Source organism: Glycine max, chromosome 2 (genome assembly GCF_000004515.6).
Source record: "Glycine max cultivar Williams 82 chromosome 2, Glycine_max_v4.0, whole genome shotgun sequence".
Lineage (NCBI taxonomy): Eukaryota > Viridiplantae > Streptophyta > Magnoliopsida > Fabales > Fabaceae > Glycine > Glycine max.
This window is the reverse complement of record NC_016089.4, coordinates 43549543-43610490: the sequence shown is the minus strand read 5'-3', so window position 1 is coordinate 43610490 and position 60948 is coordinate 43549543. Positions and strand designations below refer to the sequence as shown.

The 60948-nt window shown below is 32.4% G+C and overlaps 5 protein-coding genes and 1 long non-coding RNA gene across 10 annotated transcripts; 3 read left to right on the top strand and 3 right to left on the bottom strand.

The window, feature by feature from the left end:
• Positions 1-10724: 10724 nt before the first annotated feature.
• LOC100802715 (protein LIGHT-DEPENDENT SHORT HYPOCOTYLS 6) lies at positions 10725-11804 on the bottom strand. Its single transcript, XM_014769286.3, has one exon. It carries the CDS (start codon positions 11480-11482, stop codon positions 10823-10825), a length of 660 nt encoding a protein of 219 aa, XP_014624772.1. The 5' UTR covers positions 11483-11804; the 3' UTR covers positions 10725-10822.
• Positions 11805-17241: 5437 nt separating this feature from the next.
• LOC121173345 (uncharacterized) lies at positions 17242-21083 on the bottom strand. 2 transcript variants are annotated; one of them, XR_005887996.1, is made up of 4 exons: positions 21037-21083; positions 19106-19210; positions 18823-18984; positions 17242-17749 (listed from the first exon to the last, which is right to left on the bottom strand). It is a non-coding gene; the product is annotated as an uncharacterized lncRNA (long non-coding RNA). The 2 variants fall into 2 exon arrangements; XR_005887995.1 differs by having other exon boundaries at positions 18823-19210.
• Positions 21084-24799: 3716 nt separating this feature from the next.
• LOC100802185 (ribosome biogenesis protein NOP53) lies at positions 24800-31847 on the bottom strand. Of its 2 annotated transcripts, XM_041008451.1 has the most exons (14): positions 30560-31833; positions 30395-30462; positions 29123-29388; positions 27360-27538; positions 27143-27179; positions 27026-27051; positions 26838-26918; positions 26631-26741; positions 26407-26489; positions 25811-25930; positions 25583-25705; positions 25325-25391; positions 25152-25225; positions 24800-24961 (listed from the first exon to the last, which is right to left on the bottom strand). In XM_041008451.1, exons 3-14 carry the CDS (start codon positions 29289-29291, stop codon positions 24955-24957), a joined length of 1077 nt encoding a protein of 358 aa, XP_040864385.1. In that variant the 5' UTR covers positions 29292-29388; positions 30395-30462; positions 30560-31833; the 3' UTR covers positions 24800-24954. The 2 variants fall into 2 exon arrangements, with proteins under 2 accessions (XP_040864385.1, XP_025982080.1); XM_026126295.2 differs by having other exon boundaries at positions 30395-31847.
• A 2910-nt stretch (positions 31848-34757) lies between these two features.
• Positions 34758-39847, top strand: LOC100801110 (serine/threonine-protein kinase STY8). 2 transcript variants are annotated; one of them, XM_014769284.3, is made up of 4 exons: positions 34758-35331; positions 36102-37182; positions 38601-38674; positions 39378-39435. In XM_014769284.3, the coding sequence occupies exons 1-3, from the start codon at positions 34937-34939 to the stop codon at positions 38664-38666; spliced, it is 1542 nt and encodes a 513-aa protein (XP_014624770.1). In that variant the 5' UTR covers positions 34758-34936; the 3' UTR covers positions 38667-38674; positions 39378-39435. The 2 variants fall into 2 exon arrangements, with proteins under 2 accessions (XP_014624770.1, XP_003519263.1); XM_003519215.5 differs by lacking the exon at positions 38601-38674 and having other exon boundaries at positions 34761-35331; positions 39378-39847.
• A 4012-nt stretch (positions 39848-43859) lies between these two features.
• Positions 43860-45978, top strand: LOC100305817 (uncharacterized). Its single transcript, NM_001250180.1, has 5 exons — positions 43860-43896; positions 44011-44131; positions 44302-44405; positions 45433-45564; positions 45722-45978. Exons 1-5 carry the CDS (start codon positions 43894-43896, stop codon positions 45746-45748), a joined length of 387 nt encoding a protein of 128 aa, NP_001237109.1. The 5' UTR covers positions 43860-43893; the 3' UTR covers positions 45749-45978.
• A 147-nt stretch (positions 45979-46125) lies between these two features.
• On the top strand, positions 46126-56895 carry LOC100811391 (ubiquitin-activating enzyme E1 1). Of its 2 annotated transcripts, XM_026126292.2 has the most exons (8): positions 46126-46891; positions 47410-47651; positions 48090-48472; positions 49007-49224; positions 50224-51018; positions 54392-55257; positions 55360-55792; positions 56064-56895. In XM_026126292.2, exons 3-8 carry the CDS (start codon positions 48103-48105, stop codon positions 56658-56660), a joined length of 3279 nt encoding a protein of 1092 aa, XP_025982077.1. In that variant the 5' UTR covers positions 46126-46891; positions 47410-47651; positions 48090-48102; the 3' UTR covers positions 56661-56895. The 2 variants fall into 2 exon arrangements, with proteins under 2 accessions (XP_025982077.1, XP_003518319.2); XM_003518271.4 differs by lacking the exons at positions 46126-46891; positions 47410-47651 and adding an exon at positions 47699-47859.
• Positions 56896-60948: the final 4053 nt, after the last annotated feature.

The following is a 60948-nucleotide window of genomic DNA, read 5'->3' as shown; positions in this document are numbered from 1 at the left end:
GTATGTACTGATTCAACCTTCCACCCATGGCATACCATAAACTCTTCAATTCCATGATCATATTTCTCTCGGGTTTCTGCCATGTAACAATTTGAGTCAGATGAGCATAAATATGTTTGGATAGAAAATTTTAACAGAGGAAAATAATTTATCAAAGAATTTAAATTTTTTAATCTAAAATTTATTATTTGATATTTTTTATGAAGAATTTAAATTTTTAGAATTTTAAAACAAAATTTTAAACATCTAAAAATATGAAATTTTAGTTTCCTTCCTGGCTGAACTCAACTCGTGGACTATCGATCGAGTGCGAGCGTAGGGGGACATGTAGAATTACACCCATCAGTCAAGGGAGGAGCTGTCGTTGCCCATCACACGGCGGAGGTGCTCGCTGGCGCGAAGGACTTGGATCATGTCTTTCGTCATTGACGAAATATTGTGGTCGAATGTGGTAATGTAGGTCGCCGTGTCCCGATTTCCTTGTGACCTCCATGGCGCATCAGTATTCTTTTTTTTTTTTTTGAAGTACACCAATCATATATTATTTTCTCTTTGCATTCATTTTCTTCTTTCACTCTGAAAATTTTAATTTTTTTATCCAAATATAAAATTTTGAAAATAAAAAAATTTCAACTGAAATATTTTAAATTTCATCATCCAAACACACTCTAATATAATTATTTTAGCTTAGGACTTTATTACGTTGCTCGAACTAAAGATATATTTTTAACAGATTAGAGACATTCTTGGTGTAACTAGCAAAAAGTTCATTTAGTTTAATATATATATATATATAAACATTTTGTTAGCTTTTAGTATAATTTATATTTTTTTTTTGTTATTACAAATTTAATAACTTTTCTTTTTATTAGTGTTACTCTATAACATTTACTAATTTTAGTCATTATCAATAGCCTCTGATTGTGAATAATGTTTAATTTTCTTGAAGAGGCGTTTTCTCTTAACGAAAACATGATAAAAAAAAAAAGAATTAAATCTGAATATTTTATATATACATAATACATTAAGACCACTACCACACACAAATTAAAGGACCATTGTAAATAACACGTGCACACATGCAAATTTGAAGTTGGACCACAAGCACAAGTAGTTGTAAACCCTCAAGTTAGTTTTACAACGTGCATTATTACATTGTTCTTCAAAACATTCGTCTATTAATCCTTAAAAAATCCAAAGCCAAAATGAATTTTTCAAAATTTCATCCATTAAACTAAAATAATTGAAAGATATAAGATGTTCTCATATTCATTCTAGAGAATTAAAGTGATTAGTTAAAATAACATTTGAAATTTAAATTCAATAATAAATTAAATGTTTGAATGACTCGTTTAATAGCAAAATATTTAGAATAATATAGTAATGTTTTAATTCTATAAGAAAGTAATTTAATAATTAAAATATAAAAATAATAAAAAAGACAACTATAATTTTGAAAGAACATATTGAGAATGTACTCAGCATGCAAAGTTGGACGATGAGTTGGGGAAACAAAATATAAACACCGATTTTGTTTTTCCAGCTGGGCCAAGATTTCCGTTTTAGGATAGTGCATCATTGGATCCTATATCACATATTCACAATCTTAACCCTTTTGGAATCATAATATTAAAAATAATATTATTCATATAACATTACTTCATTTTTTTATCACTCTTCTTTATTTAAAATTCTTTATACTAACTTGATATATAAATGGCATCCCTCAGACAAAATCGACCCGTGATACAAGTTAGGGATGAATAATAAATAGAGCCGTCACTTTGTGATCATACGCCACCAATATCTTATCCAATATCTTATTGATTTCATTAATCATTACTATAGAGCATAGACGGATGACACATTGGTTTTTTTTTTTTTAAGAGATTGATAATTTATAAAAAAAATGTTAGATAAACTTACGATTAACTTCATACACCATTGTGTAAAAAAAAAAACTTCATACACGGTAATATAATGACATTTTAACAGTAACACATCAAATAATGTGTTACATATTAATAATAAACATATCAATAAGTAATGAAGATTATAAATATAGCTCATACAAGTATATACAGATGATTGATAATAAAATTTAACAATTACTGGTACTCCCATGACTATTCAAAAATGTTATATATACTTGTATGAGGTATATTTTTACAAGCCGAATTTATAGATCGATAGTAAAGAAAATAATATTTATCATATATTAAATTTAATCATAATCATATACGTAGATTTGCGTGCAAGGTTTCATTGGGTATAACATTTTAACTTTTCTTTTGTTAGAAACATAGTATTTTAATGTTACCCTAATAACTTTTTTAAAATTGTACAAAACATAGTCCTCTTTGCGCAATTTCTATAAATATTCTCTTTTAAAAAATATAATTCCAAATTAAATAAATAATTAAAGCATATACGCTACCCAACACAATCAAATACAGTTATTTTATTTGACTTCTGGAATAAGAGGACTGTAGAAGGCACGTCATCAATGACAGCAAAGCTTATAAAAATATATCTTTATGGAGAGTAAGATTGTAAAAACAATTACTAAACAAATCATACATATTGTAAACATCTAACCCATTAAAGTTTTTTTTTTCTCTTTTTAAGGCATACTTTTTAGGTTATTTTAGAGCTTCTATCTCCGGCGATAGCAATTTAAGCAATTAGTAGTAACTGTTAGTACTTTTATCTCACTAGCTATAATGACCACTTTGTCCTCCAAAATGATAAGGTTGTAAAAATAATGCGACTCCCTTACCTTTTTGGATTGCTTTTCCTTCCTTGTAAATAATATAACGAGGGAACCATTGTTTCCTTAAGATTGTGTTTGCTAGAAAGACGAGAAATAGAGTAATTGAAAATAAAATAAAAAGTAAAAATATAAATTAAAAAAATAATTGTGTTTGGTTGAAGAAGAATGAAGAAGAGATGAGAAGAGAGAAGAGTAGAAAAGACAATAGGACTAGTTTATTAATTGTTATTCATGTTCTCATAAAAGACACGATTTGAATTAGAGTTTATAAATGATGGAGGTGAGAAAATGGAACACAATTTCATTTTCATTGGGTTTTATTATATTCGAGAAAATTAGCGAAAAATTCATCTCACATTTTTTTTAAATTATTTATTCAAATAATTTAAATAAATTATAAATTAAGTTATTAATTATATTTTAATTCAATCCAAAAATATATAATTTAATAAAGAGTAATAGCATAAACATATTTAAGAACTAAATTATATTTTGCAGTTAAATATATGATTTTTAATTTTGTTATAATTATTATTATAATTATAATATTATTTATTTAACTATTAAAATAATTATTTTATATTTTTAATAATTATAGAAAATAAAATATTAAATAATTACATATAATAATAAAATTATAAATAAATATATAACAACATTATTAATAATATTAAAAATATATGTAACTAGGATAGGGAGTGACATACCCACCGCACTCCCATTTTTCCAAATCGAGAAAAATCTGACCTCAATTAAAGTGAATTTTTTCGGTCAAACTCAGAACAAAATCAGACACATGCGTACAGATTCGATTTTTATTATCATGTCTAAAAAATAATAAAAATATATGAAAAATAATACGAGTAAGTTCCATTAATTTTAAAATTATTATTTCTCACATTTATCAATTATACCAAAAAATCTTCACTCATTTTCATCTATCAAAAGTCAAAACCAACAGAGCATACGTAAGTTTTTTCGGTTCTCTTGTATTTCTTTCTTCTCACTTTCTGCTATTCCAAATCATGCTCGATCACATAATTAGTGACTTATTAATTTGTTACAGGTAGATAAATCATTACCAATAAACAAAAATTAATCAGTCCTGAAATTTATCACTGTTAACATGTAGTGCTTGTTAAAATTGATGACACGATATTTTTATACTTTTCCTTGTAATGATGCTTTCATCATCATATAAATCTCTATCAGGATTTGAGTCAGTTGCAAGATCTGTCTAGAGTTAATGCTTCATATGATTTATTAACTTGGACACTAAAATGACATAATTTAGAATTTGAAAGACTGTAAGGAGGTATATAAATATTAAGGTACATAATTTGGAATTTAGAACTTTGATATAATTATAATTATAAGGTCTAAGACATTTAACTTTTTTTGTGGAACATTAATGCATTCGAGTTTGCATTTATATATTTGTTTTGCAAGAATGTTCTTTCGTGACACTAAATACGATTAAGCATGTCGTGGATGAGAGTAGTAGTGATCGATATACTCATGTGACACAAAGTTGTCACTTGTCAATACGAACTCCAAAATATTCTTTCGTAAAAAGTGTAATAGGCGTGTTATGAATATCACTTCAAGATAGTCATACTCCATATATGTATATATATATATATATATATATATATATATATATATATATATATATATATATATATATATATATATATATATATGAAATATTTTTATGTAATGAATTATGAAATATTTTTACAATTAAAGGCTAAGAAAATAATTTATGACCTGTTTAATTATTTTAAAATTAGATAAAATTAATGTTATATCTTTAACTGAACTTGGAATATACTACCCCTATTATATTTAAATTAATTATAATTATAATTTTTATTATACTATCAAAATATTATTCGGTGAGGGAAATTAAGTCGAAGTACATAAAATAAACATGCTCTTTGAAGTTTGAACAATTAACACCTTCCCCAATGAAGGTGGCACTTTTTCCAACCATTCAATTATTGGATCTGTTTCTTTCATAAGCCATTACGAGATTTCCACTCATTTGTCGCCCATTGTTTTAGCCTAAAGTCTAAAAATCCCTGCCACACACGGGTCCATTGCTAGTTATACCCCTAAAGTCTAATTTTTGCTGCTAACATTCACATCATGCAAATTCTAAAGACAAGCACTAACATTTGACCTAGAGGGGAAAATCTATTAGCTCAGAGACGAAGACAGAGCCAAGTATGCAATTGGCAGTGTTTTGCACGCAAAAAAGATATGCTGCTTGGCACAAAATGAAAAAAAAAAAAAGTAATTATGATTACTATTTATATATTTACTTAACTTTTTCTTTATTTTTTTCTTGTTAATTATTACTGGTGTGTTTGGAATAATTTTATGACGAGGAAAATTCAATTAAGTTTTTATGATAAATCTAAAAGCACTAAATAATTTTATTTTTATGGTATTACATGATTTTGTAGGGGTGGAAAACACACTCTATAATTTTTTTACATTCTTTATTCCCTACACTTATCCACCCGGCCACCCCCAAAATAGTACTATAATAATCAAGGTACGTTGATTTCTCGAAGCTGAATCAATTAGGTGAAACTCCTAGCGAATCAAATTAAGCAATGGGCAAGAATAATAAGTTGAGAGCAACTTTAAATTAGTATAAAAACCATATTATATGTCTTGTAAAACAAGAATTATAAAAATTGAACTAATTAATAAATATATATTATATAAATGTTCCTAATGAAAATACACAAATCTTAACTTAAAATTTTATTATTTAGAATGCAATGAAACAAATTGCAGATAATTTCATTTCATCGTGAGTTTTAATCTCAAAAGTTCAAATCACCCATGGAGCTATTCACATTTTGATTCTTTATTCTTCTGTCATAATTATTTTATACATATATATCCGTCTCAACATCAAAAGTGCATTCAATTAGTGAAATGAAGACTGACATTCTTTTTGTGAAGAGTGAGGTTAAAGTCACATTTTGTCAAATTAAAATAAAAAATACATTTCTAAAAAATTCGATCAAAACTGTCAACCTGACAAAGAACCATATTTTAAACGATTCAAAACCGATTTGTGTCTAAACGGATTGTAGGGATGTTTGGATCGATCATCTGGTCGATTCCAAATTTAACTTTGAATCAGCTTTCAAAATCACACTCTATATTTTCATGCGTTGGAAAAAAAAATCACACTCCGAATTTGAGAGAAAACAACAGAAAAAATTAATATCGGCACTTTAATTTAGTGATCAATATATCTTTATAATTATCACTTTAGCATAGGTAAAATAAATAATTATAGATATTTCTCGGTAAAATATTTTAGTTATTTTTTAATTTTTTATTAGTTAAAAATATTTGTTTGACTGTTTGATAATTTTTTTAAATAATTTTTAATATTTTTTAAATGTTAATTAAACTTTTTTAAAGTGTTAGTTTCTACTTTTAGCTTTTAACTTTTATATTTTTAGCTATTTTTATTCATAATATTTTTATTAAATTTTCTTATTACTTTTTTATATAAATTATGATTTTATAATTTTATGTCATTTTATATTTTTATCTACTTTAATAATTAATTTTATCAAATATTTATAATTTAATAAACTAGTTTTTCAACTTTCAACTAGTTTTAGTTATTTTGGCAAAAGATAACTTTAATAAATTGTTTTATATAGAATCTTATTGATGAATGCCCTAAAACATTGGTTAAAAATCAATGAATATTTGTTTTATTAAAGATTTTACTTAGTATGCATTGGAAAATAAAGACGAAAATGTGTTAGTAATGTTATTAATATTAAAAAATTAACATTTCTCTTTTTTATATACTTTTTTTTTAATTTTTACATAAGAGAAAATAAAATATTAAATTTTCTTAATTTTTATTTCTTTAGCTTAAATGGATATAAATTCGTACCATTTATCTTATTTTCTTATTCTTTGATTCTCTTTCTCGCTATTTTTCTTTTCAAATGATGTGTTTTATTTTGTTTTGGCCTTAAATTAGAGTATAATCTGTTATCTTTAAAATTTCTTCTAAATTTAAGAAGATGATGGAGAATGATGCATGCCGGAGGGGACCTTTTTCCACGTGTTGCTGCATCGTCCGTTTATTTCTGTCCCAACAAGCAAGATCATGTGGGTGACCTCATTGGGCTCCATATTGAGAGACCTAAGCTTAATATGACTTTTAGGTATATATATTCCCTGTTCAAATCCATACTTCAATCATGGCACATTTCAAATTGTCATTATTAGGGATTATATTAGTGATAAACAAAAGTGGTCATCGTCTCCAACAATAAAACAGGGATAATATTAATGTGATTTTTATTTTTATCATATTTATTATTTTTCATATATTTTTCTTAGTTCTTACAATTGTATAAATTTCTTAGGAGTGTTAAACCATTTTTGTCCTTATTAATACCCGAGCTAGTGTGTTAACAAAAGGAAAACGATTTATTTGTTTTCTTACTTTTTGAGACTCAAGCGACTACATTAAATAAGTGAGATTAGAAAATAAGAAGTAATTGGTTCAGAAACAATAAAACATAAAGTAATTGAATAACGTAATAGAAAAATGAGAAAATAAAAAGAACAAAGAATTACTTTGAGTATTTAAATCAACTAAAAATTGTTTTTATTTTAATCAACGATTTCAAATTTTAAATATTTTTTTCATACAAATAAAAGATAAATACTAAAAAATTTATCATAATTCACACATGTATTCTATTCAATCAAACGAGTTAACATATTAAATATACAACCACAATAATACTTAGAGAAATATTACCATTGATAATTATTTTATCACATTCAAACAAGATGATTTCTGGTAAAAAAATACACATGACGCATGAAAAAAACAGAATAAAAAAAAAGGCTATGTGGAAGAAAAAATTGACCCAAAGCATTCCCGTCCCACCCACCAAAAAACTCCCTACTCCCTACTCCCGAGCCTCTCTCATAAACGAACATACGATGTTAAATGTTCTTGGTCCTGACAAGAAGAAGAGTAATGTAGGTGAGTGCAGGTGACATGAGAAAGTCATAAAAGCTAGCCCCACCCCAAAACCATTTCTCTCACTCATCAGAAAACTCCGTTCTTCCTAACCCCCCCAGTTCAAATATGAATGAAGTCTACGTACAATAGACAAATAACATTAATTGAGACGTGGATGCTTGTTCTATGTGGCCACCAGAGGGATGAAACTCGATCAGAAACCTAGTGGGATACTCTTTTAACTTTTATCCTTATCAACCTCGTGATTTTACTCCTTTCTCACTTCACTGTGCTCAACCCTCCCTGCACCCATTTGCTCTGTAGAACATGAGAGAACAATAATAAACAACGTAACATATTAAGGTCTATGCGTGTGTGTATGTGCAAATATGAAATATGTTCACGGTTCAATTAAAATACTATATTTGCCATATGAAGAAAGAGAGGAAGAAATGAGAAAAAGAAAGAATATCGGATCTTAATAATTTAATTTTATTATTATTATTTTAATGATGGGATAGATTATAAATGATTTTTTTTTCTTTTTTGACTTTTTAGAAATCGAAATGGTTAAAGTTGTTGCCACCGTACATAATATAGAAAAAAACAAATTAAAGAAAGTGAGAAATAAAGTGCCCTATACGAAATTACGTGGTTCTACAAAAGGCCAGAAAGCGAAAGTTCCCCCTTGAATGCAAAAGTGTGAATATTTCTTCGTGGAGAGAAGGGAGAAAAAAATTATTGCAAGAAAAAGAAACAGACAAAAAAGTAATGCAAAGAAATTGTTTCAGTACATTATCATGAGTAGATGAATCATGATTTTAGTGGATATGGGTCCAAAGTTCCAAATTAAAATTCAGAAATGTGGTTTTGTTTGAAAGTGGCTAGTGGGTCTATGCTATTTAATAACCAATAAAACATTAAATTATGGCTAGGTTATGATAATACGAATGAATATTGTAAATTAGTTTGTAGAATGTAAGGAACGGTTGGCTAGCAGTCGTTTTCACGCTTTAGGTGAGGGTTACCAAAATAAAATAAGCAGCAATCACAAGGATCTCTTTCCTTTTCATTCAAGGTAGCAGCCTATGCCCTATATCTTCCCTTCATTTCTCGGTATAATAACTTCTAGAGAAATTAGTGTAGATTCCTTTTCATTCAAGGTAGCAGCCTATGCCCTATATCTTCACTTCATTTTCTTGGTATAATAATTTCTATGCAAGAGAAATTAGTGTAGAATTTTTTATATGGTCAACTAATTACAAAGAAACTAATTACAAATTATTGTTGAGCGTGATTTTCAAAATAATTGTTATAAAGTTAATATAATTTCATTATATACAGTAATTTATTATTGAATATCAATAGTAGTGTAAAAAAAATGCACTATCATCCTACTCTCATTGAACTCAATAAAAAAAAATATGAATTTGATTTTCATATATTATTAATATAATTTTTTTACACTGTCAAGTGATTAAATATTATTTAAAATATGGTTTTTAAAAATCAATAATTTATCATTTATATTTGTTGATAATGTTAGAATATTTACTCTTCTAATATATTTTACTTAAATTAAAAATTATTATAAAAAATTACTGTATAAAGTAAAAGGATCATTATTTTTTTCCAAGATGTAATGAAATAAATTAAGAAATGGCAATTATGGGTAATTAGGGGGAAGAGAGACAGAGGGAGGGAGTTGAAGTTGATGAATAGAGTAGAAAGCTGACTAACCTACCTCAGCAAAAGAAAGGATAGAAAATAAGCCAAAGTTCTAAAACTTAACAACAAAATCTAAGAGAACAAAATCTTAGATCAAGTTGCAAAGGGAGGAGCACCTGAAACAGAAATGCAAGAAAAGCTGTAAACGATAGGCGCACGTGTGTATCATTGTAGTTAGATTGAGCCCAACAGATCTGATACAAACCCGGGGACCAGATGAACAGTACTATTGCTGGGAACTAACTAGTTATTAGTCTTTATATACAAAGAAGGATTAGACCTTCTTTGACTCCATATGTGTTTGTTGTTGTTGATGCCCTTGTTGCAACCAGCAGATCCAAAACAAGACAAGAATGAAAGATCAAAAAAGAATCAACATTTTAGTTCATAAACTTATTTATTTAATGAATTTATCTACCAAACTAAAATGATTGTAAATATCATGGAAGGGTCAATTCAATTCCTTGATTTCCTTCCATAAATTGCACTGTTTTGCAGGATGACAAACGGGGGGGGGGGGGGAGAGAAAAAAGAGCATACTATAATGGTATTGTTTGTAATATATGATTCTTCTTTGCCCACATCTTTCCAACTTTCTCCAAATTGTTTTCCAACTGCACCTCACTCATTGGAACTTCGCCGGGTCAAAACAAAAACGAAATGTCATGATGAAAGCAAAATGAACGTTGTGTTCTCCACATCTCGCTAGTTTCCTTAATGGCATCATAGAAATATATGGTACCCAGTGAGAATATTATAATGTAAAAATAAAGAGGGACATGATTCTCTCCCTCAATCTCCAACAGTAAACCCCATCATAAAGAACATAGAAATAAAAACGAGAAATGAATTTAAAATGAAAATGAAAGGCCTTGGACTCTTCTGTTAAGCAAAACAAGGCGTTAATTATAGTTTATGCCTCTACTAGTCCATTGAGCTAGCTCAATTCATGAAACACCAGAAAATAAAACAAAAAAGAAGCTAACATTTCACGTCATACATACCAGAGAAACCTAGTAATAATGAAACACCACTTCAAGTAGCAGAATCAGAGAGCATGAGACTAGTTACATGCACCAAAAAAAAATAAAAAAATCTGTGGTTCTGATAAATCGTTGATGGGGGTTCAATTTTTGAATTAAACTCAGATAAATTGTCATAACTAAATAACTACATATAGATAAACCGTAACCACAATTAATTTCCTTAAAAATAAAAATAGATAGTAGATAATAGCAGTGTAAAAAGGAAAATAGGAAAAGATGATCAAAATTATTAAAATTATACTATACGGCAGTAGCAGTAACATTAGGTGTAGCAGTAGCAGCAACAGAAGGTACACTAACACCAGCTCCGTTGGTAGTGTTACCGGTGGTACTGCCAGCACCGTTTGTAATAGTATTATTAGGACTACTACCAGTTAAGGTAGACATAACGGTGGCGGCAGAGGTGACAGAGGTAGTTACAGCAGTTCTCTTGCGCTTCTTCTTCTCATAGGGGATTCCTCTGGCCTTAGCCTGACCTTCTCTTACCTCTTTGAGGTAAATTCGGACAGCCCGAGTCGCAAACGGATTGGACTCAGGACGACCTCCGTTTTCTTCGAAGGCCGCCCTGAGTCGTCCGATTAGAGCGTCCAGGCTGCCCCAGGCCTGCTTAAGAGGGCAGGCGCATGGGGCAGGTGGATTTGGGTGTCCGAAGTACGGACACCCCGCGATGTGCACCTTGGTTTTCCCGAACTGGTCGAGGTACTTCAAGAACTCGATCACGTGGGCGCCACTGCACCTCGCCAGCGTCAATGGCGGCTTGTGGTTCCGCAGGTACTGCAAGAACGTGTTCCAGTCGCGCCGTTTCTGCGACTCGTAGCGGCTCGGCGCTGCCGCCGCAGCCGGTGATCCCTCTGCCTGTGGAGCCGCCACCGCCGCCGCAGCCTCCGATGCAGCGTCCATGAGGATCACTAACAAGAACAACAACCAAAACCTTAACCAGAAGCAGGAGCAGCACCTTGTTGGATTGGTGAAATAGGTTTTAATGGGGGAAGAGAAGAGGGGTTAAACTTGTTGGAGTTAAGAGAGAGAAGATGAGAAATGAAAGAGAGATTGGGTGATGGGACGTAAAAAAGGCTAGTTGAATGAATGAGAGGGAGAAGGGGTTGAGTTGAGTGATGCTGGTGGGGGCGAGTGGCGAGCGTTTTGCACAGTGTTCACAATTTCACATGGTGGCCCCTCTTGACGTGACTACTTAACTATTCACCACGTTGCCCCCTCTACACTCTTCCTTCCCTTCTTCTCCTTCATTTCCTCATAAATATAATTATAAATCTTTCTACAATATCAAAAAAACACAATATCAATGATGTAACAAAGACTAATAATAAACCAATCAGTTCTTAATTTGAGTTATATTGAAATATTGGATTCAAATTTCTTTAAATATAGTGCTGAATTTTTAATTTTATGAATAGAAAAAAAATATTCTTTTTATTTTAATAAGATTTAAGTCTGAAATAATTTTTTTAATTTTTATCAAATTCAATTTATAATATTTCTTATATTAATTATTTTTATATTAGAAATATCCTTCATTAAAAAAAAATAGAAATAATATATTGACAAATAATTAAAAAATAAAAATAATATTAATGATAATGATATTTTTTAAAAAAAAAGTTATAAATTTTAAAAAAAATATTATTATCAACTGAATTAATTATTTTTATTAATTTTGATTAATTAAATAAACAAGTCTTATATATAAAAACATAAAAAATATAAACTATATTTGACAAAACTAACTAAAAAATCAACTTGAAAAATTAATCACATTAATTAGTGAATGATAAAAGCTAAAAAGCTTTTTTATTGAATCATAGTTAACAAGAAAGATCTTATTTGTCAACTAGGTTTCTAGGTTCAGTAAAAAAAAAAACTAGGTTTTTTAAAAAAATTAATCATTTAGAAAGTTGATGGATGTTTAGCGTGATAACATAAAAAAAGAGTAATAAAAAATAATATTAACTTAATTTTATATGAATTTTGAATGAGGAAGGAATAATGTGTGATGCTTAATAATGAACTCTACGCCACCTTACGTTATGAGTATTATACAATAGAAAATACATTAAGGTGATGGGGCTGATATTTTATTATTATGTAATAAGATAAATGTGCAGTGTGTTGAATAATGCGTCTAGGTTTTTTTGCAATTTGCAAGGGTTAAGGGTTAGGGCGTGTGGTGGACACGGGTGTTTGTTGCGCGTGGGTTGGCTATATTTTTGTGGATATTGGATGCCATCAGCATTAAATGGAGTCTTGAGATAGTCAAATAAACCATGGCCATGTTGATGTTGCTAAGTGCTAACCCCCCTCGTTTTATCAATTCGGCATGGTATGGTAAGTGTGTCTTCATTTCTCATTATAAACTATATATTCGAATAAAAATATAGTATATAGTATATATATTACTACTTGTTATGGTCCGTGACTTCTCTCTCGTATGAAAAAGAAATAAAAATTTACGCACTCTCCCTTCTTTCAAAATTATCTCCATAGACCATAGTCCCGTACTGTAGTCGGAACGCCACACGGGGAGAGTTAAATAGTTTTTTAATTTTGAAATTGTTTTTTCTCTCTTTTTTTAATGGGTTGTGGAATATTCAGTTGTTGTCTGCCCTTCGTCTTTGCCTTCCATCATGCCTTTTGGTTGTAGTTTATTTGTTTTTCATTTAACATTCATTGATTGTTGTATTTATTTAAATAATTAAAATCAGAAAAGAAAAATACTATACTAAACCCAAAAAACTAGAGAGAGAAAGACAGAGAGGAGATTCTTTTCCAATTGATGAAGCCAATCCGCAATCTGAAAATAATGGTTTTTCCCCCATTGTTTTAGAAAGATAACTTAATAGTAGTATATCATTTAGATAGAGTAATCTGTTCCCATTGCTTACCTTACTCACAACTTTCACAAGTCTGAGTATTAACTGTGATTCTTAGTATGTCATCGACCATAAATTTGTTTGAACCAAAGATTTCTATTTGAAGTGACCAATTTTTATTTTTTTTGTGCCAAACAAACACTCTCATCAATCTTGATAATAATGACGTTCCACTAAATCAAACTGCAAAAGCATTTTCCACTTGTTTTAAGTTTTGCTAATTCTATTTCATGTTCATCGATGATAAATTAATAATTTTCGATGAAAGAGACAGCATATTCATTTCTTATCAACATAAGAGGATTTTGATAATTTGTGAATGTACATAATTGTTTCGATAGTAATTATTATCCCTTTTCGTTTGCCTTAATACACAACTTCACCATTTTCTAACTTATCTTTGGGTTGAATTGATTCTTCAATGGAGGTAAATATTAATAGACATTTGGTTGTGATTGGTGCAACTATTGTTGTTGATCCCAAGTATCCAATTATATGAATTGAGTGCTTGTGATGCCATAAATAAATGCACAAATATTTTTTGTCTTCTTTAGTTAGTCGCATTTTCTTGTTCTATTTTTGCTAAAAGTGCTTTTTCTTAATTTTTAATACTTTTCGTCGTGGTCAAATTTATTACATAAATTACAATTAAAAAGATGTTTATTTCTGTACGAACAATATTTCTCAGCATGGTTGGTTCTTTCACAATAAGAACAAGGCAAAAAAGTTTATTTTCTTGAAGAACCTTCAATTTTTCCTCTATTGTGCTGGAAAAACTTCTTGTCTTGTGGGTTTCTAGAACTTCTTAATTACTATGTATTTTTCTTGAAAAAAGCCTTTAGTAGTTTTATCAAATCTCATTGAGACTTTATGCATGGTTGATGGTTCTGTATCTTGTTGGTTAACTATAATAGTGAGACTCTGCAATACTATAAAGTTGGGAAGAATTTGAACTAAATTTTTTAATGATTTGACCTCAAATTTTTAAGGCAATGAAATCATGATATTTTATACAACCTTTCGATTTTTAAATGTCTCATCAAGATGCCTAGCTTATCTGGTTTATAACATCCATTAACATATTAGAATAATCCTTGACAGTTTTATTATTTTTTATCTTCATCAACCTAATTTCTTTAATTGTATTTCTCAATGTGAGGAGCCTAATAGTTCCAACCTTGTAATTATTAGTCTCCTCGATCAATTTCATCTTGGAGCTTGTCCTATACTTCTTTAAGTGTTCCTAATTAAGTCCATGATTTTGATAACAAAAAATGTGATTTGTTATTCTAATTAAATAGGTAGCTGATGATTTTTTCTCTCGTCAACTTTCCCTAGGCCTCCTATGTGATTTCCCCTCAATGGTGGTTGATCGACTTGGAAAATATCACAATATTTCATAAACCTTGAGACTTTAAATAAAACTTCATCTTGCTAGCTCAAATGTAAACATTAAAATTATAAGTGAAAAATTGTTAAAAGTAGACATATTTACTCTAAAATGCATCAAGAATAAGCTACTTAACCTCAAAGTGCTTCAATTAAAAAAAAAACTCAATGAACTTGAGTCATTTAATTTGATAACACACATTGAGTTTAAGGGAAAAATCTGGATTTGATGTGATTAAGTTTTAGATTGAGAATTAATCTTAGAGTTAACCTAAAAAATAAAAATTTGTAAAAATATTTTGAGATCTCTTCAAAGAACAAAAGGTCTAATTAAGATAATTAAAAAAATTTGCCTCATGGCTTGTTACAACATGAGAGAACTTTATCGATTTATGAAGCCAGCTTTGATATAGTTTTTTAAAGAACCAAAAACCAAAATAATAAAACTTGCATGGATAAAGTTTGAAAGATAAAAAAATGAATACAATATTTCATAAATGAGAACCTGTTTATAAACTTACAACCAATATGAAAGTCCTTAAAAAATCTCAACTACTATGAGATTTTATTTACTAAAAATAAATAAATAGCAAGTTTAAGAGACTTACTTAAATTTCACATTTAAAAAGAAAACTCTTGCACAGCTATAAGTTTTAGAGATTTGTGTGATTTCAGTACTGCTCTCCTTACAAGAAAAACAGTTTTGGCGGTTGATTTCACATTTTGAAATTCCACAGCATTCAACTACAGAATCAAAGTTAGGCTACCAACCAAGCCACACTTGGAGAAGTGTGTGGGGAGCAAGAGAACTCAGACCAAAGCCTTTTGATTTGTCTCCACTTAGTATTCGCATAACTGATGATCAAATGTGTCGCACAAGAACTGGTTGTAATTCCTTTTCTGAGGGAATTATAAGATGATCAAATGCTAGGTCTAGGAGGAAATTAAAAGACACTTTTTCAGAACCAACACTTGTTTCCTTTAATTTGTCAATAATTAGGAAAAGTGGTAATGTAGTTTCTCATTCTTTAGCTGCTTCTGCTAACTCTATGTCTGACAACTATATACTCTTGGTGGAACTCCCCAAGCTCATTGCATTGTATTTCTCTTCATGTAGATGTTGGTGCAGCTTCCTGTCATTGTATTTTTAGAGACCATCGTGGTTTAGTTATTGGGTGCTTCTCTGCCCAACATCTAGCTTGAATGTGGTGCAAAAGAGATGGTCTAACATCTAGCTTGAGTGCAACTCGCAGCTAGTTATTCACGCTTGTGCTGATCTTTCTATAGTTCCTTGGGGCCTTCGTAGGTGCTGGGAAAATTGCTTTTTTGCTTGTAAAAATATATTCTCTGTTTATTTTTCATGTCTATGAGAAAGGAAACTCTTGTGCAGATATTCTAACCAATCACGGGACTATAGATCAATCTGATTTTTTGGTAGGGTGTTCCACCTTTTGTCAAGGGGCTCTCCTCTCGTGATAGGATTATTTTATCTTCTTATGGGTTTTCCTAATTTTGGTTAATGGGTTTTGTTACAGTCCTCCCATTTTGTTCTTAGTTTTCTTTCCTTTTCTTTTAATGATATTCGGTGTGTTTCTTGCTAGTTTGTTAAGGGGTGTCAACATAATTTAGATGTTTTTGCTGGCTAGTCGTTCACACTAGTTTTATATAAAAAAAAATTGAGTTTTTTTCTTTGTTTAAGAAAAAACTATATATCATACTTGGATTTGAGTAGTTTCCATACTCAACTTGAATAAACTAGTATTTTACATCAAATTAACAAGAACAATATTTGTTTTTATTAATTAAAATTTATAACAAATATTTTTTATTATATAAATTATATTATAATTAAAAATTATAATAAATATATAAATTATATTTTGAATTTACAATAGAGGACTCAAATTATATCTTATTTTTAATTATTGACAAATTCTTTTTAACAAACTATTAAAATTTATTTTAAAGATAAAGATAAAATATGGTATATCAAAAGAAATAAACAATTAAAAAGATTAAGTATACAAATAGACATAAATGGAGAATAACTTGGGATGATGATTTAGCTAATAATTTTGTTTATAACTACTAAAAAAGACCTTTCAAAAATATTATATAACACATTTTACAATGATTTTTAATTGTCTTTGAATTTATTATTTTGAAAAGTATTAATTTTTCACGATCATTTTTAAATTGTCTTAAAATCTTGATTAATATATCGATCCTTTAAGAAATGATCTTACCATGTGTTATTTTTGTTTAAAAAATGTTAAAAAAACAAAAGGATTTAAAAAAACAGTCTATACCATTTTTTTAATGTTTATAATAGTTTTGTATTGGAAAAAAATTATGTTACAACTCCATGTGTTTGCACTCAAATGATTATCTATCATACAAAACATATATTTAAAGGGAATATATATTCACCGTAGCTTTACAGATTCCACAAATCTAAAATCTTTTTATATCTGCTCCTTCATTTAAAGGGAATAAATCCATAATAAATTCAATAAATATTAGGATTTTCCCTATCTTTGTATTGAGCACATGAACTCCTATACTAATAAATAAAAATTTACACTTAATCCTAAAACTGATATATATGACTTTGCCGAAACTATCTTCTTTGGAAATTCAAGAATTTGATGCCATAGGCAAAAACGAACACGAAGAGGATAACCCAGCCTACATGAGCAACCGCAACAACATGAAGGAAGTCATAGTCAAAACCCTAGTTTTGTTTAAGGAATTCCTTCAATTACATGCTTCCAGCACCTTGTATCTCCAATTCTGCATTATTGTCACCCAGTTGTGAGGTAATAAGGCCATATAGTGTCCAAGAAATAGGAAAAGCCCAATAATACCATCTCCACCACACAGGAATTTGCTGCATAACATTCAGTTAGGATATATAAACATAAGTTTTGATAGGCAAAAGAAAGAGTAATATTTGTAGAACTAAATGATGAATTACATGTCAAAATGACAATTATCACATATATTTAATGGGAATATATATTCACCATAGCTTCACACATTGCATAAATCCAAAAAATATTTTTTATAAATCAAGAAAAAAATGAAAATAAAGTCACATTTTGTAAGTAAAAGTAAAAATAGAAAATAAAAATTAAAAATATGTTCTCAAAATTAAGCAACTCCTAAAAATATGTTTCATTTAAGTGTATAAATAACATTATTTATTTGTAGTTTTTACAGATAAAATAGAGATGATAATTAATAAAATAAATTCTTAAATCAAGGGTATGTCCTTATAATGCCTACCTATGCAAATAAATTCATTAAGTGCTAATTTGTGGTAAAATGACCCATAACTGTCTCTAAAGTAATTCGAAATATGACATAGTTGTCTCTATAAGAACCAGTTATAGTGTGTGTTCTAAATTCCTAATTTTTTGCATTCTTCCTTCAATTCAAAACACTTGCACAGTTGCAGTGCTAGCTGGTTAACAATACTGGTCCAACCCCAATCCCTTTCCTTTTTTTTCTCACCCCACTTCGATTCCCCAAACTCCAATAATGGAAATCTGAAAAATTGAGAGCCCCACCTAAAGGCCTGATGATGAACTTGGAAAATGATATACCCTAGAAAAATGAAATGTCTAACTGCACTCCCTTTACCATTTATGTATATATAATATGTTTATAGTATCATATTTCTTTGCATTACTAATTGTTTTTTTAGCTGCTATAAGTATCATTTAACTAAAGTTTTTATGGTCGTTAACTGAGAGCTGACAAATAATAATAACAATATTTTACATTTATGTGTATTGATAACAAGAGCCACGTGGTGATTGCAGTATAGGATATAATAGTTATAGCAGAAGTCTACTTCCTATGAATATATTATCTTTTTTGGCAAATGTCATTTGCGTATGATTCGGAGAACATAATTTTAGTTTTAAAAATACACACATGAAGGTGAAAAAAGCTTACCAATGACTAAGTCTTTTCTGGCCAATGCATTGTACTCTTTATATCTCGTATATACCCAACAGGAGTAACACCATTCAAGATTCTTCCAGCCAATAAAAGACTGGGGTACGAGCAACAAGTTGCCGCTGGACTTCTATTGATTCAGCGGGTCCACTTGCCATGCTTAACCTCACAGTAATGATGCTAATTAATATTATTACGAAAGATAATAAATTAAATTAAATAAAACTATAAACAAAGGCTAGAGCAGGTGCCAAACTAACTTGGAAATAGAATCCAAAACCTGAATAGTCACAGATGTTCCATTAGGGCCTTGCAACAAGGATGATACTTCAAATGCTGATTTTCCCTTTACCTCCATGTTATTGGCAGCCAATATTTCATCCCCCTAGCAGACAAACAGCAAAAGTAAAGGAAACATTATATTTCCCATTTGCTTCAATTTGGTGAAACTAAAGGATAGAGTATATTCTGATAAATGTAAAGACGGAGAAAGGGAAGTTGTTTTGAATGGTTAAAAGAACGAATTATTACTAATATCCACATAACATATATTTGTGTGTTATTAATTCCCATAAAAAAAAAAAAACTTGAGTACATGTTACGTAAGAGAAATTATTAGATACCACCATGTACTCAAGATTAGTTGTGTGAACAGCAAATAACTAACCCAATGATTCCCTTTAAACTATAAATAACTGAATTTAAGTAAAGCTGAAAATTAATTCAAGATAGAATTTTGTCGAGAACTTATTTTAAGTATGAATTTGTCATATTTATATTGTTTATTTGAGCATGTAAAAGTATTACTCTTCAGGTGTCTGCTTGACATTGCCCTGAATGAAAGTATGCTAATGAACGCACGCAAAGTTGAAAAGTTTCTAACCATTTTCATTTTTATCCCCCTTTATTTTTCTCGCCAAAATAGAAGAATTAAAAAAGATGAAGCACGTGCAAGATTAGAGTTTGATACACAACAACAAACAAGATTTTTACATAAGCATGCTGTTAAAGGCATAGAAAACAACACAGGATAATCTTCAAACTGTCATATTCAACAAATGCAAAAACTTGATGGACAAAATAGAAACCAAATTTAAAACTTTCCTCTCAAGTTTTTTTTTCCTATTATCTTATAGTGACCCATGACTTGGGCAAGAAATTCACATGTATAAAACGTATCAACTAATCTATTTGCTCAATGAATGCACAGCATCCAACACCAAGAGTCAGAAGACACGTAGAACTCATCTAATTCGGCAGTGGCCTTTTCAGGGTTTATGTTGAGCATATATTGAGGTACGAACAGCTTGTTGAGGAGTCAAAGCTTTTCCATTTACAAGCACTTGTTCATAGAAATCCAGCCGTATAGATTTGAACTGGTAATGCTATTTTTATACATACATAAAAACAAGGTAAAGCCTTAATCAGAATGACCAGTTCTATTGCAAAGACATTGAGGAATTAGCAAATCATGGCATTAAATCAAGAATATCTTGGTAGTAGTATGCGTATCTTCTCCTTCCAGGACAAATCAACATCACGAAAATAAGGGCCAAGCAATGTTAGCTGATCTCCTTCTTTAATCTGGATGATACGGGCCCAGTTAACTCTAAAATAACTCTTCAATTAATGAACCATGCCAGTAGAAAATTAAGAAATAATCAACTGTGCCAAACCTTTATGTAAATAAGTACTTACGGAAAAGGAGAAGAAAGTGAAAAAAAAAAAAAATGATTAATATAAGGATAAATAATTATTTTTGTCCTTGAGTGTGTACAGCTCACAAATTTTTTTTTAAAAGATAAAAATTCAAATTTCAGGGAAAGTAAATTTTTATAAAGATATATAATAATTTTTATATATCTCCTTGTTTTCTCTAAAATTACAACAATTTATATATTTAAAGAAGTCCATAATTTTTATTAGTTATTGTTACTGAACTTTTATTAGTTAATAATATAACTTTTATATACTGATATACAAAGTAATTATATTTATAGCATAATATATATGCACATATATATTATTTTGGTATATAACATACCATTATTCTTATTAAAACAAAATTAATTATTTTTTCTTTATAGAGTATAAAAAATTTGAAAAAAATCTTGTAATTAAAGAATCAAGAATTACTTTATAATAATGTCAATGCTGATCAGGGAGAAAAAGATACTCTGCAATTTGCACACTGATAAGTTCAGACTTTACCTTAGAACAGTGACAAAGGTTCTAGGATCAATGGAGAGACAACGAGGTTTGTGACTTGTGAGGGACTCAGGGAAGACTTCTTGTCTCTTTATATAAGCAATTAAGCCCATCAACTAAAAATATTCAAAGATATTATCAACTATCAAATATTAATACCATTTCTTTTCTTTTTATTTTTTCGTGGATTTTAATCCCTCCTTACTTTCACATTAATTAATGTTTGGAATTCATTAGACCAATAAACATAACTGACCTGTCAATATTGTGATGCTATTGAAAGTTATCGAATTCTATCATTTATATATATATATATATATATATATATATATATATATATATATATATATATATATTTATATTTATTAAAGATCTTTTCAATGTCTCAGCATCTCTGTTATACAATTGTGAATTTTGCAAGTCACTTTATATTTATATTATTGTATATTAGTTAACTGATTATTTTATATTCATATATAATTTTTTATTTTAACAATAATAGGCATATGACTGAGACAAGGATGCAAGTGAAGAATACCTCAATGTATGGATTTCTTGAGCCACAGTCCATAAAGAGATCTGAGCAATCCCACCTTGAATAAAAAAATTATATTAAGAAATGAATGCAGGATTCACAAAGATATATATACTTTAGAACCTACTTGAATGAGTAAGTTAAACTGAACAAATCAATTTAAATAATATATGTATTATAATAACTTAATGTTCTCCAATGCAATACATATAATGGTCGTTATATATCCTAAAAACCAATGTTGTTTTCTACTCACCTAAAACCGTTAGTCAAACATAACATTGACTTTTTTAAAAATTGATTTTGATTTGTACACATTTTTCATTTTTTTTTATTTCTTACTATACAATTGTTTTTTAAAAAATCGATGTTGTGTAGTTTAATTTAACATTATTTTCAAAAATTAATATTAATATTAATACTTTTATTGTTGGTAGTTTCAACATCAATTTATAATCGATGTTAAAAGTCTTTCCTAATCCATGTTAAAAAATAGTGAGATCATATGTAAATTAATTACTCAAACTTTTACAACTACTAGGTCGACTAGTGGATTTTGAGAGGCATATTATTCTTCAAATATAATTTTGCAGCTTGTATTATTGGTACGTAATAACTTCTTAAATGGCTCTGTTGTTCTATTATACTTTATTATATAATATTTATTCACATTAGTGGACCTTTGATTCCTATTCCCGTGATGCATTGTCCAGAATAAAATCAATGGAACATTCTACATCAAATCTTATTTGGAATCAAAGTACTGATGAGGGAAGTAATCTCGTAAAGATTCCACGCCAAACATGATATAATATATATCCATCTTTACCTCGTTTTTGCTTAACCAATTAGTTGGGTACTTTTGAAAAGGAAAATTCGCAATCAAAATTCACAAGTGACTTGATCCCGTTGCACAAAGTCAAAAACTCTATCACAAGAACAAATCACTCCTAGAAGCGTATGCATGTATCTGCAGTTTTTCAAGATACATTCGCAACAGACACTAAAAGGAAAGAAAAGAAAAGAGGCCTACTATTAGCTACAGCCTAGAATCACAAAAATAACAAATGAAAATTCCAATCACAAGCTTTGTGATGTGATCCTTCTGGGAACGAATCGTTTGATACACATCACATTATTTGATATGAGAGCTCATTTCTTTTTCTTTATTTTAAATATCAACATAGAATATAGCAAATTACTATATAAATTTGCACAAAAGATAGATGGATTCGTTAGGTTAAACAATTATGGTATGTATCATTGAATATAATTATATCGTTATCTTAAGTTGTAAAGCAATTCCTTTAATGAGTTGATAAGATTTTTTTTGGAAGGGTTTATAACATTATTCAATATAATTATATTGTTATCTTAAATTATGTTAAGCAATTTTTTTAATGAGTTGATAGAAAATAGTTCACGTGGGGCATTAATATATCTGTCATGTGATATATTTGATATTTGAAAATTCAGAATCCCTTTACACGCACATAAAAATTGTAAGTTAAAATTTCTAGTATTTTAATTTACAATTTACTATTAGGAAGTAATAAATTTCATCATATTGTCTCGCCAACCTTCAACAATACATCGATAATCTTATGGAAAATTAAGGCATGCTTTGCTTATATATGGCTGGCTATATAATCGAAGCTTCATGAGCACAGGGCAGGCAAATCTAATGTATATTAGTTGGTGGAATATGCAATGCTACCAAAAAGTAGGATTTCATAATCAAAGGAAAATGGTACGAAACGTAATTTCACCATTATCCAATTTATAATTCTGAAAGGCCAACCATTAGTTCATTAAAAAAAATTTACATGTTTTTCCGTAACAAAAAAGTTGATTGCCTCCAACAGAGTTTGTGGTAGACTTGGGACATTAGTCTTTATTTTAACAATAAAAAATACTAACAATTACCAACACATTGTCACCAACCAGTTAAAGAATGAAACTAAAAAGTATACATGAAAAAGTATTACCAACACCCTCACCATATATTTTTTTATAAGCAATTCTCAGCATAATTTTCAATGCTATTTTTTCATCTTTTAATTTTTTAAATTAAAAACATTTAAAAATAGGACTTGTAGAAAATGACCCAAGTCAATATATATATATATATATATATATATATATATATATATATATATATATATATATATATATATATATATATATATATATATATATATATATTTATATTTGTATGAATCCATCAACATTTTTTTTTATTTTAACAAAAATATTTCTTTATATGCATCAGCTTAAGAATCGAACTCACAATCATAAGTTATTAACTATGTGACACCATGTTAGTGTACGAGTTATGATGCATATTAATGCAGGTTGAATTTTATATTTTTGTTAAAATAAAAATGTTAGACTATCAATTAGTTCTTTAAATAACCCTAACAGTGTGGCGTTCGCTCTTTTGTGTATCCTGCGCGAAGCGAAAAGATAGATGACCGCCAATATTTTATTTCAGGATCCGACAGCGTTGGTTTCATATTTTGGTCCGGTTATGAAATTGGCACTGTGATGAGTTTTTTAAAGTTTAATCCATTGTGATGAGATGACTTATAGTCATGAATTAATATGTAAATTATTTATATGAATTTTTTAAAAATTAATTTTAATATACAGATTATTTTTACTCACACAATCATCCTTTATTTATATATATATATATATAACGTCTATGTTATATAACAGTTTAATTTTTAATTAAAAAAATTTGTACCACGTGTACAAACTTAATGGCTAAAGTTTTACCCTTAGAATATAGGATTCCTTTCCAGTGTTTGTTTCCCTTTGTTACATGATTCCAAATTTTGTCTTCCGCAAATTTAGGGTTTAACAATGATGATTATTCTTTCATGCATCTGTTGTTCTTCATTTAAGGGGTTGGAGACATTAGGAAGATGAAGCAAAAGCACATATGGAGTGCTCAACTCTTGAGTGCATTTATGGAAAAACCCTCAGTCATATACGGGAAGTGGAGGTCCAACACCATTGAACGAGGGTGTTCAAACAGATTCCTTTTCTGCTTACAAGAAAGGTACCTAAACAATTTCAGTGTATGATTATTTTATCTTGTTTAAAAATCTTGATTAAATACCACAATATTTTCTATTAAAAAAATCTTTAAAATCCTGATTGAATATACCCCTAGTAATACAAGGATGCAAAAACAAGTGAGTTCTAAGCATGTAGACATTTCGCTTTCCAAACAAAATTGTTATAAAAAAACAAAAATGCAGAATGATATATGTCAAAATTAAGTTAATTAAACACGGAACAAACAAGATCTTCCTTTAGAAAAACTATCTGGGTCTTCCATCCATCACTTCTTTTCTTTCCATAACACCTTCAGAACTCTAATTCCTGTACAAATAACAATGAATACAACAAGATCAGAACTTTACATGCATAATGTAAATACAACGTCACAGAAGGAAAACCATCTATTATCTATTAATTCTGTTTAAAATGCACTGGTACATAGTAATCAAATTCCAAATGAGACTGGTGGCAATTTCGTGTTATAGATAAAACAGCAGAAGTTTGAACTAACCTCCTTTTTGCTGGAACAATCAATCCTCTTTTTTCTATGCTTTTATATCGGTCCTTTATAAGGGTGCAGCAACCCTAAATATGAACCAACAAAGGTAAGGAAAATTTACTTACGTTACGTGTTTCGTAAAAGAGACACCAACCAAAATCATAGCAAGAGAAACACAAGCCTACCTTGAGCTTCCGAATGGATCCAGTTATCTCTTCACTTAATAAAACTTGAACAGGTGCAGGTTCAAACCTGTTGTTGGTAAGAAAGAAATTTATAAACATACATTCGTAAACAATCATAACTATGTTGTTTTATTCAAGGCACAACAGAAACTCCACCAAAACTTAACTGGTAATTTTAAATTGTACAAAGCTATAAATGGAATAATGATTTACTAATTATGGCAACGGAAGTAAATTAAGATATACAAAAAAGACTACTTGTGTTTTCCTAAGCGTGGTGGGCGTGTCTTTAACATCTCCTGTTTAGCAACTTGACGCCTAAGGTGTCTTTTCTTCTTTTCCTCGTCTTCATGCTCAATTTCCTGAACAATTTCTGGTATGCTGTAACCAGGATAAAAGATGCTTAAAAATAATCTTTTATTGTGACGTGAGTGAGTGAGTGAGTGAGTGAGTGAGTGAGTGAGTAAGAGAGAGTGGTCATATTACCTATCAATTTCCTTAGACAATTCCTTTATCTTCTTAGCTTCTGCTTCTTTTCTCTGTTGTTCTTTCCGCCTAGCTCTCTTATTCAATTCAACTCTAGTAACTCTCTTAGTTTTAATAGGCCTATCCCACGATTATTCAAACAACAAGAATACATCAGATGTTTAGAAAACACTTATATTAGTGCAAATACACCATGTATATATAATGCATTGATCAAAAGGATATTATGTAAACCAATAACATTTACACAATGTTTATTCCAAAAAATAGTAATGTGTTATCCAGAAGTGAAAAAAACATTATGCATCCAAGAAATTTAATTAGCATTAGAAAGAGAAACTACTAAGTAAATGTTAAGGGAAACAAATATAAGATCACAAATTCAATAGATACTTGAAAAAAATCACTAATATGCATTAGAATGTCTAAATTCAAATTCAACACAAAAGAATGAGAAAAGAAAGAAAACAAAAGAACAAAACATTATTTGACTTGATGGGTAACGTACATTGTCAAAAAATATAATAAAGGTGAAAAATATCATGAAGTAAATAAACAGTATTTAAACAAACTTCACAAAGTCAGACATAGCTCACTTTTTCTCCAATGCATCATCATCCTCATTTTCAGGAGTACTTTCATCGTTGTCACTCCTATTGTCCACATCAAGAAAATACATCTGACAAAAAAAGTAAATTATTGATGAAAGAAGAATCAATGACAGAAGTTGTACAAATTCAAGTGCCTAAAGCTTAAATGTGACAAAGGTTTCACCCTACAAGAATTATATAAATGGAGAGATTAAGAGAATGAGACTAACATCTTCTTCGGCGATAGCTTCTCCAGGAACAGTTAAAGGCACGGGTTCAGGGCCCAGTTCATTTTTGTAGATTTTTTGCATTACTTCTGCAACGGCAGAAGCCAATGTATCCTGATTTAACAGGTAAATTTTTAAAATTGTTTGTCAAGATGCATGACAAAATATATCACAAAGAGCTGGGGAAAGCATCATTTCTTAAGAAACTACCTGGTGACTTTCATATGAGGGATTGAAAGAGCAGCCTGGGGGATCAATCTCTACTGCTGGGATAAGAGTAGGCTTTGCTACCTGTTGAACAGGTAGCCATCATGTTATCAACTACCACTGAAAATGCAGCAAAGATAAAATGCAATATGAAATCTACTGATTAGAATGGACACTGCTCTAAAGTATACCTTTTTCACCTTCTTGTCATCCTTGCCTGCAAGGCAATATCAAAGAATACTGTGTTTAACATCTCATAATTAACACAAAGTAAACCAAAACTTCAAATCAATAAACATACAAGATACCTTTATCATCCCATAGATCAAACATGGCAGAATCATCCTGAAAAAGATTATTAAAACAAGAAATGTTAATAAAACAAATTCTAACTAAGGTTTAAGATGAAAAGCAAAAAATATAGTTGCTCCATATTGTCCAAATAGGATTGCAGCTGAGCATTTCAAACATAACCAACTCCTACTACTATTCCATCCATTCTGCATTAATGGGCAGCATACTGACCTTATCACCATCTTGATTGGCCACTTTCAAATTGGATTTAGAGGCCACATTACGGTTTTTAGAACACTTCTTCAGAATAGAAGATGGCACTGGCTTAACAAACTGATTTTTCTGTAGCAGGCTATCACATCGGAGCACCCTCTCCCTATGTTTCTCGATCTTCTTCTTCACAGCAAGATCTAGCAGTTTAATCACATCATCAAATTAGGCAAACACCAACATATCCATGGATCAACAAGAATTCAAAGTTGTGAACCCATTCATGGTGAAAAAATCAAACAATATAATTTTCCTATGACAAACAACCAAGCAAAAAAACATTAGAAATACAAAGTCTAGTACACTACAGTGTAGCCAGAAACATCCAAATAATCATAATCAGTTATTTCCACCAAAGTAGTCAAAATCTCAAATAGCGATGTGAACACAAAATCGCCAAAGCGAGATAAAGGAAAGACTAAGCTGGTCTCAAACTGAGGCCCCCAACGAACCAAAGAAAAAGAAAGAAGAAAACACATAAAAAAACATTTGGGCCACATGGCTCAATTCGCTTGAAACCCTGACTCCTAGGACCCATCACCCGAAACCCTAACTCCTTGAGCAGATAGCTAAAATACTTCCCTTTGTTAGAAAATGAAAGGCAACCTCACATATGAAGAGAATGCAGATGGAGGAGTGGGTGGTCGATGGTAGTAAGAGGAATAAATATTCAGCCAGTGATTCTGAGGGGAAGTAATCAGAGATTGTTTTATGGGTTTTGCCATGGATGTATAAAGTTTTTTTGTCTAAATGAAGGACATGGAGATCTCTTGCTAAGGTACTATCTATGTTATTTCACCCATTTTCTCTCATCTTTCCCCAGTCTTATCATTTCAATCGAAATACTATAAGCTACAAATTCTGTACAAGAATCTCTGGAAACGATTATCAAAAAATGGAGGCGCACCGCACACAGAATAAACTAAAAAAATACTTCAATATATTGTAAACCCAAATTACTTTTAATTTGCATCTTGTTATTAAAACTAAATCTAGCTTTCGTGTCCTTGATTAGATTCGCATAATTTGGGGGCAGCAAATGTCTCATTATCAAAATATCAATTATAATATAGGATAGCAGACTGCAATAGCCATTGTACTGAGGCATGTGCCCTGTTTGCTCAGGAGTCAGGATTCTCACCTAACACCGAGGGTTTTTGGTTGTGGGAAAAGGTGAAATGTTCGGGACTTTGGGTTGGATAAAAATATAAAACTGTGAGCAGCTTTTAACTGAAGTTAGAAATATTAGCAAAAAGAAAGCATAATATGAGGTTTAACTTCCGACTCGAAAGTAATAAACAGCAAACCCGCACCACACCAACGTTTCTACATACATAGAGTTCCACATTCAAAGTATCACCGGTTTTGGAGATTTAAACCAATAACTAATTTCCGCCGGAAAACCTGATTGATCACCTTTAGCGGGATTCTCCCCTCCCATCTATGAGACTCAAACCCGAGACCTTAAGGGAGACCAAGTCCAGTACCACTTGGACAAACAACTTATTGGTATAAATATATCATACACTGATAGAAGGTTATGCAATCATGTCAACACAACTAACTATAAAATTGATCATCTTATTTTTTTTTGTTTTGAATAATTTAGACATCACCACACAACTCAAAACTAGTAATGAAAAACATGATTTTCCAGATACAAGCCAATAGTTACGATAAAAATAAAAACATACCCATAGAAGACAAACTGAGAAAGGAAATACCTTTGGACTTGTCTTCATAGAAGAGAGAATCGGAAGAAACGGCTTGTAGAGAGCCACCAGAAAGAGCGTCCTTCGTTGATTTCTCGAAGAAATCTTCGATCTCTTCGGTGCTGATGTTAGCTCTCCATGCCTTCTTACCCTTCCTTGACCCTTTTGCCTTCTTCCCCATTCTCACGCTGCAATGGCTTCGCTTAGTACACTTCGCGTTTTTGTTGCTGATTTCGAAGACGAGGGTTTTCGGAAAAAATCACGAATTCACGGTCCAGCTGGTGGCGGCAGAACATAAGAAGGTTATGTATGTTATGCATGGGCGTACCATATTGTCGGGCTCTCTTATATGGGCCTTGAAATAGGCCCAGCCCAAAAAGACGGCCCGATATCACTCCTTAATACTATATAATTATAAAAAATAGAAAAAAAAATATAATATTGAAAATAAAAAAGGATAAATATATATACATATACAGATAAAAAAGTAAAAAAAAAAAACTACATGATATGATATGTGTATCGTGATTCGTGATGATCATATATACTTTTATCCACTGGCATATACTAATTAGATATTTTTATATTTTTTTTTAGATATATTTCACACATTTTTTTTAGAATTAGCTAAAAAATATTTCTCACACTAATTTTAAAATCATGTTTAGTCAATTTTTTTATAGACCAAAATTTGCACAAAATCCACATATAAATCCTTTTTGTACAAATACATTCTTGAAAATTAGAACCATTAAATTAGCATTGCTCATAAAAGCAAAGCCTCTACACAAAAAATTGAATTTCATAAGATAATATCTCAATAAGATTGAACCTTTATTACTTAACATGGTCTCTTTTTTTTTCTGACTTAAAAATTTATGTTAGAAGTATTTATATATTACTTAACATGATATGTACTTATATATTACTTAACTTGATCTACTGTAACTACTGACATAGTATATAATTTTAAATTATTTATGAACTTTATTCTAGTCCCATATAAGTAGGTTTTTAGAATTTTTTATATGTAAAACATAAAAAAAATAAAATAGGTGAATTGTGTTTTCAAACTTTTTCCCAAATCCATTTTTTCCAACAAGGTTTGACATTAAAAAATAGGATCGTCCTATACAAGTTATAAAATAAGGTTTATACAATACCAAAAAAAGGGCTTATAAGAATATTTTGATGGAATTTGCTATAAAAAAATGTTCATTACTTCGGTGGACCATTTATGTAAGTGGTTTATTATGGACCATGTTTATGTCCAATTTATCTTACCCACATAATCATGCGACGCATACTCTGCATTGGATTCTTTCTTCTTTCTTCTTTCTTCTTTCTTCTTTCTACAACCGTGACCAGAGATCAACCACCTTAAATTAAATCTATATGGGCACCAACAAAGTAAACATGCTAAGAAATGAATTCTTAAAACTAAAATACCTAAAAGGACGCAAAGATTTAAACCCCTGAAACGGTTTTTATGTAGAAAGATAAAAAGGAGATAACATTGACACATTGACAACACTCAGAAGCAGAACACCCCATCTACATTCTTGCAGCCGTTGAACCCCTTTCCGCTGCCAGCAAACTCCTCGTTGTCGCTGGAAGCACTACGCCATCCTCCTCTACACCACCACTAATATTCGCCAACCGCAAGGTGACACGCCCCCACCGATATTCATCCGTAATAATTTTATATTTGAACTTGGGATCAAAAACAAAACTTACCCAACAATCTAACTTACAGTTTTTTCTTTTCTTTTCACCTAATCATTTTCGCAAACACCTAATCTACAATCACATTCACGGATCAGATAATAAGGTTGCCTTGGGTAACGGTCTTGTGATAGAGGAATCCATTCATTGGCGAAGTTGCTGGATTTCAACATCAGAACACTGGGAGGCGCCACCCCGAACACGGTGCCAACGAGGTTGATATGAACATGCACGTTTCTCACAAAAAGCCCAAAAGCATGTGATTGAGGTTCGAATTTGGTGTGGGCCAATGCCGGAGATGCAGATGTCGAATCTGGGAGAGGATCAAGCGGTGGGTCAGATTCGATTTCTTCGCGGTATGGTGGTTGGGCTTGGCGGTGATGTTTCGATGGGTGTTGTTGTCGCATTGCATGGAGGGGTTTGGGTGGGGTTAGATGTTGGGGGTTTGTAAATCGGAAGAAGGGGAAGATAAAAGTGGGGGAGGTTGGTGGATGACGACGGTGTTTGCGGCAGGTAGGAGGGGAATGGCGACGGTCGGTGGAGGGGTCGCCGGAAACAGCGGAGAGGAAGGAAGAGTAAAGATTTAGTGTAGAAGGTGGATAATAGTAACGTGTACCTTAGATTATTCTTAAGGGTTCTAAATAGTGGTGCATTTTGGACCATCTATAATGGTTATCCACCCTAAAAATGATCTAAAAATAGATAATAAAAAAAAAAACTTACATGAACAAGAAAGATGAAAGATATGACATAAGAGAGTCAACACTACAAAATTATATTGATTCTCATACCCAAAATTAATATTCGAATGAAAAACAATATTTTAAAATCATGAATAAAAACGAAAGATTGTGAATTTTACATGAACAAAAACCACCATTGATCCTAATTTATTTCAAACATTTTATCTTAAAATTCTCATATCCAAAAGAATAAATTTAGTCGAAAGTTAAAGATTTATAAGATTATCTAATGCACTGAAAAAGTAGAGAGAAAGTGATTCATTGTCCGGAAAGTGGAGCCAAGGGAAAGAAAAATAAGTAGAAACAAAAAGGCAAGTAATTAGTCACAAAATTGATTGCCCTAATTAACGGCCCAGATAAATCCTATTATTAATTGATTTTATGTAGGATGTGTGGGACACATGGCAGACCATGTACCAACAACTTTAGCATCATATCAAACCCCTTAGGTCCCACTTTCATTCAATCAATGTTGTATGTGACCATCTATCATGATTCATTTTGCCACCTTCCACTGTAATCAGTGCATTACCACTTACCACCATGCATTCATTCATTCACTCTCACCTCTTCACTTCTGTTTCAACTTTCAATGGATTTGCATCACCTTCTTCTTTTCCCCTCCCTTTCCTATGTAATCTTTCTACCTAGGGAGTCATCACTACCTAATCAATCAACAACATGAGGACTTTGAAAAATATACAAATTATGATGTTAATGTAAAATTTCAAGAGTGTTAACAATGAGTACTTTTTTGTTTAAAAAACAATGAGTACTTTTTAACATTTTTTTTTACTGTAAATTATAAATTTGCAAGGGAGTTACATTAAATTAAATGAAAAGTGATATATCAACTAAAATTTATATTAATTTTTAATAAATTTCAATTAATAATAAAAATATTAAAAAAATGTATTATTAGTTTATATTGGTCTTATTCAACTTTATGTAAGATTATTTTCGATAAAAGATTAGTGTTGTTTAATTTCTATAAAAAAAAAAGTGTTAGTAACATATGGTAATCTTAATATTTTATTACCCTTACACACATATTAACTATATATTAAAAAATCATATATGCTTCCTTATATAAATTTATGCCAATTGCACTAAATTTTTGGTTTGCATCCAGCACACCCCCAATCAATCCTTGCAGAAAATTGTACTAAGTTAATTTCTCTGACTCGCACATGCAGCCAACCAAACATGACCACTGCACCCTTAAAAATTGACATTTAAAAATCTTAAAACTGGCCATAAAAACAACATTTTTAAAATTAAACTAAAGCGCAACAGCCCACATGTTCAACTAGTTTGACCATAAATGAGACGTTTTTACTTCTTTTTTTATAATTAAATTATAGTTTGTTATGCTGTATGATTTTATATCAAATAAATTATTAAGTTAATTAGTTTATTGACGATCTATGATACTATGACTTAAAACTTTGACCAATTTATCCTTTGATTTGCTATGAAAACATTCATTGACTAATATTTGACATGCCTCTCACTAAGTTAGAATGAAAAGAAAAAATATATAGTATTTAAAATGTTAAATACCGAGAATTGAACTAAGCCCTTCTATTCAGAAGTCCTTGGCAAGGAGAATCGAAGAACCTAATTAACATGCAACCACCTTGCTTTTATGGCGTACGATGGAGATGCTGCATGTCAATGAAGACGAGGCAAAAGTTTGTTTCAGAAGTGAGTTGAGGTGCAAAGAGAAGCGAATTCGTTCAAAAGATTAAGGCCAATGAGAAGGATTGAGGCTCTAGACAAGGCAGGATTAGGAGAAAAAAAGATAGATATCGTTAACAATTAAAATTGATTTATTTATAACCATTTTCAAAGGTAGAAGCACATACCGAGTATTTTTATTTTTTTATTTCTTTAAAATAAAACACAAATAGATTATTGTCTTAAAATAAATAATAAATATGAAATAATACTTTTTTTTCATTTATAAAACTCAAACTCAAACAATTATTTTGAAAGGTAGTTGCACTTACTTTTTAATTTAGTTCCTATAATTTAAAACATGTCAATTTAGTTCTTATAATTAGTTTTTTTAATATCCAATCTGGTTCTTGCCGTGAAATCTCCTTAAGGTTGTTTGTTCGACCACAACATACTACTGCTCATTGAACTTGTCTCCTCTTGCCCTTGACGACATATTAATAATTTTAGCTTCTAATATTGTAACACCCAAAACAACTGTCATCACGAACTGAAGACAAGAACTCCAACTCAACCTAACCTATGTTGCTCACGGGTTGTAGGTGGAGATCCAAACCTGATGATTTTTTTTTGTCCCTTTTTCAAGCTTTTTTTTCAGTTGTTCTCATGTTATTTCTTAAAAATTAAACAATTTTAAATTAAATTATAAAATTAAATATTAACCCAAATTAAATAGATAAATGTGAAATAACTGAAAAAATTGACAAAAGAGAAACTAATTTGGCGGAGATCCACGTCTTCTTGAATTTTTTCTCTACACAACACTTCCCTGACGTCACAAACGCACCCCCTCGAAACCCAGACGCCATGGAAAGTCACATCTACAGAACTCTACAATAAAAAGCTATGCCATTGATCGAACAAACGACGTTAGCAGTCATTTCACAAAAAAGATCAAATTAAAAGGAAAACTAATACAACTATAGAGATTAAATTACTATATTCAAATCTACAAGTATCAAATTCAAAAATAAGCATAACTATAAGAGCTCTCAAGGTTATTTAAACCAAAAAAACAAAAATTCTTAGATGTTACTGTTTTTTTCCCCTCTACATAAGATTCATTCAACTAATCCATACCTTTTAAAAAAATAATTAATCACATTAAATTTATTGATAATTTATATTATTTTTTTAATATTATTCTTCATTTTTCTCTTTACTTAATTATTTATTACCTGATTAATTAATATGACTTCTTTTATTTATTCTTTGATCCTTATAAAAAATAAAGTGTAATAATTAAGAATATTATGAGAAATAAATAGTTAATATATCAAAATATGAAAATACTATCTTATTAAAAAGAATAAACAATAAGGTAAAAATCATCGTATAAAAAAGTTAAAACACTCCATATTGAAAGACACTATGACTTTTTTTTTTTTTTACTAAAATGGAGTTGAAGACATACTTTAAAAAGTAGGTGTTGTTTTGTAATCCATGCTGCCACAAAGTTTCTTTTTATCTTCTTTCTTTATTCTTTTACCTCAAAATATCCGGCGGTTACATTACAAGATGATTACACACATTTATTACTCCTCCTCAACCTCATCACTCACTCCCATCATCCCCATCCACCACCACCTTTCTCTCTGAACTCAGTAACTCACCCCCAATGGCCGCAGCCTTAGAGTGCTGGTCCAGCCGCACCACCACGTCCGCCGCTGCCGCCACCGACGACGACACGGTGGAGCAGGTCCTCATGCGCACCCACCACAGATCCGAGGGAACCACCACCACTTCCACCCACAACAACAAAGACAACCTTCCCTCCGCCATCCCCGTCCACAAGAAGCTCCAGAAGCTCACTCGCAACGTCTCCGAAGCTATTGCTTCTTTCAGAAACTCCCTCAACCTCGATTCTCCTCCTTCTTCCAACGCTGATGCTTCTTCTCGGAAACTCGCGTGGGGAAGCGTTGTTCGCAATCTCACTCAGCTTTACCCTGGAAGCCAGCTCCCCGAGAAACTCATGTCCAACATTCGCAAGCATTACGATTCCTTGCCCCTCAGGTCCCTACATAAAATGCCATCCCAAGTTCGTTTTTTTTTTTTAACTAGCTGTAGTCGTCGCAGTTGCAGTTTCGTCGCGATCCTTGATTTTACAGAAATAAGTATTCGTAACTGCAGTTGTGAAGCAGTTGCGAGAGTTAAGTTATTTTTTAAGTAACTGTGTCGCGATCCTTGGTATTACAGAAAATTTGTATTCCCAACTGCATCACAATTGCAGTTGCGAGACTTTATTAAATGTCTTGAGATGTGACTGATTGTCTGCAACTGCAGCTGTGATACAGTTGTTGTGGAGATTTCAAAAACTTTGAGGTTGAGGCTAAACTGAATTTTGGGTTTTTTTTAAGCCTTGATGCCAGTCACCCATCTTGTCAAGCTTCAATCTTTTCACACCAATGCTTGATCTTGATTTCCACTTTTCAGTTTCCCATCATGGGTTTTGCTTTTTTCGCATTTCTATACTCTCCCAAGTTCACTCAAGTTTTTAAATTGTGTTTTCTTCTTCTTCTTTTTATTTTTTTTGATATTGCGGACAAATGTGGTTGATGAAGCCACAAGCCCGCAATTGCGGTGACAAACATCCCAAAAGCGTCAAGGCTGAAATCACGGTTACTGACTGTTTCTAAAAAAAATTTGAGCTCACTGCTTTAGCTTTTAATAACTTAAAAAGTCAACAAACATGCGTTATGGAATCATGGGTGTTTTGTTTTTTTGCTTATTATTGTTTTTTTTTCTAGTTTTAAAAAGGTGTTTTTTCTCTCAATGTTTTGCAGTTATGCACAGGCGGAGTTTGATATGAAGAATGTGTTTCTTCACATAAAGTTGATGGAGCAAGCTTCAGAGAGTGACCAGCCAGCGATTTTAATTCAAGAGGAATGTGATGGTGAGATTCAGGGGTCTGCTTTGAGGCTCACGTTTGCTTGCAACTCTCCGATTTCGTGGCCTGCAATGTCGGGTGCGTTGGATAGTTCCTCCATTTGCTGCAAGAGGATGCAGATCTTTGAGAAGAAGGGTTTCACCTTGGGGGTTGTGCTTCTTGTGGTTCTACCTGGGCATGATAAGTTGGTGAGGACCAGGGTTGAAAATGCTTTGAAGTTTGCCATGAAGAAGCCCAAAACCGGTGCCGTGAAGCTTCCCTTTGGGCTCTGTGGGTGCCAGGAAGAGAATTCTAAAGGAAGAGAGCTTGTGGAGATTGAAGAAGAAACCGGTGATGGTTACCGCGGAAAGGAGTTTGAGAATTCAAGCCAAAGGATTCAGCTTCAGGTGCCTTTGCCTTCTTCATCTTTTGTTGTGTCAGTGGATGAATGGCAGACCATAAAGTCAGGTGGGAATGAGATTGAGAAATGGTTGTTGAATTCAGATAGTGTTGAGTTTGTTGAGCAGATTGGTCCGAATTCATATAGGGGAGTGTATATGGGGAAGAGGGTTGGGATTGAGAAGCTGAAGGGTTGTGATAAAGGGAATTCTTATGAGTTTGAGCTCCACAAGGATCTTCTGGAACTCATGACTTGTGGCCATAGAAACATTCTGCAGTTTTGTGGTATTTGTGTGGATGATAATCATGGATTGTGTGTGGTGACCAAGTTCATGGAAGGTGGATCTGTTCATGACTTGATGATGAAGAACAAAAAGCTTCAGACTAAGGATGTTGTGAGGATTGCTGTTGATGTTGCTGAAGGGATCAAGTTTATGAATGACCATGGTGTAGCATATAGAGACCTTAATACACGGGGGATTCTGTTGGATAAGCATGGGAATGCTTGCTTGGGAGATATGGGTATAGTCACTGCCTGCAAGAGTGTTGGAGAAGCAATGGAGTATGAAACTGATGGTTATAGGTGGCTAGCTCCAGAGGTTTGTCCCTATTCATTCACACTCGTTTTATTTAGCAAAATACTTGTTGCAATTGTGAAAGTTTGTGTCACAGGATTATGTTCCATAGTCATATTTAGTTCTGTAGTGTCTTTGCCATGCATAGTCCGAAATATTCTCCAGCTGACCAGCTTTTTCTTTATAAGAAAATAAAAAAGTGAAGAATAGGATTTCAATTTGGAATCTATCATTTTTAAAAGATAGGGTCCCTCCTTCTCAATAGTGACACCTAGTCCTACACACCTAATCTAAATCCTCCTGGCTTTTAGGTAATATAATGGATGAGAATGTGTTCTATGCTTTTTAGCTGCTGTTCCAGAAAAATCTTTTGACATGTAATGGTCTGCTTTTTCTAAATATAGGGTGCAAAAATACTAATTCTTCTATTCTATGCTCATGGATTTTCTATATTCTTCCTCAATCAATAATTTTTTTTTTATATGCACCAACTATATTCTCACTTATTTGGTTAGAAATATATGATGTTGGCACAAATTATAAGATCGAAATCTCTCCAACATGGAAATGAAAATGATTGTCTGCTTGTGATGCTTATTTGACCAACTTGGTGTACTCCTTCAGTAATTTTAGAACTTTACCAATTTACCAGCACTGTAGCACCTGGTATTCAAACATTGGCTCAAGCCATTTTCTCTACCCCTTCTTACCCTGAAAAAGCAGTTTATGTCTTGCAGTCAACTAATGAAATTTCTTAAAACTTTCATTGTATTCTTCATGCGTTCAAGGAAGAATGACAGTTGTTATTACTGTCTGCCTTGTAAAGTTTAATGTCTGTAATCTGTTGATTCTCCTAAATAATGTTTCAGCAACAGTAATGTATAGGAATAGCATCAAATTGTTTCTCTCTCTGCCCAGCTTCTCTGTTTGTCCTCATATACACTAGCTAGTTCAGTGACAAATTCCAGTCTAAAGCGTTTTAGCTCTTTTGTCTTTTTTGTCTGTTCTTCATGTTTCAGTACACCTTGAAAAAAAGACATACTAGATGTTCAACTAGAGAGCAATTTAGAGTAACTTTTGTGTGCTTTATTGTCCCAAAGAATGCTATTTAGATCCATTGTATGCAAAGCAATGCTGAACTAACTTACATTTAAAAGAAACTTTATGTCACTTGTCCTGGCATCATTGTTTGAGCATGCCGAACATGTCTTAATAATTGTTTCCTTGCTTTCACTTTGTTGTGTTTACCTTTATTTAAGCACTCGTGTATATCATTCGGAAAATAAGTGTGCTTGTGTAATGCCAATTATACCAGAATTAATTCTGCGCTGGAGCCCACATGTCATAAGGCTTTAAATCTTTAACATGATCTTTGCCCCAGCACTCTTGCTATTTGTCCTACTGATAAAGGTACTCAGAAAGCTCTCACACCTCGTGTGCAGGCAGGAAAAAACATACAAAAGCTATCCACTAAAGCCATTCATTCAAAGAGAAAAAGTGATAACTGAATAGAAAGGCACGTCAAAGTTTTTTTTTCTCACGAGTGATTATTTGGTTGTTGTGGATAAACAATCTGGTTGTCATGCTTTATATATTATCAAGTCTTGCAAGAGAAAATCTCGTTACACATCACTTACAAACACACCAATTCACGTGTGTATGTGACAAACATTCATTTTGCGTGACCCAGGCCACCCACACACACAAATGAGTGAGATGACAAGCTGCCACTATAAATCTATAATAGATGTGTAGTTGTGTACTAATGTGTGCTTATGATGTATCTAGGCTCCTTTTTTTTTTGTCCTTTTGAGTGCATGATATTCTCTTTGAAGAATGAAAACTAGTGAGCGATTATATGTGGTAGATTTGAATTTTGCAAGGATCTATTAATTATTGATAATTTTCCTTGTAATATGATTTGTTTGGATGAGAGGAGAGAAAATGGAGAGGAGATGAAATATGGATAATAATGCATTTTCTTTTGTTCAGTGTAAAAAGTTTCACAAAGTCAACCAATCAAAAATATGATTTTTAAAATAATTATTGTAAAAGTCAACAAACTATGTTTGCAATAAGATGATAATGTAAAAATTCTTTACATTGTTGATGCATATAGTATTTATTTAATTCAAATATGACATTTTTTTAGTACACATTGTTTTCAATGCCCCCATGCTGACTGGTTTTACTCTCATTTTTTGTTGGGCTGGGAACAGATAATTGCAGGGGATCCAGAGAATGTGACAGAGACATGGATGAGTAACGTTTATAGTTTTGGGATGGTAATTTGGGAGATGGTAACTGGTGAAGCAGCTTATTCTTCATTTTCACCTGTACAAGCAGCAGTTGGCATTGCTGCATGTGGCCTTCGACCTGAAATCCCAAAAGACTGCCAACAAACTCTAAAACACATTATGACAAAGTGCTGGAACAACACCCCTTCAAAACGTCCTCACTTCTCTGAAATTTTAGCCATATTGCTGCGACCAAACAACAACAATAGATAAATTTCTATTCTATATATAACAAGTTCATGGATAAGGAAATGATAACAAGTCCATGGAAAAACATGAATCTCCGCCATATGCTTTTATGGCAGTAATGAAGATGTAAATTTTCTGCTTTTCACAATCTTGTATTTACTATCATCTCTTCTTGATATCATAAAAAATCGAAATGCCTGTCATCATAATTCTACTGTTTTTTTTCCTGTATTATGATTGTCTGAAAATGGAAATATAATACAATAGTGAAAATTTTAAGTACCATGTTTTTTTTATTATGTTATTGATGAAGATATTTACTCTTCGTGATCCAACATAAGTGTCCTCTTATATTATTTTAGAGAGAAAAAAAATAATAAATAAATAAAAGAAAATAGTAATTTAACTAGTACTAATCTTATTATTTTAGAGAGAAAAAAATAATAAATAAATAAAAGAAAATAGTAATTTTACTATTACTAATCTTATATTGAAAAGTTAAATAGAATACTTATTTTAGAATTTTTTTTATATGTGACACTTATTTTAAGATGGAGTAAGTATTATTTTTGTTAATAATTATTTTTTATTTTTTATTAAAAAAATTATTGATTGCTTTTAGTGTAATTTTTTTTAATTATATTTTTTTATTCACAAAATTTGAATAACTGATCTTAACTTAAGGGGTGCAAATCTAGTTTTACTAATATTAATTAATGTAATTAGTTTAAGTGTTTTTTTAACAAAAAATATCTTAATAATTTAATTAATAGAAGTTGACACTAATTATTACCCTCAAGATTTATTCTATTACAATAGGCTTCAGATTTATGAGAGGTAAACAAGGAGCATTATCTTGTGAAAACTAGGATAATGTGAGGTATAGAAAAGCCAACAAATAACACATTTTTGGGACCAGCCAATGGTCATTTTGTTGGTTCCAATCATATAAAACATTCTTATATATAATACTAGCTTAATATCCATGCCATAAAGGATATTGAGTTTAATCTACATTTTTTATATTATAAAAATTCTTAATATAAATTTAAATTTAAATTTGTTAGTGTTATCAATCAGAATATAATTATCCCAATTGCCATAATTTAAATCAGAATATATTTTAATGTTCAATAAGAAAATCATATTAACTACGAGTATTTTGATCTTTTTTTGTTACATTACAATTACTTTAATTAATATAATTTTGTATTTTCATGATATAAAAATAGAAATATATTTTTTCTGAGATAATTTTTTTCAGTTGCATTTACTAAAAATAGTGAGATGTCTTAATTTAAACTTAAATTTGCTACAAATTGGAACCAAAATTTATATCAGTGTTATTAATTAATTTAAATCAAAATACATAATATTATTATCACTTATCAGTTAGATTAGAATGTTTAAATTATGAAATTATGATTAATTACCACGATTAAATATTTTATAAGTAATTAATCACCTTATTTTCTATAAGTATGCATCATTTATATTTTTTGCAACACAACATTTATTTTTGGGATACATTTTCCTTATATATATTTTGATTCTATACTAACCATGATACTATAAATTAATGGAAGAAACTATGAATTAGATTATGAGATTCACCGTAATAGACATGTGATTTTATGCAAAACATTTAAACTTTACACTTCTCTTACTATATCTGTTTTCGAACATATGATTCTTGTTCATTTTGCATATACAACTTTTGATAAAAAATAATAAAAAAAAAAGTTCATCGCAAATTAATGTTGTTTAATTATAATAAGTCACCAACCCAAGTATTTTTATCACAAAAGAAAAAAGATGAATAAGAAAACAGAGAAAGAGAAAAAGAGTAAAATAAATAGTGAAAAGAACTCAACCCTAATACTCTCAAAGTATCACCAAGGCTTTTCCACCAAAGTCACCCATAATCACAATTACCATTTTTGCTCCACACACACCCATCACATAAAGCCTATAACCTTTGAAAAAATATCACCAACAACAATAAAAGAGAAGAGGTCAACTTTAAAATTATTTAATTTACTGTTTGATAATGCTATTGTCTTATTAGAAAAACTTTTATTTTATATGATAAAATAAGAAATTCATTTAGAGAAAAATGATTGATCTATTCTAACGCCAAAAATGAGAAGAAAAAAATGGCTCACTGTTAATTGATCTATTTTAAAAATAAAAAATAATTATTATTTGGCAAAAAAAATATGTAACACGAATTGGAAATTCAAAAAGATTAGTTATATTTGCCTCTTTAATCTTGAGAGTGAAGAGTTACAAAATATGTATTCAAAATCTACAACAAATACAAAATAAAAATTACAACTTTATTAAATAAGTAAAACAAATATAAAATATTTTCAGCAATAAAAACAAACAACAAATTTAAATTTTCATAGCACTTGAAAATGTGCACCCTTTCCTCACCAGCCTTTTGCACATATAAATATGAAAGAAACTTGTTTCAATTTTATCTCTAACATGAACTTTTGAAAAAGAAAAAAAAAAGCGAAAATGAAGCACAAAAACCAAAGTTCATTAATAAATTCCTCACAATGAAACTTATCAGTGATTATTATATCCTAGAAAGGATCAATAAAACAACAATATGAGATAAAAGAGACCAATTGCAACATGAGTACTGTAGAATGCAATGAAATAGAAGCAAAAAAGGGATATAAATAAATATTATAAAGATGCAAAACAACAGTATGAGGAGAATCTATACCTTTAGCGAGAAGAGTAATCAATATACTTAGCATGAAAAAATTTGACGAACACGCATTGTGAGAGGGGAAGTGGGAAAAAAAATATGAAGATACAAATTGAAAAAGAAAAAGAAAAATATATATCATAGAATGCATGCAATTAGAAAAGAAAAAAAATGTAGAAAAAAGATAAAAACAACAATATCAAAAGGATCATACCTCCGGACAAGAAGAACTTGTCAAAAAGTTAACCCCTCCGAAAAAAATGACTATGAAAAAAAAAAATTAATCTGACTGAACGTGATAAAAAAATATTTTTTTAACATGACTCATAGTTTTTATTTTTATCATTGATTATTGATATAAAACTGCTATAGTATTGTATTGGTTCGTTATTTGAATTGATTAAGGTTTAATTTCCTTATTTACTATATTAACTTAAGAAATAATAACTAATTTTAAAAAAGTGAAATTTCGATTGATTTATAAAATAATAATTGCACAATTAATTTAAGGTAAATTTGAAATGAAAACGATGGAACCTATTTTAATGTGTTTGACATGTGTATCAACATACATAATCAACATCTGTGTTTTTATATTGATATTGATTAATACATGATAAGTGTGAGTGATTATCACATTTAAGTCTAGAAATTAATGCATGATTACCAAATTAACTTGAATGAACTTCACAAAGAATAATTTTTTTAAGATGACTCATAATTTTTATTTTTATTATTGATTATTGATTTAAAACTGGTATGGTGTTGTATTGGTTCTTTGAATTGATTAGGGTTTAATTTCCTTATTTACTATATTAACATAAAAAAATATAACTGGTTCAAAAAAATATCATTGAATATAATATTTATTTTCTTTGTTCACAAAAAAAACATAATAATATAATATATTCAAACAATAAAAAAATACCAGATTTGAATGAATTTATGTCTCTTCATAAAGTTGGTAATAAATATATAAACAAAACAGAATTTTGATTGATTTATAAAATAATAATTACACAATTAATTTAAAATAAAGTTGAAATGAAAATGGCAGGACCTATTTTAAGAAGACACGTGTCGTGTGTGCTAATATATATAATCAACCTTTGTGTTTTATATAATATATTGATGATAGTTTAATATCGATATAGATAAAAGAGATTGTTATTATTATTATATACACTTATACATTTTTGTTTAGAATTGATTAGAATTATAATTAGTTAATTAAAATTTATTTAATTATATTTAATTCAAAAAGAGTAAAAATAACAATTTTTAATTATATAAAATCTTTTTTTATATAAAATATAAATAATAATAAACAAATATAAACATTGATATAGATATATATTGGATTGATTGTGGAGCGTAGGATGAATTGAAGGATCAAGATTTTGTGAGAGTGTGAGTTTCGTGATTACTTAAACCCTAGTATTTCTAATTTCTTCGACGTTTCTCTTCAAAACCCTAGTTAGCCTCTTTTTGTCTCCCCTGCAATCAACGGCACCCCCCACAAAAATGGTTGGTTCCGCCTCACTCTTTTCTCAATCGAATCTTTCGTTTCCTTATCTGAATGCTCAGATTTCTTATTTGTTTCTGTTTTGTTTGTTTGTTCTACTTTTGTTTTTGTTGCAGACAGGAGAGACAGTGAACCCAAAAGCTTACCCTTTGGCCGATGCGCAACTCGCAATAACAATCTTGGATCTTGTGCAACAAGCTGCCAACTACAAGCAACTAAAAAAGGGTGCTAATGAAGGTAAGTTTTTTTTTATCGGCAAATTGTTAGTTGTTAGGATTGTTAGTTTTTGTTAGCGGGGGATTCGAACCCGCTAGTGAAGGTAAGTTAGATAAAAAAGAATCAGCATATTTTGAAAATTGGTTAAGTAAGTCTTATTGGTGTTAATGTATTCGATTGATTCGTTTCAGCGACTAAGACACTGAACAGAGGCATTTCTGAGTTCGTTGTGATGGCCGCAGACACTGAGCCTCTTGAGATTCTTCTCCATCTTCCTCTCCTTGCTGAGGATAAGGTAATTAATTAATTTCCCTTCAAATCTTACTTGCCTTTGTTTTTCTCAGCTTTGCACTTCAATTGGTCTTTCTTTAGTATTAGGGAGTTGCCTTAGAAATTTAAGCATGTCAACTGGTTCCAAATTCAAAATTGTGTAATGGTTTTTACTAATTGAGTTTTACTGTTACTATTGTGGTCCTTGAGTCCCCCCTTCTACTATATTTATTTATAAAGAGTAAAATTTTCAGCATAGAGTCCAAGGATTAAAATTTTAGAATATTCATGGGTCCTGTCGGACAGATGCAGGGAATGGGGAATTTATGATTTACCCATGCTTTAATGCCCAGAAAAAGGACTTGAAGACACACCAATGTCATATACTGTCTGTCAATTATCAGTTGTAATATTGTGTAGTTTGCAGTTTCTGATGCTTAGGACTTTTGTATTTGAGGTTTTGTTTCTCATTTGGAATTGAACAATTTACTATCTGCCTGTATACTGTACAGTGTGTAACTTTTATGAAATGCTTACCCTGTAGCCCGGTAAGAATATGCTTATGGAAATTTTGTAGCTTTACAGTAACCCCTGTCATGGCTTTTCACAAGTTCTTTTCATGCCTCCTTATCCTATCTAGTTGTCTATTAGTTTAGTGGTTTTTTAACCATGAATTTTGGTTTCATTTTATCAGTCAGAAAAGAATTTTTTAGCTAATGACATTGCCACCTAGTGATGCTTAATGCCTGATTCGATCCTTATGCCTCAATGATCTCACTTTACCATCCTAAGAACATGAATATAATTTTTCATATTCTGTGGTTGAGGTTACTGTGTGATCAATAAAACCTTGTAATTTAGGATGGAATTAGGAAAGACTCAATGCTGGTAAAATTTAGATAGCTACAGATGTTATTTTTCAGCTTGCATTTTTTTTTTCTTTGGCCTTCACTACTCCAGCTGCTGTTATTTCAATTCTATGATGTTTCTGGGATTTTTATCTGTATGGCAGCAAAGTAACCTTTATATTTATGATTATTTGAATATTTTAGAATGTTCCCTATGTATTCGTTCCATCAAAACAAGCACTTGGGCGAGCATGTGGAGTCACACGGCCAGTGATTGCATGTTCTGTAACAACTAATGAAGGAAGTCAACTCAAATCCCAAATTCAGCAACTAAAGGTATTCACAGCGCTTTACATTACGAATGTTCATGTATTTGCCAACTATATTAATCATTCTTAATATTAAAATCTGGACCCGTCATTAAATTGGTGAAAGTTTTAATTTCACAATTCATTGGCTTGATTGTAATTGAATTAATTATGTTGGTGTGCAGGATGCTATTGAGAAGCTGTTAATTTGAAAATTTGATATTCGGTATGACGGGCTTCTTGAGAGGCTTTGACTGGACCAGATGTTGTATTCAACAGACAAAGGTGTTTTATGTGTAAACCTACATTTATATTTACTTTTGCCGCGAAGGATTGTTTGAAAGTAATTTTGAAGTTAGCTCGCCGTTGTTATTAATTACACTTCTGTTATAACTTATAAATTGTTCAATGCTATGCATGTGGGGTGCTGTTAGGAAAATTTAAACTTATCTTGTTCTTTTTGGATAAATCAGAATGGGTTAACTTAATGTGCTCTCTTTTTTCTGTTTTTTCCCCATATTTTTTAAAAATATATTTAGTTCGTGAAAACAATTAGGATCTGAAAAAAAAGTTTATTTATTTTTTAATTCTGTCGAGTAACTCCTCAAAAGTTGTTATTATTGATTATTTGTATAGAGAATCTGTTTTGAGTAACTTTTTTTTTAAAATTTGAAATTATAAATTTATAATCATAAAATAAAATGTTATTTTATAATCAAGTAATGCATAACTACTATATAGAATTTTTAAAACATAAATCACCTTTTTGAAAGAATAAACACTCCTTACATTAGGACAAAGTAACAAGCAATTAGCTGGTTGACGCTGTTAGCTACAATTAACAATGTTCAATGTATTTTCTCCCACCTCATATAGCCTGTAACGTTTTAAAAAAATATTCAGATCTCCCTTCACGGATGCTTCGGATTATGGTGTCTTTGGAGGTTTAAGACTTTAAGGAGTTCTCTGACATCACTTTTTTTTTTTTGACAAAATGATTTCACTTTTTCTGCGTCCTCGAAATTTGGCTGTGGCGGAAATTATTTCCTGCACCCCCCATTGCTATTTGCACCTATTCCCGAATTTAAAGTTACATTTAGTAAAATCTTTCTGAAAATGTAAATTTTTACATTTCAGAAACCTTTTTGAAATGCAATTTTACATTTTGGATCTGGTGTTCTGGAAACTTAAAAGAGGTGTAGGAGCAACAATGGAGGTGAAGGAAGCAATTGTCGGCTGTGGCGGGTTCTGGGTTGGTTAGATCTTCACACAAGTTTTGGCTGGGGATGCTAACTTTGGTGAACTCCATGTTGAAAAGATCTCCACACTTGTTAGATCTACTCAAATATCCATGAGTGAGTTCTGTTTCTTTTTTTTTTAATATAATAGCGATAAATGTAAAATTGACGGAATGATCATTTTAAGTATTGTTATAAACTTACGAGATTTTTAAAAGACACATAAATGTGAAATATAATTGACTAAAATAATATTTTAGCCTATATAAAATTATCAGTATTGCGTCGAACCAAACTCAGCTTAATTTGACACATTTGGGAGGTACATGAACTGACTTTGTAGGAATCTCTTTTCCTCGTGGATCACTATGTAATTGGCTTTAGCCTCCTTTGAATAAAAAAGAAAAAGAGTTAACACATTACAACCAGACTTTGGTGTTGATTGTCAGATTAATACTAGAAATTTCATCATGCCTTAATTTATGTTTTTATTTTTAAGAATTTTTTTTTAATTACAGCCAAGTTCAAAATTTTACAATAATCAGTTAAATTTCAAAACATAAGAAAACTTTATGTAAATATATATAAAGAAAAAGTTTGAAAAATCACATTGTATGCATTTTTGTTTTTGGTAGAACAAAGGAGTAAAACGCCCAATACAAACATTTTGTTCCAAGGAATCCAACTATGGTTGAGAGTTGAGACATTAGTTTCTGTTTTCCATCCTCACAACGGCGACGTGGCATGTAGTCGTCCCGGTGCATTCGTTTTGTCGATTCTTCCATAATCACAGGCCCACTCATTCTCATCAAAGGAGAAGATAGAAAGAAATGGCTTAGCGAGTAACGCGAAAACCACCAATCTCCCAAAACCCTAGGTGAGTATTTGTAACAAACTTAATTTTTTACATGCAAATCCATAAATACCCTCCTCTCTCTCTCTCTCTCTCTCTCTTTCTCTTATATCATATCAAACTCACTAAGCTCTTCACACTCACATCTTCAACTCAAAAGAAACCCAAACGCACGCATTCTCTTTCTCTCCATTCTGTGATTCTATTCTTTCCTTCTCTCAAGTTCCATTCGGTACCTTCCCTACCTTCCTCATTCATCTTACGATGTTGCTTTTCTTCATTCTTCAGCACTCGAATCACATGCTACTCAGGGTTTTGCATTTTTATTTTGTTATATATCCTGAACAGTATCATGGATCTTCTTTATTATTATTATTATTATTATTTTTATTTTAACTTGATTGTTTTTGTTTTCGTTTTGGTGATAATTTCGATGGCGCGGTTTCGTTGCGTGTTCTGCAGCTTACTGCACTATATGCTTCCTAGAAAGAGAGCGAGCGAAGGAGGAGTGGTTGTAGAAGGAGACACTGACCCCACCAACAGTTCCAATAGCGGTGCGGCGTCGTTTTCGAAGAAGGCTCGGATCGGAAGCCTTGCTGCCTGCTCGGGTGCCGGTGCTGCGGAATCGGCGGTGAACGTCAGCGGCCAGGGATTCGGTAGCGGCAGTGGTGACGACAGCGTCGGGAACTCGGTCGGAGGAATGGCGTTGGGGAATTCGCAACCGGCGGAGATCGATGAGGATCTGCACAGTCGGCAGCTCGCTGTGTATGGCCGGGAGACCATGCGGAGGCTCTTTGCGTCCAGCATCCTCGTTTCGGGGATGCAGGGTCTTGGAGTTGAGATTGGTAATTTGGTTTTATAACACTAATTATGAAATTTATCTAAACAGGTCCTTAGATATGCTGATCATACTAGCAGTGGTTTTCTGACCCCTCTCTTAATTAAAGAAAATTGTTTAGTTGTGACTGTTGTGTTGTTTGACGGTATTGGTGTTAGGAAGATTGATAATTTAGTCCCTGGTCTCCTTTGTAAGCTGAAAAATGAAGTGAAGGAGAGTAACTGACTTATACAATTCATAATCTTGTTATTTGTTGTCCATGCTGAAAATGATTACTAGTTGCTCATGTTCGTTATTTCAAGCTTTTTATCGTTAACTTGGGAGTTTGGAACTGGTTAAAAGTCATTGCTGCATACATTGGGCAACCCTTCTGAAGGTTCTTACTTATGTGCTATTCTCTAATTAGTTAAGAGAGTATATAAATACATAATGCAGTTTAAATCACTTGTTTTGTGACTTGAGTTTTTAATGGTGTTGCAATGTAGATTCAAATTTAAGCTCTGTTGTTTTTCTGTATTCTAATGTAGTTTACTACTTGCAGCCAAGAATCTCATTCTTGCTGGGGTGAAATCTGTAACCTTGCATGATGAAGGAAATGTGGAGTTATGGGATTTGTCCAGTAATTTTGTGTTTTCAGAAAATGATGTTGGCAAGAACAGGGCAGAGGCTTCTGTTGGTAAGTTGCAGGAACTTAACAATGCCGTGGTTGTACTAACCTTAACAACTAAGCTGACAAAAGAACAACTTTCTAATTTCCAGGTACTTCCAATCTTGCTTTCTACTCCTTTTTTTTATTCTTGGAACTTCATTTTTTTTTTCTTAAATGCATTTATATGTACATCTGCTTCATATCAAGTGATTATATGTGTGCTGGCGTGTTTTGATGTCAATGGAACTTTTAGAAAAAAAAAAGGATTTTCCTTACTCATACGTTGATATTGCAAGGGTAACTTCTAATGTTTCATAGTTATTTGTGTTTCAATTTCATGTATTTGAAACTTCTGCTACAGTTTTGTATGGATGTGTATTATTTACAAAACCTGGTGGGTGATTAACAATGAGTGAACTATATTATGCCATTTAAATAATGACTGATTGGGGAGGGGGGATTCCTGTAAATGCAGAGTCAGTGGTTCTTATGTCTGTAATACTACTATACTTTTATTTTGCTTTACACATGCCTGAGTTATTTTCTAATGTCTTAATTGTACTTCTGAGTTCTGACTGTAATGAGGCACTTGACTATTTTCTCTCAACTTTATTTGAAGTTAATGAAATTGTAAATATTGTTAATTAAAATAAGGTATGTGCATGTTATGTGATTATTGATGTTTGCGGTAGTAGTTAATAGTTATGATAGTGTGTTCTGGGGTAAGATAAAAGTATTGATAATAATGTGGTAGCCTGGTAGGAGACAATAAATTGCATCTGTTATGCATGATTAGTTATGTACTGTTAATTGCCAAAAATGAATTATGGTCTTTGTATTGTTTGATAATTGGTATTATTGGTAAACATGAAGGGGAATAACATTACTCCTATATGATATATTGATTGATAAAACCGTGTGAGAGGAGCACATTTGAATTTTCTTGGCCATTTAAGCAAGATGTGTCGTTGGGAATATTTTAATTTTGAAGTGATGTATAGCACTCAAATTGTGAATGTTGGTTAATGGTGCACTTTAATGTGAACTTTTCCTGCTCAGCTGCAATCATTAATTCATTTGTATCTTTATTTATTTCAACCATTTTGTAGGCTGTTGTTTTCACTGAAGTTAGTCTTGAGAAAGCCATTGAGTTCAATGATTACTGCCACAGTCATCAGCCTCCTATCGCCTTTATTAAAAGTGAAGTTAGGGGCCTTTTTGGTTCTCTGTTTTGTGATTTTGGGCCTGAGTTCACTGTTGTTGATGTCGATGGAGAGGATCCCCATACTGGTATAATTGCATCCATCAGCAATGACAACCCTGCTCTAGTTTCCTGTGTTGATGATGAGAGGCTCGAGTTTCAGGATGGAGATCTGGTTGTATTCTCTGAAGTTCATGGTATGGAAGAGTTAAATGATGGAAAGCCAAGAAAGATAAAAAATGCTAGAGCATATTCATTCACTCTTGAAGAAGACACCACAAATTATGGTAGATATGAAAAAGGTGGCATTGTCACACAGGTCAAACAACCAAAGGTTTTGAACTTTAAACCACTCAGGGAAGCACTCAGTGATCCTGGTGATTTTCTGCTGAGTGATTTTTCGAAGTTTGATCGCCCACCTCTACTGCATTTAGCATTCCAGGCTTTGGATAAGTTTGTTTCTGAGATAGATCGCTTCCCTGTTGCTGGTTCAGAGGATGATGCACAGAAACTTATATCTATTGCCAGTAATATTAATGGTAGCTTAGGTGATGGAAGATTGGAAGATGTGAATCCAAAACTTCTACAGCAATTTGCCTTTGGTGCTAGGGCAGTATTGAATCCTATGGCAGCCATGTTTGGTGGAATTGTAGGACAAGAGGTTGTAAAAGCATGCTCTGGGAAATTTCATCCACTTTTTCAAGTAAGTAATATTTTTTCTTGTTAATCATTGTATCATCTGTATTTTGAAATATTGTGCAGTGCAACTGAAGTGTGCCCATATGGAAGTCTTTTCCAAATATTTTTCTAGAGTTAGTTGGCCATTTGGATTGTGTGTTCAGTTTGCTTCTTCACTTGATGTTTTATTACTCTGGATCTTCTGTAGTTTTCTTTAAAAATAACTGCATAGGCATAATTCATGATTTAAACAAAGCAACCTATATCATATCTTGAATAAAAAAAAATCCATCTGTTGAGCAAGGCACTTTGTTGAATTTGATTCTTATGAATGAAACATCAAGTTGATGAAAGGCAGTCATTCAATGACTATAGGCCTATATCCTTGATAGGTTGTATGTATAAAGTTATAGCCAAGTTGCTGTCTAACAGGCTGAGGTCTGTAATGAATGGGCTAATTGATGAAAGGCAGTCAGCCTTTATTAAAGGAAGGCATATTCTGCATGGTATTTTGATTCTCAATGAGGTGGTTGAGGAAGCAAGGAGAAATAAGAAACCTGTGATGATCTTCAAGGTGGATTTTGAAAAGGCCTACGATTCAGTTTCTTGGTCTTTTCTGGATTACATGCTGTTCAGGTTGGGATTTTGCTCAAAATGGAGATCATGGATATCAGCTTGCCTCCACTCAACATCTATATTAATTTTGATTAATGGCAGCCCTTCTAAGGAATTTCTCCCTACAAGGGGTTTGAGACAAGGGGATCCCCTAGCTCCCTTACTATTCAATATTGTAGGTGAAGGTATTACTGGTATGATGAGACAAGCAGTCCACAAAAACCTTTATAGAAGCTTCTTGGTTGGAAAGAAAAAGGAGCCTATCAACATTTTGCAGTATGCTGATGATACTGTCTTTGTAGGAGAGGCTGTGTGGGAGAATATTCATGTTATAAAGGCCTTATTAAGAGGATATGAATTAGCTTCTGGTTTAAAGATTAACTTTGCTAAAAGTCAGTTTGGGATAATAAGGGGTGGGGTCAATTAGTCTTTGGAAGCAGCCAATATTTTGCACTGTCGACAACTGGAATATCCTTTCCTCTATTTAGGCTTACCTATTGGGGCTAATCCCTCTAGCCAGCTGGTGTGGGAGCCTCTCATTTCTAAATTCAAGTCTAAATTAGCCAAATGGGCTCAAAGAGATATATCCATGGCTGGGAAGATTACCCTTATCAATTCTGTCCTTAATGCCCTCCCAATTTATCTCCTTTCCTTTTTTAAAATTCCTCAGAGGGTAGTCAAAAAGCTGATATCCCTCCAAAGAAATTTTTTGTGGGGTGGGGACAATGATCACAAAAAAATTCCTTGGGTCAAATGGGATGATATTTGTTTGCCTAAGACTGAGGGGGGACTGGGGATAAAGGATATCTCTAAATTTAATTTCGCTCTGATGGGAAGATGGATATGGGCTTTTGCATCTGATCAACAGCAGCTCTGGGTCAGAATTTTAACTTCAAAATATGGTGGTTGGTCAGAATTCCAAAATGGCAGTGACAAAAGGGGCTTTTCCCAGTGGTGGAGAGACATAAGAAATCTGTATCACCAGTCGGACTGCAGTATCTTTAAAGACAACTTGGCTTGGAAGGTTGGGAGTGGGGAGAATATTAAATTCTGGACTGATAAATGGCTAGGGGAACAACACACTCTGCAGCAGAAGTATAATCAGCTTTTCCTCATAAGTAGACAGCAAAAGGACTACATCTCTCAAATGGGACATTTTAACCATCATAGCTGGAGGTGGGACATGAGGTGGAGGCGGAATCTCTTTGATCATGAAACCCATTTGGCTGTGCAGTTTATGGAGGAAATCAGTTCTGTTCCTATCCAAAGACAGGTGAAAGATAATATGTTGTGGTTGGCTGAATCTAATGGTCAATATACTACTAGATCAGCCTATAGCTTATGCATGAACACCACTTCAGTATATTCTGATGGCAACATTTTTAAGACTATATGGCAGTTGAAAATTCCTCCCCGGGCTGTGATTTTCTGTTGGAGACTACTTAAAAATAGACTACCTACCAAGGCCAACCTTTTAAGAAGAAATGCTATTACTCAGAAAGACACCTGTTCCTTATGTGGCTGAGTGCAGGAGGATGTATGTCATTTGTTTTTTAATTGTAAGCTAACAAATGGCCTGTGGTGGGAATCTATGCGCTGGGTTCAGGTAGTAGGTCCCCTTTCCATTACCCCGGTTCACCATTTTCATCAGTTCTGTGAGGGGTTTGGGGCAAATGTGAACCACAGTACAAGATGTGGGTGGTGGGTTGCATTAACTAGCTCTATATGGCAGCATAGGAATCATTTGATTTTCCAAGGAAAACCTTTTGATCCCTGTAAAGTCATGGATCATGCTATTTTCTTAGCTTGGTCATGGTTAAAGGCTAAGGATAAAAAGTTTAATACTAGCTTCCACTACTGGTCCTCTAATATTTCCAATTTTGTTGCCTAGTTGGGGTTGGTTCTGGATGCTTTTTGGCTTTTGTTGATGGTCTTATTGGAGGGTAGCACCTTGGTGCTTTGTATTTATAATCTCTGGTACCACTGGTACTGGTTTTATTATTAATAATATATATATTTTCAGCCTTCCAAAAAAAAAAATGAAATTTGAACTTGACTAAGATTTTAATTCCTGGATCATGTACTTTCTTTTAGGGAAAATTACACTTGCACCCTTCGAGGTTTAACAAAACTTCAGTCAATACCCCTCCTTTTTAGGGAAAATTATCATATACAAGTCTCCCGTAATATATAACAACATATCTGTCATTTGTTGTTTGTATATCAAGGGAGGTCAAAGTAATGTAAAAAAAAAGAGGGATATCATGTGTAATTTCATTTAACATGAGGGGATGAGTGCAGTTTGCCTTTTTTTTAATATTTCTGATTCTACTAGCATTCAAGTATTATGTTGTACCCTCTCTCTGCATAACCCCCCAAGACTATCTGAACTGGAAGTTATCCATACCTCGAGGCAATATCATAGGTGGATGAGTGTGAAATCTCTGAAAAACTTTGTGCTTTGGTCCACTCATAAGTGAACATATCAAGATTTAACCAAAATATATTGTGTGGGTTAGTTTAAATACTTGATTTTCTAATATTGTATGGGTGTGGGTTGGGGATGGGAGTTCCAATCCTAGTATCCTACAGTTCCAAAATATATTGGCATTTTTATGTTTGCTTAGTATATAGAATAACAGAAATAATACAAGTCTATTGGCAACTATATCTTGCTCATGTTTCAATTTTTTCTTTCCCAATTGATTGAGCATTCTTTTTTGAGGTTATAATACTTGTCCTTCTTGTGGTTTTAATTTTAGTTTCTCCTCTGACCTTTGCAGTTTTTGTACTTCGACTCTGTGGAATCACTCCCTACAGAACCACTGGACCCTAATGATTTAAAACCTTTAAATAGTCGTTATGATGCACAGATTTCAGTGTTTGGACAAAAGTTACAGAAGAAATTAGAGGATGCTGAAGTTTTTGTTGTTGGATCTGGTGCATTGGGGTGTGAATTTTTAAAAAACCTTGCCCTAATGGGAGTTTCTTGTGGTCAGGGAAAGCTCACAATTACTGATGATGATGTCATAGAAAAGAGTAACCTAAGTAGGCAGTTCCTCTTCCGCGATTGGAATATTGGCCAGGCTAAGTCTACAGTTGCTGCTTCAGCTGCTGCATCTATAAATCCCTGTCTGAATATTGATGCTCTGCAAAATCGTGTTGGCCCTGAAACTGAAAATGTGTTTCATGATACCTTCTGGGAAAATTTGAGTGTCGTGATTAATGCACTAGACAATGTGAATGCAAGACTGTATGTTGATCAGAGGTGCTTGTATTTCCAGAAGCCACTTCTTGAATCTGGAACTCTTGGGGCCAAATGCAATACCCAAATGGTCATTCCCCACCTAACAGAAAATTATGGCGCATCAAGAGATCCACCTGAGAAACAGGCACCGATGTGTACTGTTCATTCATTTCCACATAACATTGACCACTGCTTGACATGGGCTCGGTCAGAGTTTGAGGGTTTGCTTGAGAAAACTCCAGCTGAAGTAAATGCATATTTATCTAATCCAAATGAATATACTAATGCAATGAAGAATGCTGGTGATGCTCAAGCGAGGGATAACTTGGAGCGTGTTCTTGAGTGTTTGGACAAGGAGAAGTGTGAGACTTTTGAAGATTGTATTACATGGGCTAGGCTAAAGTATGCTGTTTTATAATATATATGGTTTTGTTCTCTTATATTGTCAGTGTGTTAGATTTTTCTGTACGTCCTACACTCATGCATTGATTTTTTTATTCACAGGTTTGAAGATTATTTTGCTAACCGAGTAAAGCAATTAATTTATACTTTTCCTGAAGATGCTGCAACTAGTACTGGAGCTCCTTTCTGGTCTGCACCAAAACGGTTCCCTCATCCACTGCAATTCTCATCCTCTGATCTGGGTCATCTTCAGTTTTTGATGGCAGCTTCTATATTACGAGCAGAAACATTTGGTATTCCAATTCCTGACTGGGTGAAGAATCCTAAGAAGTTGGCTGAAGCTGTTGATAGAGTGATAGTACCTGACTTTCAGCCTAAGAAAGATGCAAAAATAGTGACAGATGAGAAGGCCACCAGTCTCTCATCCGCTTCCATAGATGATGCAGCGGTGATTAATGATCTAATCCTCAAGTTAGAGGGGTGCCGGACAAAGCTGCTACCAGAGTTCAGGATGAAACCAGTTCAGTTTGAAAAGGTCTAGTTTTCTTTCTTTGAGTTTTTGTTCTGATTGAATTCCACAGTGATGATGGAAGCCTTCTCTGTTGTCTTATTTGAATTTGGTAGTTTCAATTGGGGATTTTGGGTAGGTGTGGGTTGAGTTTGTATTTGCTGAGAAATAGGTGTACATGAACTCTTCCACTTGCCATTTTATTTATTTATTATAATTTATTTTTATCCAAAGTTAACAATTACCTTTGTGCCAATCTTTTTTTTTTTACTGAAACCTTTGTGCTGTAAAACTACAGGATGATGATACAAACTACCATATGGACCTGATAGCTGGGCTTGCAAACATGAGGGCACGGAACTACAGCATTCCGGAAGTTGACAAGCTCAAGGCCAAGTTTATTGCCGGACGGATCATTCCAGCAATTGCAACATCAACTGCCATGGCCACGGGGCTTGTCTGCCTGGAGCTGTACAAAGCTTTGGATGGAGGGCACAAAGTTGAGGACTACCGGAACACATTTGCCAACTTAGCACTGCCTCTCTTTTCCATGGCAGAGCCAGTTCCGCCAAAGGTTATCAAGCATCAAGATATGAGTTGGACAGTCTGGGACAGATGGATTCTAAAAGACAATCCTACTCTAAGGGAGCTTCTTGAGTGGCTGAAGTCAAAAGGTTTGAATGCTTATAGTATTTCATGTGGAAGTTGTCTGCTCTATAATAGCATGTTCCCTAGGCACAGAGAACGAATGGACAAAAAAATGGTGGATTTAGCTAGGGAAGTGGCCAAGGTGGAAATACCTTCTTACCGTCGTCACTTGGATGTTGTTGTCGCCTGTGAGGATGATGATGATAATGACATTGACATCCCCCAAATATCCATCTATTTCCGTTAGGTTGTTTTCGCCCCTATAAGCATCAGGTGTGTCCGAGACTTGTCTTTAGTTAGAAAATAGAATATGTTGGACCTTCCAGTTTCTTATTCATAATGGTTAATTGGTTACACACAAGACGACACTGTCCACCGCAGTCCACAGCACATTTCATATATGAATTGAAAAGCAGCTTTCGTTCCTTGTATTGTATGTTATATCATTTGCTCTAATTTTTTTAATACACCTTGTTTCTTGAGATGATGGATTGATGGTATGCCGTCATTTCTGCATATGATCCCTTTTCGTTAATGTTTTTCGGCTTCTCCATCATGGTTGGAAGCATAATTATGATGGCCCTTGGGGAATGTAGTTTGTTTTGCACAAGTATTTTTCATCGAAAATTTTTTTCGGGTTTTGTGGAGTCATTTTATTTTTAATTTTTTGGATTGTGAAGTCTAAACAAGAGCAAAATGAATGAGGTGTGGTAGAGGTAGAGCCAATAAACGAGTTTTTTGGGAGGACACACCATCAAGTTTTTTCAGTCAAATAATGACCATGTAAATGTTTATTAGTTTTTTAATAAAAAATATTTATTAATTTAATTACTCATTTCTTCGTGGAGATCCCCATGAAGGAAGGCATTATTGACATCGAGTTGTCGAAGATGCCAGTTATGGAGAGATGCGAGAGCAAGAAGTAACCTGACCGTAGTGAGCTTAGCCACAGGGGAGAAGGTATCGAGGAAGTCTAGACCTTCCATCTGAGTGTATCCTTTCGCTACGAGACGCGCTTTGTATCTCTCAATGGTGCCATCTGCATTGTGTTTAACTTTGTAAACCCAGCGACAACCAATGGCCTTTTTGTGTGGTGGGAGTTGAGTTAGAACCCAAGTGTGGTTCTGTTGAAGAGCTTGTAACTCAGCGTGCATGGCTTTAATCCAACAATCATGTTTAGAGGCCTCAACATATGAATTAGGTTCAGTGATGGTGCTTATAGACAAGGTGAAATGTTTGTGAGTGGTAGATAAACGAGAGTAGGAAAGAACAGAGTGAAAGGGATACCTAACCTTGGTGGAGATGGAGTCAGCAGGAGAAGTGAGTGCGTGATGAAAGTCGTGTAAATAATTGGGTGCATGTCTTGTCCTCGTGGAACGTCTTAATGTAGGGTTTTGAGAGTGTGAGGATGGAGTAGTGGGTCTGGGTATTGGGAGAAGAATAGGAGTGTCAAGGGTTGCTGTGGTGTTGGAAAAGGGGGATGACGAAACGCGGGTATCTGTGGTGGTGTTGTCTGGACTTTGGGTTGGTGATGGGAAGTGGTCTTCATAAAAGATAACGTTGCGGGATGTTATGATGGTGTGAGTGTGAAGATCATATACTAGATATCCTTTTGTATGAGGTTTAAAGCCAAGAAAAATGCACGGGTGAGCGTGGGGATCAAGTTTTTGTCGATGATTCTGAAGGGTACTTACATAACATAAACACCCAAAGATGCGAAGGTTAGAGATGTCATAAGATTTTGCATATAGCTTTTCATAAGGAGATTGATCCTTTAAAAAAGGAGTGGGGATGCAATTTATGAGATATGTAGCATGAACTAAAGCAAAACACCAAAAAGTAAGAGGAAGCTGTGTTTGGAATAGAAGAGCTCGTGTGACATTTAAAAGATGCTGATGCTTTCTTTCTGCGATGCCGTTTTGTTCGGGTGTTTCTATGCAAGTAGTTTGATGAATTATGCCTTTGCGAGAGTAAAATTCATGCATGAGAAATTCTGCTCCATTGTCGCTTCTTATAGTTTTAACGTGACTATCAAATTGAGTTTCGGCCTATGCAATGAAGTTAATAATAATTTGACAGGTTTCAACTTTTGTGTGCATGAGGTGAGTCCATGTGTATCGAGAAAAATCGTCTATGATTGTTAAAAAATAACGGTGCCCATGCATGGATGTTTTCGAGCATGGTCCCCAAATGTCAATGTGCAGAAGTTCAAAAATGGTTGATGCATGAGAGATGCTAGAAGAGAAAGATAATCTTTTATGCTTTGCGTAATGACATGTAGTGCATACGAAATCTTTACTGCTACTCAAAAAAGGGTAATAGGATTGCATAGCCCGTAGTCTTTCGAGGGAGGGATGACCCATACGAAAGTGCCATAGGTTTATAGGGGTGACTTTACATTGTGGGTGAATGATAGTGGTACACATAGTATGGGATTTTATGGCTTCGGGTATGAGTTGATAGAGACCACGACTCACTTCAGCTGTACCAATCTTCACCTTGGTATTGGCATCCTGTAAAATGCAAGTGTTTGATGAAAAGATTAACTTGTAATTAGCGGAAGACACTAGTTTAGATATGGATATTAAGTTGAAAGTGAAGGATGGAATGTACAAAACGTCCTTTAATGTGATGAATGCAGAAAGATAGACTGTGCCTGAGTGGGTTGCATAGACAATTTGATCATTTGGTAACCTAACAGTGATGGGTTAATATTATGATATGAGTGAAAGTTGGTTAAAGAGTGAGACACATGATCAGTGGCTCCTGAATCTAATATCCAGGAGGTGGTGGTATTTGCTTTTTCGCAAGAAAGAATGATACCTGTTGTGTCGTGGTTTGAGCAAGATGAAATGGAAGCTACTTGTGAATTAGCTGATGCTGAGTTCTTCTCACATGGTTGTTGTATTAAAGCTAGCAAGGCCTTGTACTGCTCAGGTGAAAACCGAACCAATTCTTGGTGTTCTTGATGTTGTGCTTGGTCATTTGTGGCCTTTCCTTCTACTGCCACTATGTTGTTGGCCATTGTTCTACTGTTGGTGAACTTGAATCCGAGGGGATACCTGTGCTTCTTATAGCATATGTCTATTGTATGGCCAGGCTTTCCACAATATGCGCATGTCTTTCCATTTCTCATACCAAACCCTTTGCTTTTTCCATCATAATTCGAGGGTATGCCATGCTTTTTGTAGCAAACGTTCTCACTGTGTCCAACGCGTCCACAAAATTCACAGGTGCTTTTGACAGCATTAATAGAAGGTCCTTCTTTAACTTCAATATTGAGGTTTGGAAGTGCATTGTTACCTGCTAGTTGCCTTTCCTGCTGTGCCACAAGGGAGAAGATTTTTGGTATCGTAGGTATCGGGTCCATGAGTAGAACATGAGAACGAATATTGTTGTATTGTTCATTTAGCCCCCGTAAGAACTGCATGGCCCGATCTTCCCGTTTTCGTTGAGCCATGATGTTAAGAACTGAGCATGTACATTTAACGGTGCATGAACACACGGGATCAGGTCTGAAAATTTCTACTTCATCCCATATAACTCGCAGCTTTGTGAAATATTCCGTGACCGAAAGAGATCCTTGCTTAATGGAAGCGGCTTCTTGTTGAAGATCAGAGACTCTTAAAAGGTCTCCCTGCGCATACCGTGACTTCAAATCATTCCAAGTCTCCTCTGCTTTGTCCATCCACAAGATACTTTGTCGAATGGATGTAGATACCGAATGAACTAACCATGATACAACCATGTTATTGCAGCGATTCCACGCCCCGTATGTTCTATCGGTCTTTAATGGCTCTGGTGCATTTCCATTCACGAACTCCACTTTGTTTTTGGCACTTAGTGTTGTTATCATGGATCTACTCCATGAATGATAGTTGCTCGAATCTAAGGCTGGAGAGACGAGTGTCACGGCTGGGTTCTCGCTTGGATGAAGATAGAGGTAACTTTCTGAGTTTAACAGTAACTCATTCATGGCTGTTCTTGGAGGTTTAGACGTGCATGTTAGAATGATGGCACAGCAGAACTCTTCTCAGGAAGAGCTCTGATACCATGTAGAAATTAGTATCGTGCCATGCAAAGCTTGAGAGACAGATAGAGAAGTCGTAGTAAACTCACGTAAATGACCAAAAACACTTTTTTTATTTATTATTTTATTACTGCATTTATGGTTCATTTATATTGTTGCAGAAGAGAGAGAAAAGACTTTGGTAGTTTGATTAGTTATAACAGAAACCAACTCTTAACAGCTTTTCTTATTCTCTAACTATCTAACAAACTTATAACTAAAATTCTAACTGCTAAGAGTTACAATGAGCAACTAATTCATTTATTGATGTGTTACTTAATAAAATACAATATTTATAAATGTTAATGTGTTAATTTTTTTAATATATCATGACAAAATAATAGTATTTCGCATCTAAACAAATTAATTGGTATCAGTATTATTAATTAATGGCTATATACTAGTTATTTAGTTAATATACCTAAAGATTGAATTATTCTTATATCTAGTACATTTTCTGGAAATT

Bases quoted from the DNA above. Each gene is read 5' to 3' on its own strand.
- LOC100802715 (XM_014769286.3), bottom strand. From the start codon at position 11,482: ATGGACGCTGCATCGGAGGCTGCGGCGGCGGTGGCGGCTCCACAGGCA.
- LOC100801110 (XM_003519215.5), top strand. From the start codon at position 34,937: ATGGCCGCAGCCTTAGAGTGCTGGTCCAGCCGCACCACCACGTCCGCC. The intron at 35,332-36,101 runs GTCCCTACATAA...AATGTTTTGCAG, and splicing joins TACGATTCCTTGCCCCTCAG to TTATGCACAGGCGGAGTTTG. The intron at 37,183-39,377 runs GTTTGTCCCTAT...GGCTGGGAACAG, and splicing joins ATAGGTGGCTAGCTCCAGAG to ATAATTGCAGGGGATCCAGA.
- LOC100305817 (NM_001250180.1), top strand. The intron at 44,132-44,301 runs GTAAGTTTTTTT...GATTCGTTTCAG, and splicing joins AAAAAAGGGTGCTAATGAAG to CGACTAAGACACTGAACAGA. The intron at 45,565-45,721 runs GTATTCACAGCG...GTTGGTGTGCAG, and splicing joins CCCAAATTCAGCAACTAAAG to GATGCTATTGAGAAGCTGTT.
- LOC100811391 (XM_026126292.2), top strand. From the start codon at position 48,103: ATGCTTCCTAGAAAGAGAGCGAGCGAAGGAGGAGTGGTTGTAGAAGGA. The intron at 48,473-49,006 runs GTAATTTGGTTT...TACTACTTGCAG, and splicing joins GGGTCTTGGAGTTGAGATTG to CCAAGAATCTCATTCTTGCT. The intron at 51,019-54,391 runs GTAAGTAATATT...TGACCTTTGCAG, and splicing joins AATTTCATCCACTTTTTCAA to TTTTTGTACTTCGACTCTGT.
- LOC100802185 (XM_026126295.2), bottom strand. From the start codon at position 29,291: ATGGGGAAGAAGGCAAAAGGGTCAAGGAAGGGTAAGAAGGCATGGAGA. The intron at 26,490-26,630 runs GTTAGTCTCATT...TTTTTTTGTCAG, and splicing joins AAGCTATCGCCGAAGAAGAT to ATGTATTTTCTTGATGTGGA. The intron at 25,392-25,582 runs GTAGTCTTTTTT...TACCAACAACAG, and splicing joins CCACGCTTAGGAAAACACAA to GTTTGAACCTGCACCTGTTC.